The sequence below is a fragment of the Streptopelia decaocto genome (assembly GCF_964273445.1).
Source record: "Streptopelia decaocto genome assembly, chromosome: 3".
Lineage (NCBI taxonomy): Eukaryota > Metazoa > Chordata > Aves > Columbiformes > Columbidae > Streptopelia > Streptopelia decaocto.
Window position 1 is genome coordinate 3,347,347 of NC_138656.1, and position 60,948 is coordinate 3,408,294.

Below are 60,948 nucleotides of genomic sequence, written 5' to 3' on the forward strand. Positions count from 1 at the left end.
CCCATCTGGCCCTGCCAGCTTCATCATGGAGCAGGAGAGGACATGAGAGGCAACCTTTGAGCTCTTGTTCCCCAGTTAGGAATAAGGTCTCATCACATCAGGTGCTACCCAAAAAAAGACAACTTCCACTTGTGATCCAGTGTGTTCCTAAGGCAGCAAACAACATTTACTTGCTGTTATTAGCTGCAATTGGACTGCTGAAAATAGACAAGCACATCAGCACTCCTTAAATTAATGGGTAGTAAATAAATGTTAGTTCTTCCTTATTGACATGGCCATATGTGTTCTGAGCATGGTGTTACTACCTTCCATCCCAACAGAAATGTGGGTCCCATGCTGCATAAGGCACCATCATGCCCTGAACTGTAAGGGGACACACAGAGAGCCCCTGAACAATGACAGTTTTTGAATATGTTTAATCATCCAGCACTAGTGTTATTGCAAGAAGCAAGATAAGCTGGAACATTATGATACTCAAGTCTTGTCACAGATCTGCTATTGTTTTTCAGCATTCTTAGAGTGAGTCACTCAGCCAACTGCATTTATTTCCCCCCCCAAACTGACATGTACCACATATGAAGTCAAAGGACCCAATTCTTTGCAACCATTCCATTGGATAATGTTCCCTGCTGGATTATCCTCTATGTATATGTATTTGTGCTCCCACACAAGACACCCTGGCAAAAGGCACAACACATCAGTGACAGGAAGGGAGAAGAGGCTGCTGGGTGGTCCTGCCCCTAAATTATTTGCTGACTGCTCCCCTAGGGACCATGGCAACTGTGGCACAGACAAGAGAATCCCTGAGGACAGCACTGAACTGGGTCACAGCCAGCCACTTGAAGAAAAACAGAGAGGTTCTAATTTTGGCATGGGGGTGAGGTGCATTTCCCTGTTCTGTTGGGGCCAGAACCATCTCTGGCCCAACAATCTATAATCTAAATTAAGGGCTACTATCCATCTGAAGAAAAGAAGGGGGGAAAAGAAAAAAGGAAGCAAGTAGCAATACAAGGAGACCAGGCATTTATTCCTGGCTCACTTGCTCTTAATGGAGATAACAATACCTCACTCCTTGACAGCAAAGCAGGGAGGCTTAATGCATGGAAGTTTGCCAAGTAAATTGAGATCTTTGTACAAAAGGCACTTTCGACATGCACAATTTCTGGCTTATTAAAGCAAAACAAAAAACTGTTCACCTTGAGGCGCGTTCAGAAATTAGGAGCCGCGGTTCCCCGTGCCACAGTGCCCTGCATGATTATTTAAGCTCGCACACATCCAGACAGCAACGCTTGACTAGTTTAAATACCTAACAGGCAAGGTGGAAAGCAGTGAAGATGCAGGAGGGTTTGGTGTCTTCCACACAATTTGCCAGTCAGTATCCAGGGCTCTGCTCTGCTCCCTTTGAGCAATATCTAAGTCAGCAAACAAAGCATCACATTGTAACCTTATCACATACTTACATCTCGTATACACACACGTACAAGAGAGGAAGGGTTACAAGTAAGTGGCCTATTTAGGAAGGTCCCAGAATACTTTTTTTGCGCAATTTTCTTCTCGCTTCCCCATCCCTCCCCTTCTGAAATGGCAGGTAACCTGAGCAAGAGCAGTGTGAGAATTGATTTGGAGGCGATCAAGGCATCGGTGTTCAGCTCCGGCCAGCTGCCGTGGCATTGATTGCCTCGGGATCGATTCACAGACCATTCCTGCTCAGCACACCTGCCAAGTCAGATGGAGAAAGAACAATGAAGCGAAAAGAAAATGATGTATTTGTGGTAAACACTTTCACCTCTCTCCACATCCCCCCTCGGGAGAAGTTGAGGGACCTGGACTGATTTCAGTGCTACTTTTAGAAAGTACCAGGGGACAGGTCAGTGTAAAAAGGGGAACATCAGGGATCCCACCCACCCATCCAATCCTCCAGCAAGAACCTCCTACAAAACTTCAAGAAACTAAAGATGCTTTGAATGCAGCCCCAGCAAATTATCAATCTGCAGACTATTGGAAGTAAGAAACTATAATCCTGACACACTGCTTGCCACATTTTACCTTTTCTCCCTTAAGCAATTGCTATTGGTCACCCTTGGAGACAATATTGGGTTAGAAGGGAGTTTGGTTTGACATTGCAGAGACATTCCTATGCTCTTGTCATTTGGGAAATTTAATTTCCACACCATGTGTGAAAGAGGTGTTATTTTTCCTTCCTGAAGAGTTTGTAGAAACAGGTAATTAAAGGTTACACTTCCAGATACTATCAGTATTATAGTTATTACACAATGCAGTGATATGATGGCAATCACCACAGTGTTGTGCTCCTCCAGTTTCGGTTTGATCAACTGGAGACACTTGCTTTCTAATTTTCAGGTACACCGCATGCTTCTAGTGAAATTTGGGTTTGAGTAGCCAACTATTTAAAAAGTGCTAGGTAACCTTTGTTTTGTTATCCTATTTTCAGAAGAACTCCGCTTACATTTAAGTGATACCAAACAAAACAACCTGTTACCATAAGTTGACCAGCAATTTACAGGACATTTTGTGTGGGGACTTGCTGAACTATCACAGAGTTTTGTAAAGGTCTCGCCTTCAGAAACAAAATCCACTTGTGATAGTGGTTGGTAGGCCCCAAAACCACCACTCTGTGTGTTTTTTACACCACCCAGTGCTATGGACAGGGCATAAGTTCTCTCTGCCCATACATTGACACTTTGAGTTGCAGCCATGGTACAAAGGTGCCAGAGCAAACAATTACACAGGACTCACAGCACCTTCTTTCCACAGGCAGGATTGAGAGCTTCACCCCACCACACTCCAGATCTCCATATAGTCTATATAATACACACACACATTTATATATTTGTCCACATTTAATCAACTGACTCCCCATCCTTGTAGGTTCTTCTAAGCTAATCAGTTCCAGAGAATAAAATGTTCATCACCTATTTCCAAGGCAGTATGTCGCAATAACCCTTCTTGCTGCCCACCTTTTCCCTTCGGGCTCTACTTGATCCTCCCCACCCCATGCAGATTACGAAGGTGACATTCTTGCCTTTTGCCCCAGTCATTTTACTTTGAATTCCCCCTTCTAACATCCCACAATTTCATCACATCTTCAAATACCTTGTTCCAGCTCCCTCTCCCTAATTACCCTTATTTCCTACTACACAGCCCCAGTTCTGTTACTAAGCCACCATCAGCATCTCACACAAACAGCCACATGCCCAGAAGGTCTTTTCACACCTTCACCCCCTCCCCTAAACCCATCTGTACCTTGTTCTTCCTCTGCAACATAAGGCAGGACTTGTTGCTTTTGTGACATGCACAAGAAACTGATAACGAAGCCAATAATGAAGCTGTTATTGACTAGTTAGGTACAATCAGGCCATATTAACAGAGTTTATAAACAGCACAAAGTCATTTAGAAAGCCTCATTTTTCTTAGCTAACGAAACAGTGCTAAGTATCCATCTTCTGAAAAATTAAACTTTTACGGAAATATACTTCTGGCCACTACAGATCTGAGGTGATGAGATGCCCCCTACAATGTGATTATGAAAATCCATTGCAGCAACTGTTTTTTAAAGAGGAAAAAACACACTACATAAACAGAAAAAGATTGATACCTTCAGAGCACAACCATTGCTTCTATGTCATTTATATGCCTACTGCACGGAGTTCAAGACACACACAGTAAGAATGAATAAATCCTTAAAATTAGTTTATCAAAAATATTGTGAAATCATTATTTCAGCTTCCTTCAGGTCCAGTGGATTGTCGATTATCCCCTGGGTTTTTCCTGAAATCTGGAGAACTTTGTGAAAAATAACTAACCTGAAGACAAAGGAGACTTCAGAGGAGGCTGGAAGACAAGTAGTATTTTGAAGACAATAAGTATTTTGAAGGCAGATCCTGATAGAAAATACCTGAAGGCAGCCAGCCCAAAAAAGGCAGAGAATTGTGGTCACAACTTCTGTCCACAACAGGATGCTGCTGCATGTACCACTGGAACACAACTTCCTTCACCCTGCTGGCTGCTGTACACTGATACAGATATATTTCAAATTTGTCACTCCAGTATAATAATACAGTGTCTTATTTCACCTTTTGCTATAATTTCAGTGGCAGTACAGACCTAGAGAGGTTAAAACTCTGCTCTGAACCCAGGTTCAGATAAACAACCCCAGTCCTGCTGCACACAATAATATTAAGACTATGCAGTCACATCACACAACTGTGCAACTTTGTCCATTGATAAATCATGGAGTGAAGCGCACTGAGCATTGACACAAACGTCAAATTAATAAGTAGCTCTGCATAAACTTCCTCCATAGTTTGATGTGCTTTAGGTGCTCTACAGGAGAGCTATTTATAGAGTTGAGGTTCCAAGAAATATGTTCTGTATCATAAGCTTTTGTTTCCTGCTGGAAAAAAGAGGTAGCCTTTCCAAAATAAAAAAAAAAAAAAGTAGTAACTTTATGACATTCAGAGCTTCAGTTATCAAATAAAAATATATATTTTACAAAGAATCACCTCCATCAGATACAGTTGTTTTGAACTCAGTTCAGAACACAGTCTGGTGTGAAAATACATCCATTCTACGCAAGAGAAGCAAGAAACGTGGCTGGGTGAATCATGATCGTTTGTGAACCAAAGGGAGCTTGCTCTGTCCCCTTCATTCTGCTCACCTCTAGAGGGAAGCAGATCATGGTGAGCTGGTCATCTCCAAAACTAGAAGCTTCTTGCACACTCCTGCTGTCTGCAAAGGGGAATAGGTTTTGAGAAATCTCATCTCCTCCCTCACTGCAAACATACATAGCCTGGCAGCCACCTCTGTTCTCTATCTTGTGTCAAGCCAACTTGGAACATACCAGAACACAAGAAAACTCCCTCAGTCCCTCTCATTGTGTGACAGATTGTTTTTCAGTGTTGTTTGTAAAGCCGAGACATAATCAGAGAAAAAAAAAAAAAAAAGATTAATGTAGGGACTCTACAGAAGACCTACTGAAAACCAGCTTGAACCAGACAGTTGCAGGGGCTCAGTTGGTTAGCTTTATACAAAGTGAGCTCTTACTGGACAGTACATGTATCCAATGCAGAAATATCTTTCTCCCTACAGATGTGGCTGTGACTGATATAGGTCCATTTCCCCATGTTCACACACAACAGGTTGTTTTAGTGAGGCCTTCACAATCCACCTGAGGACAGTGCTGCTGGGAACTCCTCCTCCCCATCCACTCTTCCGCCAGCAGAAGAAGAGATCAGATGTTCACTTTCTAATGCATGTTAGACAAGAAGAACAGTTAAAAAATAACAGCCAGGTGAGTTTAAGCCAACTGTTGGAGCTGGTTAAGCAAAAGTAGCTGGTTTTGCTTGAAGTGGATGAGACTGCTGAGCAGCTGAAAACAATATTGCATTCAGCCACCATGGAGGGAACCAGGAAAGGGCACCTCACTGCCTGCCTTTGTGTTACAATAAGGGACATTAATCCCTTTCAGTTACTCCTATGAAGGAAAAAGGATGGACAATGTGTGAACAGGGCACTATTGCACCAACGGTTGTATTTGCACATAAAGATTTAGATCTGTTAAATTACTCAGATTTAAAAGACAAATCAAAGGTTACACTTTTATACCATCTCATATTTATATACACACACCAGCCTAAGATAACATCTTTGAGATGAGTTAGCTAATAGGAAACAAAACCTTACTTAAGCAACCTATTTTATACTCTAGGTAATTAATTAGGATTCAGTTTCTTTGAATCTTCTCCAGTTTCACTTAAACTTTTGTAGGATATGGGCCAGTCTTTAAAGGTTCACTCTAAGTATTGAGTATTTCATGAAGAGAAGAGACCACAGAGTATCTGTGAGCTATGCTGCTGCTTAAAATTCTAAAAAATTAATTACTAATTACTCATTTCATAAAATCTTTGTCCCAGGAGTTACATACTGTTTCTTCTGTTCCTTAAATTGACTACTGTAACGCTGATAAGGATCTAACTGAAATCAGTCCATTGCTTAAGGTTATCTAGATGTTTTGTGCACTATGCTGAATCACAGCTTACGTGAGCTCACTTGGTTGTATGATACATACCAATCCTCTTAATGAACTCATATCTTTGTACCCAGTACCTATGATCCAAACCCCATCTTTTTAATCTACAAAAGCAAGCAACAAAAGCCAGAGACATACGTACTCCTCAAGCAGGTTATTCTTCTCTTTTCTAAATATTCTTCTGAAGAAGCCAAGTTTTGAAGCTAGGCACCAGAAACAGATATTCAGATTTACCATAGCATGACTTCACAACCTTATTTCTTGGGTGGAAGTGAAGGTTTAAGCCAAGTACTTGGGAAACTGATTTAGAAGCCCACTATGGGAAAGGAGCTCTGTAACATCCAACAGAAGTATTCAGCTCCTCATGGATCCTCATTTCTTTTTCACCATTCAATTTCTACCATCTTCAAAGTGTCTGAAAGGGGAAGGGTTGAGGATTTTAGAAAAGACAGGCATGCACATCCCAGGAAATTCTGGGTAATCATTGACTGAAAAGGAATAACTGCTCAGATGACACAGAATCAGCCACAGATTTGTTTCTTGCTGAATGCAGTAGATTTTAAACTGATCTTAAAGAGACTGGCAGTCAGGAGACTCAAATATATGGAGCCAGGAAGAGAAATATGGAACAAAAGAGATGACAAGCCTAATCTCTAATCTAATCTAGAAATGACATTAGCAGAGGTCAACATCACATGTGACTAAATCTCAAGCTCTTCTATCAATAAAACTCAAAAGACCAGTAACATGACCACTACTGAAAAGTGCAGAAGAACAATAAGGCTGGTGCCTCATAAATCCAAGCCCACACACCACTGATGTGCTCAATTCAAAGCCAGGAGCTTCATTCTTCCTACTTGGTGTATATTTTTTTTGAGCCTGAACAGCACATCCCAATTCTGAACTTACTTTTTTTCTGGTGTTTGACTGTGAAAGAGAAGCTTCAGTTCATGCCCAGAGTTTTAACTAAAGCAAACGAAACCTACCTGAGTTAGAATGTCAAATAACAACCAAGAAATGAAAACTCCCTCACCTATCTTGGTATGTTAGTACCAAAGTATAACAATGGCACATAGAAGGTCAGCATCAGCTATTCTGCTGAGAGCATTATAACAGATAAAATGGGAAAGTGGTGAATAGCAAAGAGTAGGATTTAGAGCTGCTGCAGGGAAAGAAAAAACCAGAAGAAAGGAGGTAAATACATAGTGGTCCCAAAAGAGGGTATATTTTCCTACAGAACAGGGCTGGGATGAGGTCTAAGAGAATAAATAGGATTTTCACCAAAAGAATCAGTGCACTAAGACAATTAGTCTTTGCGAGCTCCTTCCACTGACAGTGCCATTGCAGTTTGAAGGAGGAACAGTTTTACACTCACACATTTCAGGAAAAACAAAACAAACATCTACATTTCAAAGTTTAAACTATGAGGCTTGTCTGGGGAAAACTTTAACATGTCTTTGCTGTTAATGACACCTCAACTGGAATGAGTTACCGTGCATCACACAAATTCCATCATGCTCCAGCACCGAGAGGTCTGTACATGCTCAGGCTGCGGGAGGAATGTTTTAATCTGCATTGCTTAGCAGAAAAGCTCGAGAAACTCTGGAACTATTTGAGCTAAGGAAATAGGCCGATACCAACTTTTGCAGGTTGCTTTCCTTTGAAAGTTTGAGTTTCTTGGCAAACACATCAAGAAAAAACTGCATTAAACCAAGTTCTATTTTCTGTTAAGAGTTCGAACCTGAAGAGCACCGGCAAAAATAAAGGGCTGATCTCAGCACTCTGAACATTCAGAGAGGTGGGAGAAAGGAGTGCAGGCAGAGGTGAAATGTAGGTCAGAGGATGGTGTCTGAAAAGCACATGGAGAAGCAGAAGTTTAAAGCTGTTTATAAGCTAACAGCTGAAAGTGAGCCCTGGAACAAGTCGCTCTAAAAGCAGACAGTCCCCGAAACCTTTTCTAGTGCACAAGTAGCAGATGAGACTGCAGATGATAATATAACAACTAAACCACAATTTAACAGCTGTAGGTGGTTACATCCACATCAAGCCTGTCTTTCAGTAGGGAATGTTTTACCATAGGTTGACAGTGACAGACACTCCGGTGCTCAGCACACTCTCCTTCACCCAAACTTCATTCAGCCCTGGGGAAGCAGCTGTGTAATCCCTGGTAAGAGAAGCCCCAGCTGCAGGTTGCTTTACTCTCTTCCCCTATGGAATCTATGGCCAGGGTGCAACTTGAATCCAGAGAAAACCAGAGTGAAATAACCTTGTTGAAAACTCTTCTCAGTGCTCAGGTACCCATCAGTAAGTCCAGTTGCCTTCAGCCACAAGAGCAGTACTTCACATTTTCTTCCTCATTTTTCTGTCTTATGGTATATTCTTGCCAAAGCAACTCAGCACATTGCAGTAACACGTCCACACGCCCCTGACCTTCTCTTGTTTGCTGTTTCTTTTTGCACATTGTGTCACCTTTTCTCTTCACCCTCAGCTTTCTACTGTCATTGAGGACAGTCTCCAGAGCACCACTCCAGTGCACAGCATGGCACTGGCAGAGATAAGCTGTATCAGCAAATATTGCTGGGGATGGATAGCGATTATAAGATAGTTTTATGGCTGGAGAGTTCTATAAACAGAATATGTCATAACTGTGTTATAGAGATGGACTTTCTATAGGGCAAAGGTGAATCCATTGACTGCTTGATTACATCACTAGTCAGTGCAATAACCATTATCTTGTGGACATAACAGTTCAGTGTATATATATTTTTTTTCCACAGGTACAATGGAATAATTCATTTGCAAGACAGGACTTTGATTTCTGAAAAGTAGTAACAGAGCTCAAATCCAAGCACAGTTTGTTTTCCAACTTCCTCTATTACCAGAGACTACTATTACTGCACTTTTCTAGAAAACTGTCTGCTTTTACCTCCCATTTCCAAACAGGTGTACCTGTCACTTAAAGAACATTAATTAAGACAGATCCATGGTGATTTCAGAGTACTTTTTGTCTCAGCTTGATAAATTTATCACAGACAGCCTTAACAATACATAACGAGTTATATCTGCACTTTCTGCAAGTCTATGCAATTAATTTTCTATTTGTGAAAGGAAATGGAAAATGAAATATTGTGCCCTTTCTAATGCAGAGGCAGATGTAATGAATGGCTTTGGCAAACAGTTGTCAAAGTATGCTAACTAGCATCTACAAATCTTTTCCTTCCCCAACAATAGTTCCAGGGCCCATGATAATTCACTTCCCTTTTTTGTCATACTGAATCTGCTGTATCTAGATAAAAGCAGCATAATTTAGTTAAGTTGGAAACCAGTTGTCTTCATTTTTTAACTGCTGGCTTGAGAGATCCCAACTGCAGATCAAAACCTATGAAGAGCTGCTCTTCTCAGTGTTCCCACTGGAGAATGATACTCTCACCAGAAATCTGGTAGGCAAACACTTGACCAGAAGCCTTCCCAGTTCTGGAAGGGGTTGCTAACACATACTGATCACTCTGCTAAAGATGAAGATCACCAGTAATTCCTTGAGTTTGGCCCTCGGGGCATTCTGAAACAGTCTTTAATTACATGGCCACATACTGTTGTATCCCCACCATCAGATTTCTCTTATCCACAAACCATGGAAGCAAAACATGGTTTCGAAGACTTGGGTTCTTTTGTCTTTTCACATGATTAAGGTCAATTATTGCTGCCCTAAAAGCAGGCTGATATCCTGAATTCACCACAAAATTACTCTGCTATATTAGGCAACCTGTAGTAACAGTACAGCAAAATTAAAGTATTGATATTTTTACAAAATTATCATTGTCTATATTTTACCTTGCTTTAGGAAGGAAACAGGTGGGTACAATGACAAGGAGGACCCAAACACGTAACTATTTAATTCAAACATGCATTATACTTGTTATTAACAAAAGGCCTGAATTAAAGTTCTCCAAGTAGTTTTGACTCTGCCTTTTTCTACTTTTGGAAGCCTTACAGCTTCCCTAGTACTCTTAACAATTGCTTTTAACTTTTGGGCACATGCGATATTAGTGTGATGCAAACCAGCAAGGTTAAGTGGTTCGTGGAGTCTGAAATAGCACAGCAGTCAAGGACAAAGCAACAGTGCACAAAAAGAAAGCAACACCAAATTGCTCACAGGTCAGATAAAGTACTAAGCTATAAGAAATTCTTCAGTATTATGCAAAAAATCCAAACGCAATACTGCAACCACAAAAGCAAAACGACACAGCAGTACAATGACCATACCATTCAATCTGCAAGTAGACTAAGGAGGAAGAACACCTGGTTAAAAACGCATCTTTGAAGACATCACCAGCCATACACACACTCAAAAAAGCCCCAAGCTCAGGAAGGACTGATATCCCTTTGATATTACCAAGATGTTTCTGAAATATCTGGGTGCCTTCCAGGCATGTTACACCTGAAAACAACAGGAAGAGTCTCACCAATACAACACCTGCTTCACAAAGTACACATAGCATTAGAGGGAAATAATGGTAGCAATAAAATGAATGGTTAAAGGCAGCATCATTGCTAAAGTCAGAGCCTGCAAACTGGATAAGCAGCATGGAGGTTATTAAAAATACAGAGAAATTGTGCTTTTGCATAGACACAAGTTCTGCAAAGCCATTGAGAAGTACTTAACAAGAAATACTACCTGACTTGGCAAACTTAGTTACTGTGCTCATTGCCAAAGACAGATACAGGCATGAGTTATTGTGGAAAAATAACAGTTACCTCACTGCATGGTTAACACAGGTGGCAAAGAATGCTGTGTGGGACCCAGCCTGACAAAAAGGAACATTAATGTCATCGGCAAAAGCAGCCAAAGGACTTCGGAGATTCAGAAGCAAAATTGATGATACCCTGCTGCAGGGGCACAGGCAACAACGTGGCAGAAGAGGCAGCAGGACACAGTTGTATCTTCAGGTGTCTGCTGAAGAGCACTAACATGGTAGAGTTAAACAAGTTGAAACGGGAGACAGCTGCAAAACTACCCACAGCCCATCCTTGCTTTTGTTGCAGGAGATACAAGCTGAACCTGAAAAGCAACTCAGAAGATACAACAGCTTAAAATACAGCTGAGGTCAGAGGTTATTAGGATCTGTTGATATCACTTCTTTTGAGCCCATCAAATACAAACTACTGGTGTGAAGAGCAGATAAAACTGCAATACAGACACTGTTAATTCAGTGCAGCACAGCCTTCCTAAGGAGACAGGGAACAAGGACACCAGTCTTGGGATGCTGCCACATGGAAAAGTGACATTCAGTGAAGCAAAATATAGACTTTCCATCCCAAGAGCTGGACAGGACTTAAGTCAGAAAACACATCCACCCAAACTGAATGGGCAACTGCTGCAGCACTGCTTGAATGGGAAAGTTTGGCTACTTGTAGTCCAGGAGTGGAAAAAGGAGTAAGAAGTCACAAAGCACTTTTAGAAACTTAAAACCTGGGCTCAGCCAGGGCTCACACACAGTTGTGGCAGGTCAGTTCAACTCAACCGCAGCTTGATCTTGTTCCATCCCTATCATGTACAATTAAACAGAAATAGGTACCCAAAATTCTTGTACTATGCCATATAAAAATTACTACGCTATAGTTTCAAAATACAGGCAATAAAATTAATAGGAGGATCATACTTAGCTTCTGGCAGCAGTGCGGCAGTATGAAGATGTAATACTTAAGCAACATTTTCAAACAAATATAGAAAATAGAAGTGAGACAGTAGTAGGCTCAGGATGCTCTGTGTGCTACTCTCAAGGCAGGGATAAAAGGAATATGAGAACAAACTCTAGAGGACCAAATGCAGGGGTTTTGGTTGGTTGGTGTGCAGTGTTTTGTGGTTTTTGCTTGTGTTTGGTTTTAAGTGTTCATATCCATCTTTCTCTCAGAATGGCTATTCAAAAAGACAGTCACTCAGAAGGTGCTTCCCAGAACTAGAGTAAATACAGTGTGAATTGAGCAGGTATGAAGTCATATATAAGACAGTCAAATCATGAGCCATAGGTCACTAGAAAGAAGGAATCCTCCTCTTTCTACTGTTCTGGAGCAGAAGCCCAAGTGTAGAAAGTAAAGTGGAAGTACAGATGCCATATGCTGGCCAAGCATGTCAAATGGTATCAATGCCATGGTGAGTAAAGACAAGACATGAGGAAGCGCAAGGAAAGCAACAAAAATACAACTATGAAAATGGACAAGGTTCCTAGGACACAGTGGTGACATGAAACAAGAATGGAACTACTGACCCTATTGTGTTTAGATATAATTATTGTAGATCACTGCTCTGATTTCTGAGAACTAGACAGGTAGCCTTTTGCTACCACCACACCATAAAAAAAGCTGTACATAGGGTGTCCCAAAAAACAGATTCAGAAAATAAATTTTCAGTTACCAAGAAAAGATAATTCAGCTCCACCACAGCATCACTCTACCCCACACACATCAAAAGGTCAAACCAAACTGGTCAGATATGAACAGCAATGACAGGTAAGTCATTCCCTTGCCAGGTGTTCCCTGGTCTGGATTGAGAGCAGCTCTCAAATTGCTGCTCTAGATGCACATCAGTCCCAGAGCAGCTCTCCCAGCAACTAGTGGGACAAAGAACAATGAATGAAAGAAAGGAACAAAAATGCGCAACAGTCAAAACATACCTAGTCTGAAAAGCTAACAACCAGAACTAAAAATCAGATACCACTTATTAAAACAAAAATATTTCCTTTGTCAAGTCATGCACTCTTTAGTGCTTTGAACAGGTAAATTCTCATTCACATAGCATGGCTATGGTTGATTCTTTCTCACCAAATATGTTCACACGCACCGTGCATATCAGAGGAACAAGTGATAACTACTTGCTCCAGCTGAATTAGTGGAACAACAACAACAAAAAAAATCTATAAGCAAATAAGCTCATGAATATTTGGATGTGCTTTCAAAATCCCCTGGAGAAAATAATCAGGACAATATCAAACTCACAGGGAAATATCTGATTTACCAACCAAATACACAGGTGCTTTAAAAGTTGAGCTCATTTTATATGTTTGTGCATTCAGATATGTGTGCACACACTTGATATTACAACTCTTCTGGACACACAATAAGGAAGTTCTAGAAGCATGTTTACTTTTTATTCTCCAGTAAATATCAAGGGAAGGAAGAGATTCATACTTGCCCAGAAGGCAGCATTCTACTGAAATTATATGTGTCTATGGTTATATCTAGGAGACTTCAGACAGGTACTACTTGTGAAAGAAATATTGAAGTAAGCTTTAAAGCATTGAATTCAGGCATAGGTAACAGAGGAGCTGCAGCAGCCTGGAGCTCAGCAGGGGCTAATTTATCCTGCTGGTAAGTAATCATCATGTAATTAGTGGAAACACCAGCCTTTATTTTGGGGGTGGATAGTAAATCTACCACAGAAGTTGTTAACTAAAGTATAAGTTTGTTAAATACTTATATTTTTTGCACTATCAGGAAATAATGTTTTATTCTATTTGCAGAAGCTTTTTTTTTTTTGGGGGGGGGCGGGGGGGTGGGGGAAGCCAACAGCAGATCATGCTTACGTGATAGATCACAAGCAGCAGGTTTCGTGTGCTGAAACAAGAGGGGAACTCCATGTCACCCTAAATTTCCAGTCTCAGGTCTTGACCCCACGGCAAAAGTCCTCGGAGACCCTTTTAACATCACTGCTTCCTCTTACTGGTCAAATAAAGCTTCTGCTTCTCTGCTGCTCTATCCTTTTGGGACACAGTAGTATAGACAACCACAGTCTTTGAAGTGCTTCCTCCTCTTCACAGAGAAAAATTAAGCCTTCTAATGAATTGTAACAGCAGCATCTCAAATGGAAAGAAGGGGCACCATCCCACCAGCATTGCTTTTGTAGTGGCATAGTTTTGCTAAGATCTGCTGATAAACATCCACAATAAATATGCTATATGTTGTAAATCAGTGATAAAAACTGATAGACTTACTACAGCAATGCAAAAACTAGCACTAGATTTCTTGGTCAGGTCAGAAGGGTGCCAGGGAAAACAGGGCAAAATACTTAATTAACTTCTATTCTCACAATTCTGGGGCTATTCATCTTGGGGAAATGTAATAAGTTATGCAACTGCATACACATGTCCACCTAAAATTACTATACTTGCTTTGGAACTTGTATACCTTAATATTGCAACCACATATACAAATATTATCACCAGTGTGTCAGTGGGTAATATGGCATCTTTACACCCAAATGGAGAAAGATAACAGTCAAAGTGTTTATGTGAATTGAATGGTGGGGAAAACCAACCAGCAATTTCATTTCATATACATCTAGGGCTTTCTCATTAGGCCATGAAACTCACAGGTATTAATCATGAAAATAAATGTTCCTTGCCCCTAGGTGCGACACAGCTCTTACACAAGAGAAATGACCAATACAACTCTTTCTCTGATCAAATTACTGAAGATGAAATGAATTTTAAAACATATCCCAGGTGGATTATACATTTAGCTACTTAAGAAGAGACTCTGTAAGGACCCCCCATTTATTACTTTGAAAAGCAAAGCCAGTTGTTGCCAATAATTAAGGCAGAGTTTTGTTCACATTTTCACCTTAAAGGCTTCAGAGCTGAAGAGCCTATGGATAATAGACAGCTGCCCTACTGTACTTCACACTTTGCTTTGAAAAGTTTTGAAACTGAAGTAAAACTAGGTAAATTAGATTGTGTCTTCCATCAACACTTTATTACACTGATTTATTATAGGAAAACACAACAAGTTTCATCTATTGTCTTTTAAAAATTTGCTAGAACCCATCGTACAATGTGTACCTACCTATACACTATATGTAAGCTCACTAAAATAATAATTTAAAGAAAACACTGAAAGACAGAAGTTTAATTAGCTCCAGACCCACAGTTTAATAGGATTTCATTTAGTTTAGGCTTCTCATGAGTATAAAGTGAAGCGTGTGATGTATGTTTGCAGGATTAAGGCTTGTGGGCTGACTGCCAGACCTACACTGAAGCTCCACCAGGGTTGTGTACAGCCAGAGCCACTCACACACTGCAGGAACAGCACCTACTACAGAGATACAAATCTGTGCTGTTCAGATATGGCTGTGGTTGCTTCCCCTACTCCACTTTAGTCAGCCCACCACATTTAGGAAAAAAATTCCAGAAAATGTCAGGGGATTGGTTTAAAAAGCAAAGAGGGAATCTCTTCTAATTGAACTGCACCTTTTGAACTCTTGTGAAGTCTTAGTGGAGCTACATTGTGTTTAGGGTACAGTATCAAGCTTTCCTTCACAACACCAGCAGGGCTAGAAAGTTTGGGACAAAAAGCTCTGATTCTCAGGAGCCTCAGTGTTCCAAGAACGGGTGTTTCAGCATGAGGAAGGAAAAAGAAAAACCACAAACAAACCAGCACATAACATGACACAAACCCCACACCACAAAACAAACAAACAAGCCCCAACAACACCACCACACACAGTTGGAAATAAGATGATGAGCACTACTGTACCTTAAGCCAGACTACAGCTCTGTGGCCTTTCCAGCCCTCCTTAGTGCTGCCCTGGCCTTTCTGCTCACCACATTGTTGTACATCCCCATTCTCCACCTTGCACCTAGAACCTGCATTTATCAAATCCCACAGTAGGACAGCTTGAGTTCAGCTGCCCACCTGAAAGCTTTGCTGCAGGTTTAGGTTCTTGAACCTACTTCTATTAGCAGAAAAACTCTTGTGCCACTGTAAGGGTGGCACAAGAGCTTTAACAGCACCAACTTAGAGAGGCTTCAGCTGCTCTGGAATCAGTTTTATTCAGCTACAGCCCAACAAAACCAAAGCCACCACTATTCAAGTGTCCAGCAGAGTAATTATTTGCCTTGAAGAATGTTTTCAGACTCTAAAATGTACATAAATAAACTCTTTTTTTCCAAACATGCCAGTATAAATCCACAGCAGAGCCAGTGACAGCAATCTGTTCACATTTACCTCTGTAACCGAGAACAGCTTTTGGTACATCTGACAAGCACAAGTGGGATGGTGGTTTGAAGCCACATCTGAAGCTCCTAGCGCAAAGATTGTTACATGAACAGCTCTGTAATTACAACTCCACCACGGTAATTGCAACAAAACTATTATGTTTTATATTCAGTCTCAGTCAAGTGGCAATTCTGTGGTAACATGATTAATACCCAACAATCAGTTAAATAATTCACTAATCTGTGCCTGTATAGCAAAGCCCCTAAATGAAGTGACATTGGGCAATCTCTGAGCTCTGACACAAGATTTTCAGGACACAGAGAACTTGACCCACATCTCCTAGAAGTCTCAAGCTTTTTTTGCCCCTCTAAACTGACCCCAGTGAACTCTGATCCTGGATAAGTGCTGCAGCAGCCACAACCAACTTCAGTAGGTGGCACTTTCCTGCAAAAGAAGTGACTCAACACAAAGAAATTCTCAGAACAGCAGAGGAATCACTGGGGATGTTCAGCTGAGATTCCAAGCACTATCAAAGATTCCTAAGCAATGACACCCCCAAAATGATGTAAATTTACAGGGCACTTATCAAGAATCAAGATAATTCAGGCAAATTCTGGATTGAGTAATTAGACTGTACTGCTTCCAAATTACTATTGTAGTCAGAAATGTGTTTCTTCCTGGTCTGAAGTACAGTGGAGTCTCAGCCTGCATCATTCATCAGCTGCATATTTAGGTGTTAGGTGGCATAATCGACCCCATTTTTAGAGTGTTAGAGAACTAAAAAGTGTTATATAAATGAAGAAATCAAAAAAGTAGTTGTGACAGTACAGAGGGGAATGTTTATGTGTGGTCTTCTCATTCATGTTTCCTGCCAATTTAAAACAATACTTAAAAGAAAATCAAAAGAGCACTAAGGTGTTCTAAAAAAATCAAAACATGGAAAATTGTACCAAAAGCAGTAGATTAAATTAGTGAACTTTCATGGACAAACCATCAGAGCAAACTGTGTGATGATCTATAAAATAATTAATTCTAAACTTAATTCACATGCCTATACAGTACTAAAATATAAAGTGGCTACTCCTGAGGGTTTTCCATTTTTGTTAACTTTTTAACTAAGGGCAAAAATTTTAAAGGCGCATTAAAATTATTATCTATCACTAAATTACATAGTATATAAATGTAAATGTGATCACACCACACTTAAATTCTTATAACAATAAACTATTCTGTTTTCTTCCCCCTGACATTTACAAAATTCATTTGGAGGAGTAGGATATACCTTACAGAGATTAGTGATAAATCATGTATTTTTAATGAATATCAATAGGAGAAACCCCAGGACATAGCCCACCATCTAATTTGATTAAACTGTGCTTAAGGCAACACCACCTCTCTGGCTGGGGAATAGCACTATAATGACTTTGTGAGCATTATTGCAGGCTGTTTTAATGATTTAATGAACTGCCTCTATATTTAGTTCAATAGCCTTAAAATGATTAGTGTTTAAGAAAAATTAGCTCACTTTGATCTGATTCTATTTGATAGTAAGTTTAAATAACCTAACCCTTCAAAACACAGTGGAGAAAAAATTCCTAGAATCACAGCCAGCTAACTGCTAGAAAACATTACAGCAATCATTAATAACAGTTCATTTATGTTTAGCTACAGCATATGGAATGACATATTCATCCCCCAAGATGGGACACAGTAGCATATATTAAGTTGTATCATATAAATTTTCCTAAGTGAAAAATGTAACAAGAAAAGCTTCCTGCACACCCACGTAATCCAAAAAGCAATTATTTCTCCATCAACAGCACCACTTAAGAACTTTAACTTGTGGGTCCAGAATACAGTTCGGCTTCGCAGTCAGATGCATGAAGAACCAATAATTACTAAGGCAGAAACAGGAGCTGTTGACTGAAGCTCTGACGTTCTCTGATGGAGAAGCAGAAGCAGAGTTACCAACCTGGAACTGCTCTGGTAAGGGGGAACATGGCTTGAAAGGTAGATGTATAAAAGGAAATACTGGAGTTTGCAATCTGCTACTGCTGACACAGCTACACGTGAGTAGTGGATACTGGTTATCAAAGAGCATGCTCCAAGAATGGATTTTGTTTGCATTTCCAGCACATTTCAGAGAGGAAAAGCCACCAGAACATGTTACCATTTGCACATAAGCAAAAATCCATCAAAGTGGTGAATAAGCAAACTAAGCTTCTTATACAAGTATATTTTATTTCTATGCTATTAATTCTGCAGCCATTGCTCTAGAGTGTGAGCCAGAGACTGGAAAACTATGTTGGAATTCTGGAGACACAAACTACGCTTGATGGCAACAGTTACTGTAGGCAAGTCACTTGAACATACTCAAGCTATAAATGCAACACAATCATGCTGCTGAGAAGGAGAAACAAAAATAAGCCATAATGCTAAAAATACCTCTTCTGACAGGTAGCTTACAACATATCAAACTAAGTTTGTAGTAGCAATGCACTTGATTTTCTAGAAGAATGTAGGTAGAGACATCCACTCCACAGGGTCTTCTTGCACTTAACAAGTGTGGACACAGCATGATCCAGTTCCAATCCAGCCTGGGTACATCACATTAGCACCCTCCCTCACACCAGACAGCTAGAAGCAAGACCACAAATGTCCAAAAGTGCTATGCAAACTCAAAAGCAGCCACCCACTCTGCAGTCCAACCAGGAATCAAACCTAGATGTGGAATTCTTCTCCAGAAACAGCACTAACAGGTGGAACCTTAGCTGTTTGTGACAAATACCTTGGGGAAATCAAGTATGAGCTAAAACACAAGACTAACGCAAGATACTCTCATACCTCGTGTTATGTTTTTACTCCTTCCTTTTCTGTGTCTAGTGCTACAATAATGAAGTAGTCATTTGGTTTTTAGTCTTAAGCAGTTCACCTACCACTCAAAGTGAACTCAAAATTGACAGGTAGCAAGGACACTTCTCTCCACAGTCAAGTGTAAAAATAAATACGTGTTGCCAACCAACCCATTGTAGTGGCTGGCAAGTTATAGAAGTAAATTGGGGAGCTGATCCCATCACCCCAAAGAACATTTCTCAGCGCCCATCGGCAAGGAACACAGATGAGTTGCAAGTACAGGAGTTAAATTCACCCAAGAGGAATTTCTTGGTGGAATTTATATAGATAAAAATGTCAGGGTATATCCAGGACCATTAGATTGCGTTTCCTGGTGATTATTTCCTCATGTCTCAGTGTCTGCTCCTGATTTCCAGCCACCCATCAGGAACAGCAGGCCAGGTTCTCCCTGAGGTTGAGTTTCCAAGCTATTTTATCTGGTTTCCCTAATGATCAGGATTTATTTTAATCTGCCAAGTGACCCTCAAGCTGAACAGAACTTCAAATTTCCAAGAAATCCCAGCATTCTTATTTTATTTTGTTCCAACCTAGGATAAAAAAACCCAACTTCCTATGGAAGTGACATTTGGGGGAAAATTGTGTGGCTACGCACATGTTCTATTTTCATATGAATTACCATCAACAAATTAATGTTTAGTACATAGAATTCTTATCATACACCTGAACTCATATCTGAGAACAATATGATTACTTTCATTCTGCTTTGAGTTTCAACATGAAACATGTCAAACAGTTCAATAAGGCATACATTGTCCAAACGACACGTTCTCATATTACTAAAACACAGAAAAATTGAGTTAATTTTCTCTCTTCCTGTCAAAAGCTACAATCAGATTGACATAGTCCCATGAAACATTCTGATTTCCACTAAACTGCATTTTCTAACAGAAAACCGTTCCATTAAAAAAAAAAAAAGCCAGCTCTAATGTGCCTGAAGTCTATGCAATTAAAAAAGTTTCTAAATATAGCTTTAATCATGGCCGACCCCAATCTTCTCAGAAGTCCTTGCCCTCTAGGCCATCCCAAAGGGATGGGAACATCCAGTAACAAGCCAAAAGTCTCATGACAGTGTATTGACCCCATTTGATATTTATCTCTAGCCATTTGCAAGAGCTTCCCATGAGCTTAATTAAGCTCATTCATTTCCACAGATTGTGGCATCCTAGAAAATATCAGACTTTCCTTTGATAGATGAGATTCAAATGTGCAAAGTCTTTGGGGAGGCTAGGTGTCTCTCAGGCTATTTGACAGAGTAGTTCATGAAACAACTCATCCAGTCCCTCCCCCTAATGTGGAAATGAAAAGCACGTAGGATTGTATCCTGGCCGATACAGACCACGGCAAAAAGCCACTTGCCACAAGCTTGGAAAAGCCATATGCACACATTGCAGAGGAAGCTGCGCCCTTTAACCATAGGAGCGGTGCTGCAAAGCCACACAATTATTCCTGTCCTTTAAGAGGATATTTAGAATGAAACACCCTTGCATCAAGAAGATTTGACAAGCAAACAGGGCGAGTGTTTCTACACCGGCATTTGGGTTTGGCTCCAAGTATCAGCTTCATCTTCCCTGAAGGACATTTTTCTATTTATGCCAACTATAGCAAAGCTGTTTAACAAAATAAAGCCCATTTGAGGGGACAAAGTCTTCCACTATGTACAAGGCTGCTGCAAAAATTCACCTATCATTTAACACGTAGAAGACAAATATTGGACTTTGATTCCTACATATCAGGTAAAGATAGTCAAACATGTAGAAATGAAACAAGGAATACTTAGTTTTTATCACAAAGGTTTTAAAGGGAAGCCAAACAAACTTCTGTCCTGAATAATGAGTAAAATTGATCCTGCCTCAGGACAAAGTAATATAGTAATATGCTAGTAAAGCCCTCAGAGTTGCTTCAGGTTGCGTTTTGTTGTGTGGTTGTGGGTTTTTTAATTTAAGAAAATCCATAATAACTGCAGTTTGGAAAAAAAGCATACCTTAGTATCCTGTACAAACTTTTTCCTAATATCAAAGCATAAGCAGGAAAATAGTCCTTTCCTAACACAATAAAACATTTTTGAAAAAATCTTAATTCACACCAAAACATTCAAGCACAAGGTATAAGCTTAAACTTTGTCCATCACATAGTTTTCTCCCACAAATGTTTTCCTTTACAAAGCTGCTTCAGTCTTGTATATGCCTTGCTGAAGATCAGTGCTAATGTAATAATATTTTCACTTCTTGCATATATTTAAGCACTTCATTTACTTTGAGATCTTGGTTCATAATTCCTCTGATATTATAATTGCTTCCTTTGCCCTTAACATATTTACACAGAGTCTGTACCAAGGAGTTCAGGCACTTCATGCAAAGGAGAAGCATTTGGTTCCCACACCACTTCCATCATTCCTAATTTTTCCAGCTCATTTAACACCTTTTCTATTGTTTTATGCATATTGAACAACAATCTCATCTCAGCTGTGCTACCACAGTTAATACATTTAACTGGAAAAAACATTTTCATCTTTGGGGCTCTCAGTTCATCCAACACATCAAATTAAAGCTTTTCCCAGCCCCGCTTTGCATTTGATAACAAAATATCTTACTGTCATAGCACAAATACAGCTGTTTTCTCCAGCACATGGACATGTAGGATCTTCAGTGCTTGTGTTGTTCTGGGGTTACAGTGAAGTCTATGTATCAAATTATTTGCCTGAAAGAGTGCCACCACCCTGGCATCAAAGCATTTGACTAAAAACAGTCAAACTGCTTCCTAATACTGACTTCTGTGCCCTATAACAGGGAATCAGGACTTGAAACAGTGGAAGGAAAGACACCAAAGTAGACTTCCTGAAGAACATACTTCTGAGACCCATGAGAATATCCCAAAGCACAGAGAAGTGGCAGTTCCATAAGCAAGAAAATGTCACCTCTCCCTCCTCACCTGCAATTCTCTGTCAAGCCCCAAAACGCAAGGTCAAGAGCATCATTCAAAAAGGAGCATTTTGTACACTATACTGTATCGTGCCACTGTTAAGTCTTTTTTCTTACAGGATTTAAATAAGTCATCTTCTGTAGCCAAAGCAGCCTTTTTTCTTTAAGGTTTCCTCTTTCTATACATATCTTGCCTGGAGAAGTACGATAGATATGAAGTTTCAAGCAGATGAAGGTATCTAAAAGTCAGCGAGTCAGTCAGCAGGTACTGAAGAGCTTCAGGGAAATTCAGCTGTAAGGACCTGTTTACACAGATGCTGCTGTCCCAAAGCCCCAAACAGTACTTAAATTTAAAAACCCACACAGATTTTGTTTGGTTGTTGTGTTGGTTTGGGTTTTTTTCCAGTTACTTATTATTTCAGGATACAATGTGGCTGCAGCAGATGAAACTGCTACTGAAGGGAAGGGGGTAAGAAACAGAGCAAGAAAGAAGACTTTGCTGCTCTATATCTTGGCCACAAACCTACAAAAATAAATGGCTTGTGGACAGCTAACCCAAGGTCAGCAAAGCTTCCACAACTAAGCAGTTCCAGCTGGTAGGGATTTCCTAATTCCCCACTTACAGGAGTCTATCACATTATTTGTTTATATTCACGCAGATCTGGGATTCAAGATACAGATTTTAGAACAGCAACCACAAAAAAAAATACTAACTCAGGCTATAAGTGAATTATAATAGCAATACCTCTGGGAAAATATGTGCTTCCTATAGAATGCTTTTAGGCACTAGGTACACACATAGAAGTAGTCAAAAACTGAAGAAAAATGAGAGCCAACCTTATTCTGTCAATGGTGAACTATTTTGTTCAGTCTAACAGCTCAAAAAGCCACAAATTCAGTGAAACATGGATTGTAAAACTATAACACTCCTCAATTACTTTTTGTTGGCCAGACAGGCAAACCTGTCATTTGACAACACATCATGATCCAAGATAGTAAACTTTATCACACAGGGGTCATGAGAAAATGGCCACAGGTACAGCTTGCTAACCTTCACTAGATAATTCTTCACAGTTATCATCCAAAAAGCGTAAAAGATATGTTATCTTTGAGCTCAGTTTATTGTAACACAGGTGAGATTCCCTATAAAACCACTTACTAAGTAAGTGTTGTGTGTTCTTCAACACAAAGTCAAATCAGTAAAATGTCTTGACAGTCTAAGTGTCAGGAACAAGACAACACCTCTCCTTTCAGAGACTAACACATAATTTATCATTCTGCTCTGGCTTACCTTTTCTTGCCACCCACTCTAACACCAAAAGCACTTCCCTGCTTCATTCTTTTTCTTAATATGTGCACTAATACTTGAAGTCACATCCAAGAGTTCTAGAACTGAGTCTGCGTTTTTCTGAACACCAAGAATCATTTGGAGTTTTTGCTCTTACCTGTGAGATAAGCAGGTGCTTGACCAGGAGATTCTGGCTTGTGTTCATCTTCTGTGAGATATCAGATGAGTAGTTTCTGTGGGAGAATTTGAAGATCAGCTTAATTTCTCTTGATTCTTCTAATAAAAGTTTTGTCCTAAGAAATTTTCTCTCTATATTCATTGCAGGTACAAGCTCAAAGACTGCTTTTTGAACTCCCTGGCTTTTCCTATCAATTTATTTTGGGTTTTTTCCTCCTCTTTAAATGAAATCAAGGTCTACAGGAGTATGTTTTCAAAAGAAACCTGTCCAACAGCCCACGTGGAAATTCACAGTCAAATTGACATGCAAAACTTGATAGTTTTGATACTAAATTTGAACTCTAGACAGAATCATGTTCAAATTTAGTATCGAAACCTCTCATGCTGATTCTTAATTAAACAAGAACATGTGACACTGCTGAGAAATAATAACCCTTGTATTGTCCAAAAAGGCATTGATTAGGATAACTATGAATGAGGTAACTAAAGCTGCTTTGGGGACCTGGCTGTTTGTGTGGCCAATTTACTTTCCTAGCATTGGTCTGATCAATACCTCTCTACAGTCACAGCAAGTTCCTTCCCTCCTCCTCTGAATTTTGGAACCAGGTCTGACTATAGGGCAGCAGCAAGCACCAGAACAATCTACAAAAACACTGTGTGCAAGCTTCCTATTATATCCATACCTGAAGCTGAAATAACCAAGCTGCTCTGTTCTCTGGACCACAACATGTCTACGCATAAGCTACATATCCTCAGGAACTTTAAAGCCAAGCGCAAATTCAGGCAGTCAAACCCATGTCAGAGATGATGAGGTACAGCTCAAAACAATTACAGAAGCAGCTGCACTGTTTCAAACTCACTGTCATTTTCAGAGCAGAATCTTCAGCAGTACGGCAACTGTTCAAAGAGCAGCCAAAAGCTTCACTGGTTTCTAGTGACACAGAAAACACTATTAAAGCCAGAGCACAAGGAGATGGGACAGACCTTTGGAAAAAGTGTACTAAGAGCCTGACTTGCCCAAGGTTGACCACATTACACACTTGATATCAAGTACACTAGCCATTCCACTGGAACCACAGCCTCAAGTGCACAACAGGATCAAGGCAAGAGCACCCTGCAGAATCAAACCCTAAACTAGTCAAGCCTCAATAACAGGTGCAATGGGCAAGTTACCATCTTGGGGAAAAGGACCAGGAACAAACAGCTGCTGTGAAGTGGCAAGTCTCTTGTTAGAGGAGACTTCCATTTGCTCTCATACAAGCACAGGTTTGTGGTAGTCTATAAGTAATCCATTACCTGATTTATATTTCATATTGTGTGAAGATCATCTATAGTTTGCCTTTTTTTATGGCTAAATATCTCACATTCCCTCATACCACTAAGTATGTTCTAAATGCAATCACATTTCTACTACAGCATTTTCTAAGACACCACTAATAATATATTCCTAATAAGCCATAGTAATAAATTATCACTTATCTTAGTAGACCTATTGATTTGTAGCAAAGTAAAACCATGGGCAAAGCACACACCTGGGTATCATCTGACTCAAAACAAAATTAGTCTTCGCATTTAAATCCTGCTGCAGTAAACCCTAAGGAGTATCACCCAGTGCAAAAGAGAACAAAATAGCCATGAAGTTAAAGACTCCCCGCAACAGTCAGCAATCCTAAACACAGTCACACTAGGGAAGAATGTGATTGCAAGGAATCCAAACAACTGCACACTCAGTCACTTCACTAAAGGAGCAGACTGACCACCTTCCTGTTTTCTGCCCACCTTTTAACCTTTTCACCATTGTTTCACTTAGTGGATACTTTCATCTGCTCACATTTAATTTTTGTGTTGATGATAATACAGATTACACTTAGATTTCTTCCTTATACTTAGAGCTGCTTTTCTATAATCCTTTGTTCTGTTCCTTCATTTCACTTCATCTTTTTCAAATACCCAGGCCCAAGCCTCTATGAAGAGTGTGCCTACACTAGCAATTTTAAGCGTAATGAGCCTGAGTATTTGACACAAATATTTAACTCCAAATTAACCTCCCACCCTGGCTAAGTAGAGATATGAGGAGCTCAGAAGCAAGTGCTTCAGGCTGAAGCTTTCCTTCCATTACTATGAGAAAATTGTCAGTATAAACACTGCCTATTTCTCTGCAGCTTAGTGATTACTTATAAAGTTGTTGAGTAAATACTATCTGGTAGTGCCTTGCACCTCCTTTCCTCAAGTATAAATGACCACAGGAGGCACCTGGTAGTACAAAAAAAAAAATCATTGAAGTTTTTTGTTTTAAAACTATTTTATAGCCATTTCTACAGCTGCTCTAAAGCTACATACTTCAGGAGATCTGATCCCTTAACCTGTTTGTTGTGCTGGCATCTTCCTATTATACCTTCTAGCATGAGAAACATATTTGTCCCAACCCTAAAACTGCATTACGCTTAGTTTAAATGTTGAGGTGTAAAACCAGAACCTTGGTTGAAAAAACCAGCATCTTTTTAAAGTGCAGTAACTAAAATATTTGACAAGCTTAGGGCAGATAGAAGTCTTCAATTTTTTTTTTTTTTAATTCACATTCACTAGATAAACAATTCCAAAGAAAAATAAGTTATTCTTTAGGCAAGAGAAGCACTATATATAACTTCAGATATTTTTTCCAATGCAGTTCATACATTTGCTTTCCCCTAGTCAATCCAGAATATTAATGGTAAAGCATATTAGTTATCATGTGTATAGGAAGACTTTGCCTAATTGCAAAGACCATAACAAGTATTTTCTTCACTAGAGCAAATAAAAATATCACAAATACCTGTGAGAAGCAGAATAAAATTTGCTTATAAACAGGAACTATCAGCACCAGTTTGAACCTGTTTGTTAACAGCTTTAAACCTGTTAATAGGTTTGCTCAAGCAAGCTCAGATGTGAACATCTTTGTTGACATCTCTCAACACCAACATCCTTCTCTATTTGCTCAGTCAGTCCTGGATTTGCTCTTGTTTCAGTGAGAAAGAACTACCCAGGGCATCAGTCATTTCTCAGTTTCCAGGGGTACATCTCGATTGATTACACAGAAGGATTTGCACTTTCAAGAGATTTTTATCAGAATGCATTATTTGCCCAACTATTACTTGTCAACTCTACAAACGCTAGATCAAAGCACAAAATCAGTTGTAGTAAATCCTTGTATCAGACTGGCAGGACTTTGTCACACATGTATTTCCATGGATATATTGAGAATTGTTCTGTATGAGATTTAACTGACAACTGGGGGGTATATATTTTTACACACGTGGAAAGTGTGCATTTCATCAATTAATAAAAGATTTGGGTAAATCTTAGTTGAGATGGGTAAAACCTCAGTTCACAAAACAAGAGATTAAGTTACTTGCAAAACGCTTCTGATATTTAATGTTCCATCTGTTAAATTTGCTTTGGCTAAAGACTTTGTCAACTTGAGCAATTTCTGCTCTAAATGACAGGTCTAACTATAACACTCATTTTATGACTTATTTTTCATTTTTGTGAAAAAGCAAGAATGCCCCCTTTTGACAATTCCATATATTTCCCCTGTGAAGCCAGGAGAGGGAGTAGTAGGTTGTATCTTTCCCCAGAAAAATCAACACTCTGTATGGCAAAGTACTATATTCAGTTCCCCAGCAGACAAAGATTGTATGCTCTGTTCATTATTCTTTTTAAAAGATCAGAGAGGTTTGTTTCGTTTTTCTCTCTCCAGGAAGCTTCAAACAAGAGCTTCACAATCTGTAAAAAATAAATAGACCTTACTCAGGTGTCTACTCAGGATAATCTGTGCAAGCTCTGTGCCCACGTGCCCTTCTGAAGGTACAGCATAAATCCAGATCATCTGCAATCATGTAACTCTGCAGATGCTGGCCAAAACATGATATTAAGGTCAAATAAAAATAGACCCTGCTACTCTTCTGTCTCTAGTTATACAAATTCTACTTTTAAAAAAGCCAAAACATGTGTTTTGTTAGATTTCCACCTAAATTTTGAGGCTTTTGTACTGCTGCTGATGGAAAAAAAAAGACTGCACACACTTTTTCTTCAGGTTCGCCTGCAGTGGAACCTGAAAACATGCCTTGAAGTTATTCAGGAATTCTGACAAATTCACCATCTGACCTTAAGCAATTCTAATTCCTGTGTTAGGAAGCTGGTCTTCGTGAGCTCTCTATGCAGATACTGCTGGATGACATGATCTTCCAGAAGGTGACTCAGAGGAGAAATTAAAAAAAACCCAAAAGACTGAAAACTTACTTGTGTATTTTCCAGCTCTTCCAAAGGGTGATGATCTCAACCTGAAAAAACAAAAGGGAAAAAGACCACAAATTAAATCATAGGGTGTATCAAGTAAGGTATTTCCAAGAGAGATAAATAACATGGTACAAGGCACTAGTCAGATACCAGTTGATGGTTATTGAGGAACTAGGAGCAGAACAGCCGCACAGGCTGGCACCAGGGGATCTGTCTCTGACCTCAGGGGCTCCTGAGGACTGGCAAGATTAAAAGAGATCACCATGAGGTGAGGCACCTGCAATCTCTCCATCACCAGCCTCAATCTCTTATACTCCAGCTGAGAATTAGCACCATTTTAAAGGCGCTGGGTTTTGAATCCTAGTCCATTCTCCTGGATTCTGCTTCTCTAGCTCAAGTCCTTGGACCCACGCGGATCCTGGCAAACAGAGATGAATATACTCATCTTTATACTCATGAAGAAGCCACTCTACATAGTAACTGAGTGTTATCTGGAATTGTAGCCTCCTTCAAGAGAGGCAAAGGTACTTATGGTATTTAATTAACGACTTACAATCGTATTATGGCAACTGCAAAATATCTTATTCAGCTGAAAAAGCACGAATGTTAAGCAAGCAGCATGGAATGACAGTTGAAATTACAGTTTGAGGAGAAATCTCAGGTCAACCATGAGAGAAAATTTACCTGACCAAATAAGTTGGAAAAAAACCCAACAACACAACACACACACTAAAACCAAAGTAACTTACAACTCTCAAAGAAAGAACATCAAAAAGATCCTGCTGTATACTCCTGGAAAAGAGGAGCCTTTTCCCTCATGAAAAACAGATTCTTTCTGCATAAAAGAGTGAAAAATAACTGGACTAATTTCCAATTTCAGGGCTTGAACCAAACAAGTTTCCTCTAACAGCACCAAGTTACTGGGTTTAAAGTGTTTATTAGGGTCATTCTGGCTTGTTGTAATCCAGCTACCATATTTTCCCCTATTAAAGCCAAAATATCTTAAGAGTCACTGTGTGTCTAATCACCTATACAGCAGCCTTTCATCTTCCTCACATTATCCAGATCTTTAGTTGCCTACATAGCAGTCTGTTTTGTTTCTACTCCTGTTTAGCGTTGCCAAAAGTTTTGTTTTCTTCTTTTGTAAATGCAAAATTAGTACACTTGGTTTCCTAAAACAGGGCTGTTATCAGAAAGATAACAATCACTTTATAAAAGGTGCAGAAAACTAATTTATATTGCTTCAGCCTTTTGTTCCCACCTCCAAGGACATTCACTACTACACTCCTTGACCACCCTTTTCATTATTAAGCAGCTTAGTGAGGATATTACTCTGATTTAGAGAATGTTTTACTGGAAGCAAGTTCCAAAGAGCCTCTTTCCTACTACACTCAATGTGTTCAACATTCACTATCAGCTCTGGGATTTACCAAGAACTCAGAAAAGTCTGTTCTCATTCAAAGATGAGAAAATTCAGGTGTTTCTATAGTTACAATGAGCTGGTTTCTAGAAATCCCTTTATCAAGAATGAACTCTGCTCCACTGAAATTAGATTCTCCTTATCATTATTTTTAAAATTCTCAAGATCATTTAGCCAGCATTGAAGGGATTCCACTAGTGACTACGCAACCTGCTTTTACTATGCTCTTTCCTCTCTCAGGAAACTGAAGCCTTATCTGTTGCCAGCCAAGAAACACTCAAAATCTGTATGTTTTTTGGAAAGCTGCTGGGCTGAAGGTAAAGGCTGAACAACACTGAGGTTTCTTTTCTAATCTTTAAGTTCCATACTTCCCATCACTGGGCACTCCTGAATGCTGTTAATTACCGTACAATATGAAACTAGCACTATGAAAACCTACTTATTTGTAGTCTGAGTAGTTGAAGGTAATTAATATTTTTATCTTCCTACATGCTTCATTGATGGGGTACACAAAAGGAGAAATGGAATGAATATGTATGCAGTTTCAAAAGAAATAATCAATCTATGCAGTTACTGTCCAAGTAAAGAGGTATGTCAATCTATGTGTTAGTCTCTTGCTTAGTGAAAAATATAGACTATTTCTGTAAGAGTAAAAACAAACACCTGGTTACAGGTAATAGTTCCATGCCTATGTTATCACTTTAGACCCAGCCTTTAAGAGAGACCTTCAGTCAGAAGTTACATTCTGCCTCATACTATTACATGATAACAAGATTTGCACAGCATAATTATGAATCAAGTAGGTTCTTTCCACAGCCATGACTAACTAGGGGTGGAGAACACATACCACATAAACATCTAAATGCCTAATCACATTATGCCTCAAAAAAATCATTTTACTTCCTGTTTTCTTGCCTCAGGAAATTGTGAGCATTGAAAGAAATCCTGGAGCTAAACCAGACAATTCAGAGACAGTGTTGCGCTCACACGGATTCATGAACAAGCTCAGCTTAACAGCACCCATCGCTTTCTAGGATCATCGCACCAACTCTTTACTGTAGAATATATTAAGTGTTATTGTTCATATGAAGAACCTGCTGGTCATCCATGAAGGGAAGGAACAAGTAGTTAAATAAAAAGAATGGTCATGCTGATGTGGCCAGAACAATCTATCAAGATGTGTATGATTTTTTGCTGTGTAACTTTAATCTCTGTGTTTGTTGTTTGCACAGGTGATACAGCAAATCATGTAAAGCTAAGCATTAAAGTATGACTTTTGGAGCTTAAATTAGTCCCTGGTTTCACCCAAGGCTAAATATTCCTGAAATCTGGCAGATGAGAGCATAATTAAAAACAACCTTGCACAATTCCGTGTTATTTCCTAAATAACTGAAATAATTGAATATTCCTATACAAAATAGCAAAGAACACCTAGAGACTTCGAAGAGTGAACTGAGCCATTGCAAAAAGGGGTTACAAGATCTAGTTATCAATTAAATGAGAGCACCTCAGGGCAAGCAGAGTGCTTTGAAGATGGAAACACTTATCTGTCAACAAATTCCTACTGCATCAGTTTTCAATAATCTCAGAAAACAATAACAGTACATCCAAAATCTTCACAAGAACCTTCTCTGTGAATGCCTCCCTTTTATTACATTGCTGCAAAAAGCAAGGAAGAGAAGGAAAATCTTTCAGACTAAAATGAAATTTGTTAATAGAAAAAGACCAAATATACATTATTTAAGTGGAACCAGGTGGATGAGAGTATAATACAGACATAAATGTGACTGCTAGATATAAAGTAAAAAATTGTGAGACTCTAGACTGGGGGCTTACTTGCACAATTGCCATTTTCTTCTTAAAACAGGAGTAAGTTAAATTAACACCACCTGGAAACCCTCTGTATTTTAACAGACTTGATGCACCTGAGAATGAACCCTGTATTCAGGGGTTAAAAACACTTCATTGTTTTCCCCACACACACTTGAACACCCATCCCAGGCACTATATTCCTAAAGGCAGTCCTTGAACTGCCTTATTTCCAAGCAATTGTCATTAACATTACACTCATTTTCCACTGTCCATTTTTGTTCCTCTTGTTCTCACTTTCTATTCTCACTCAATTTTTGCCTGTAGTTGAGAGAATACATAATAGATGTGTTAGAAAAATTCTAGCATAACTAGAAGTACTTTTGTATTTGTATGTGATGTTGATTCTGTCCCATATGTTTGTTTGCGAGTGATTGGATACACATATCCACATGCACAGATATTGCAAGAAGTCCTAAAGGACACTCACACATGAGCTACATCATTGTAATTACTTTGTTGTGTAATGCTCCTCTTTTCTAAGTTTTTCAGCCCATTATTTGTCACTCTTCCTTGCTTCATCCTCTCCTCTTTCAGCTTGTTTTATTTTTAAAAAGACTTGTTTATATGAAAATCACCATTACTTCCATGCTCACCTTCCACAAACTAATTCCCTGATTAAACAAATGTTTAAACTAAAAAACAGTTATTTATGGTTTACTTTATCAACTACAATGTAGAAATCCTGTGAAAAAAGCACCAGGCTCGGTACAGGTACCAAAAAACACTAAACCCTCTAAAAGAAGATGAACTTTAGCTATGTCCATACTCCTTTTTTCCAGCTCCTCTCCAAAATATATTTTTACTTCAGAAGAATATGACAGTAGGCTTTAAAGTATTTTTCCTCTAAATTTGGAGGTGTAAATACCGAGGAAAAGCCAGACCAATGTTTATGTCACACTACATTTTTAAAAGCACTGACTCCATTCTGTAGTATGGTTCATGTAACCTTTGTGAGTTGCCCCTTCATACTTACCCAAGAAAAACACCACAACTGTTCAAATGGAAAGCCTAGAATGGAAGCAAACATACAGACATCACAAAGATTGTATTTACCTCTTATTTTCTCCCTCCCTATTTCAGTATAAGGAATACAGGAACACACAGACAGTATGTGAAAATAAACACCGTGAACAAACAAGATTTTCCTTGGTGAACTCCATGAGGCAACAGAACTCCACCCAGACAAAGATTATACATATTTGAATGCACTGCCCATCCATATTGCTGTCTAGGGGGCAATTATTAAAAGGATTGATATAACTTACTTGTGTTTAAACTGCAGCGGATTTATCATTTGCTTTACATTGTTTTGTTTCCCTTCAAAAAATGGGTCATAACAGGAACTAGTTAAAAACAAGCAGCCCTACACAACCAGCTAAAGAAATGAGCCTCTGCCTCCTCCAACATGGGAAACCAGGTAGATGAAGCTGCCAACTGAGAGTTCCCTGCTATGGGCCTCAAGTTTACAACCAATTTGACTATCTTTTGACAGATGCTAACTTGCTGCATGAAGCTGAACATAATGCTATCACATTAAAATGTGAGGGAAAAAACACCACACTTCAGCCAGGTCTTACTACAAAGTTAATAGATATGAACATTTCTCCCAATTCTCACACAGAATTAAGGTGTTTCAGTAATTATCGGTATCCATCCCTTCTCTTTAAAGTTTCCCTGCAAGCAGCAATCAGAATTATATACGATCTCTGCATGAAACTAATGAATTCATGACAAAGAAGACTCCTCAACGTGACAGGAGTTAGTGCATCAGGGTATTAGCATCAGGCTTTAATGCCCCAAACCAGGCTCACAGCCACATTCCAACTATAATGGACTAAAACAAATACCAGTGCTACACAACATCAGCTGTCCAAGAACTTGGGTTCCCACCCCCACCCAAAATAAAAATAAATAACAATGCAACAATTAAACAAGTTCGTTTTCTTCCTGCATCAAGAGAAATAAATGTTTCTGCTCACCATATAAAGCTATTCATACACAAAGATACAGCACATTCGCCTGTAGAAAATTCCATTCAGGTCAGAGAATGCGCTTTTTAAATATTAACAAGTTAATCCAATGCAACACTTCAATAAAATAAATATTGTCTGTAAAATGAAGGCAGAACAGCAAAGAAAAAAAAAAAAGAATGCAAGAAATACAGGTATATCCCATTAAGTTTGGGCAATACCATCTTAGCAACCCAAGAGACTTCCTGAACCAACCCCTGCCACATAAGATTCTTTCCTTGTAATTTAAGATGGTTTCTCTAGAGAAAGTGCACTTCTTCCCTCTCAACTTTCCACCACAAAAGGAACCACCTTAAAGGTAAATGTAATGGCAAAAAAATTTACCTTTAGAGGTTTAAATCGAGTCTTAAATAATGCTGGCCAAATAAAATCTCAACAGAACCAAAACATTTAGGTTGTCTATATGAGAAGAACACTCAAACTCACTACCTTAGCCTTCCCCTCAGAGAAATTATTTTGTGGGCAAAAATGAGTGAGGAGGAAAGGAAAACAGCAGATTTGGGTTTGGTTGCAACAAATAAACAGTATGGGAAACAGCTAGCAAAGAAAAAATCCTCAACACCCTCTACTATCATCTTGCTAGTCACTATATATTCAGGTTGTACCCCACTGTCACATGGCAGAAGAGCTGAGTCCTTTAAATGTTTGGCTCAGGCAATCGAAAGTAGAAACCAGCTAGAAATAACACTGCCAAGTAATTAGAAGAGAACCAGTTGTAAATTTAAACACCATTCTGATTCATTAATCTCCAACAGCTAAAGACAAACCTAGAGCAAAATTAACATGATTGTAAACTAAGCACTCGTGTCCTGTGGCTATTTTTCGGCCTGCTGAGAGAGAATGAGCTGATCAAAGACAGACACTTCATTGAGAGCAGCAAGATTAGTGCTGCTTCAGCGAGCTCACAGTTAGTTCCCATTAACTAACCTGTTTTAGAAGCTGGTAACACCATAATTAATCTTCGCTTCAATTTGAAGTGAAAGGAGGGAGTGACCCATCCATCTCCCAGTGACATTGCACCTGCCCTACAAGCCTGTGTAAGTTTACTCATAGTCTTTTGTTGTTGTTGACCAGGTGAAGAGCTGTGACTAATTCCACATTAAGGGGCACAAGCTTTCAAGGCTTCCCTGGGAAAGCAGAGGTGTTTTGCTGGCTGGATGCACAGTGGCAAGTTAAAATCCTACCAAGTGATGGCAATTAAACCAGGAATCCGCTATATCTGTCAGTATCAGAAGCTACAAGCCAGCCTAGAAAGAAACACAGTGTCATAACACAGCCCCAAAATCCTGCCCTTCAAGGCAAGCTTAGTGTTTCAGCAGCAGCAGTTAGGACTGACTTAAAATATTTTATGCATTTACATTTCTGAGAAGCTTGTTAGGTTATCAATCCAAACATTTCATAGAATTATGCCCCTTAAATAAATTGATGAAATGCAAAGATAAAGGGGAAAAAACCCCAAAGCCACAACTAAAAAGCCTTCATCCACTTATTTAAATTAATCTATCTGAAATGTCTTCAGCAACCTCACCTTCTACTGTTCACTGTTATCTCTCACCATATATCTTCCCACATAAAGTGATAGATTAGTAAGCCTTGAGAACATTTATTACAAAATGCAGCTTTCCAGAATTGAATTTCATGTTATTTTTAGCTGATATCCATCAGTGCCTAAATGTATATATAGAAACTATGGCTGACAAAATCTTTCTCTAGTGAAATATGGTACATTACACAGATAAGATCCTCGACATTTGTAATAAAAATCCAAAGTTTGAATAAAACCTTTCCTGACAAATTTTTCTCTGTTATATGGATAATATTTTATTATCATGCCAATATTTCCTTTATAGCAGTTTCACCTTTTAGCCAAATTTTTGTTGAAGCAGAAAGGTTCAAGTGTAGTAGCTGGTACGTAACTTCTCGCAGTTAGACCAGTTTCAAATACCATGGAACTACTCTATGAAAGTACAGGTTAATTAAGCAAGAAGTATCTTGTCTATATGGTGTATAGGATTTTAACTTAGGGATATTGAAAGAAACCACTTCATCATCTTCTCAATATGTTATTTCTCCTTCCCTCATGTAAATGTTTCTGACCACATAGCTACACAATCAGACACTCAAACCTAGCCAAAAAACTAGCACAGCATAAGACTTAAATTTAAAATATAAGCCTAAACAGCTTACCAGAACTGTACACTAAGCAAAAATCTAGGTAGAACATATACAGCTTCTTTTAGCTGATAATAAGTATTTAGGCTTTTAAATTTTATAAATCTAACAAACACATAGTGTCATACAAGTGCTTTCTAAAACACATCACACCACCATTAATTTTACAGACAAAATTAAAATACAAGACATACAGGCTATAACATGGAAACATACAGATGATATCTTTCTATTTATAAAGCACATCTTCATAAAATTGCTGACAGACTAAAAGTACTCAGATATCACCCCGTTTATGCTACAAAGCATGTATATGCCTTTAGAACGTACCAACTATTTAAAAAACAAACTCAAAATGCCCCCCGTATCACTCTAAGAAAACAGATTTCACTTTTTCATTGTGTTATCTGGATAACATGTAAACACCCACACAAAAGTCCAAACTAAAAACATTTAACTGGTTGCCAAACATATCCATAATAAATTATAGAAAAGTATTTTAAAGTTACTATAACACGCATAGTAGAGGAAAATACTACCTTAAATTCTCCTCAAGTTCTACACATTTTAAGCCATAACATGTTTTACCCACTGTTACACATGATACTGTGAAAACTATAGAGGTAAAATGCAACAGTGGCACATTAGAAGGAAACTATTATCAATAGAATGCAACAGTTACATGTTACAAATAATTTCACACAAATAGCTCCCAAACAACAGAAATTCGATTTCTACAAAAAGAACTATTACTCACAGAGTAGCCAACCCAGTCTCATCAGTTTTGTCCTTCGAGAAAAACTCTCAACGAGCTTCAGAAGATAATACTAGAAACTGAAATTCATAAACTCGAGCAAAAGAACAGGAACGCTATTGAGCTGTTGCTCTCGGAGCACTTAATAACTACCCTATTTCCATTAAAAGTAAATTATTTCTTAATTCGAGCTCTAGCCGCTATAAAAACTTACAACCTGACCACCTCACTTCACCCATCGTTACTGCCCTTTATTTCCCAGGCACCTGCTGCCTTTTCTCTTTAATACTTTACGTGATTGAGGCAATCAAGTTAAGCTTGATTAGTCTTAATTTCCATTTAACATCAGAATTGCACCTGAGGAAAAACTGTTTTGCTTGAAGATCTGTTAATTTTTTCCTAAGTGTTGCAGGTGATTTAAAGAAAGGTGTCACCTCTCCGCTAAAAACATTCCAACTCTTAGACCTGTGGGCAAATCCAGCTACTGTCGCGACACTGAAGGATGCAGCAGTAACAAATAAAAAGAACAGAGACTAATCACCCATCTAAACTCGGAAAATATAAAAGCAGGTGCTTTTTCTCACCTAAAATAGATGGTAGCAAACTGGGAGGAAGCAACAGGAGGCAGCACAGAAGCAATAGTTTTCCTGATTCTAGGACCACAGTAGTGTTGTGATGAGCATAAAATGTTAAAGAAAACCATGACAAAATTCTGATAAAATAACGGGCATAACTAGGGTTTAAAAAAAAAAAAAAAATCTCTAAAGAAATTTGCTTGAAAACCTTTGTTTAAATTGCCCTTACCAGTACAACTTCTTCCAGAAATGTAAGTGCAAGTACTGCCGTGCAAATATTCACTAAATAAAGTCATTTTTAACTCTCCACAGCATTAAGTTATTTGAGAAGGGTAGGTAAGGCTATCCTGCTACAAGTACCATCGCATCTGAACACCAGACGTTTGTGTTGCTAGTTTGTTGAAACTTCAGGATGAAAGTTTGTGTTTATTCAAAATATCTTGCATGGTAAAATGTATTTCAGTTCAACAAAGGCACTACAGACACCCCAGAAAAGCACAGAAATGATGCATGTGTTATTCTAACAGAAAGAAATATAAGAAATATATATAAGTAGTATAGCAAGACGTCAAGGCAGTTGGGAAGCAAAGTTTTTTCCAAAGATTTATTCAACTTTACAAAAGCATTCTGTTTTTTATGTTTAACTTTTTGCATGCTCGAATGCCATCTAAAGGAGAATATTCCCAGGGGCTTCTGGTTGCTTTAATACGCAGGTTGAAATAGACAATGCAACAGACCATGTTGGCCCCAAGTGATAAATGGCAATAAGTTGTGGTGAGTACTCAAAACTACCTGCTGTCATTGACCATGTGTGTCAAATCTGCATCCCTGGGGACATCCCAGGCCAGGCTCTGAGCAACCTGCTCTGGTGAAGATGTCCCTGCTCATGGCAGGGGTGGCACTGGGTGGGGTTTGAATGTCCTTTCAACCCAAACCACCCTGCGATTCTCTATGATCCTCCCCATACCAGCTTAAGCCGAGCGACACTGAGCTCGCTCTCCCACACTCGCTGGATGAGAATAAATCGATATCACACAAGCGATCGCTCCTCTCTCTGAACGGGGTGTCGGGAAGGTGCGTGTCCCCGAGGTGAGGAGGGACACGCGTGTCCCCGGGCCCCCCCCCCCGCGGAGCGCCGCCCACTCACCGCCGGGTCCCCCCCGCAGCCCGGCCGGCCCCTCGGCGGGGGCTCTCAGGAGAGTTTCCCTCAACGCTTGAAAACGTCGAGGCGCCTCCTCGCCATGTTCTGGTTGAAAACGTCGAGGCGCGTCCTCGCCATGTTCCGGCGCAGCCTCCCCTCAGCGGGGGTGTCCCCTCCACGTCCCCAGGTTGGGCCACGGGGGCATGTCCGCCCCGGTGCGTTTCAGCCCGTTTCGTCCCCATCGGTGCCCATGAGGAGAGCGCGGCGCAACGAGAACATGAGGAGGGTGTCGCCTCAGCCTCGCGCCGCCAGAGGGCGCCAGGCCAGCCGAGCCGGCGTGGGCGTGCCCTCCCCGCCAAGCCCCGCCCCCGCCGGGCGCTCTCGCTCTTCTGATTGGCCGAGCCCCTCCCGCGGCGGTCGGGATAGGCGGTGGGCGCAGTGCGGAGAGTAGCGCGCGCCGTTGGGCGGCAGTTGGGCTGCGCGGGGAGCGCTGCGGGCGCCATGAAGGAGAAGTGCGGGTGAGGCGGCTCCTCCGGCCCCAGCCTCGCCCTCAGGGGCTTTCCTTGCCGCAGCGCCGTGAGGCAGCCTGGCCTGGCGCGGCGGGAGGCTGTGGGGAGGGGGGTTAGAGCGGGAACCTGAGAGAAAAGTCGTCTTTCAAATAAATGATAAAGCTTTAATGTGTGAGAGCGAGGGGTGTGGGGGCTCTGCGGGGTGAGCCCCGCGTGTGGGAGCGCCTGGTCGCGGTGTGGTTCTACGGGAGGTTCTTTGCTTTGTGTTGTCGCCGTCGCCTGGTAACGGCTTGGCCGGTTGTGCTCAGTTGGAGCTGAGCGCTGGACTTGAACGGAGCTCTGGTCCCGGGCTGAGTGCTGGTCTTAGGCCGAGCACCGCTCCTAGGCTGCCTGTCCAGCTTAAACTTGAGGAAAAAAAAGACCCGTGGTTTTGTCAGAATGCCGGCATCACAAAAAAGGTGCTTTTGCTTGGTAGCAGGTGTTACTTAAGCAAAGGTCACAGGGTTGGGGGTTGTTTGGTGTGTGTGGTATTTTGTGGACTTTTTTTTTTTTTTTTTGGTGGTGGTGTTTGTGTGGTGGTGTTTTTGTGCTTTTTTTTTTTTCGTACGTGTGGTGTTTGGGGTTTTTTTTCCCCTTGTTTTGTGTTTGTGGGGTTTTTTTAATTATTATTTTAAATTTTTCATCTGTGTGCTCAGTTTTGGTGATTCGGGAGCTGGTTTCCAGTCATTTCTCCTCCCAAGCAGTGAGGGTGGAAGGACCTGAGTGACATTTCTACTCATTTTGTAGCGGTTTAAAAAAAAGCATTTACAATGACTTCTCATACATAAGCGTAAGCATTGATGGCTGAAGGCAACTCCCTGAACTGCAATAGTGTAAATTTATGCATTTTCTCTCAGAATACGTGGAAGAAATGCTGCTGGCTTTGTAAAACTGTAACTAAGTGGCAAAACCTGGGGAAAAAAATCAATTTAAGTGAACTTCTTTGCATAGAATTGGGATCTATCAGAACATAAACATGTTGGAGTTGTTCACTGTGGTGGGCAAGAGTTGGCAAAATATTAAACTGCAACATATTTCTCATTTAAAGGATTGATGAGTAAGTAGTATGCCATGTATACTACTTTATGCCTTAACATTCCCTTTTTGTATATGCGTAGCAGTCTGCTACACTTGACAGAAGTTTTGTGGGGTTTAAATATATATATATATATAATTGCAAAAGGGGAGCATATTCTATTGGGCATAAGTTACTTTTTCAATAAAACTTTCCAAGTGCCATTTTCCGCAGCTTTTAAGTTGTGAAATCGAACTTTCAGTAATACATGCAAGCAACTGAAAAATATCAACTATTGACTAAAAGAACTTTATTATAATAATATCTGATATATCTAATCGATATTTTTCTCGAAGTAAACTTGTAATTATAGTCTCTGTAGGCAGAATGGGGCAATGAAAGGCAGACAGTTGCCTTCTGTACTCTAGAAAGACTCTGAATGCCAGCAAAGTCTAAACCCCATTCTTGTTTTGTGCAAACTTTCTGAAGTGCAAGTTGTACAATACAAATAAAACATGTAGGAAGTTGCTGCTGCAGGTGTTTTAATTTAGGTGTAATGCAGAGCAATTAAACATTCTTCTGTATTTATTATGAAAATGATATAATTGATGATATATATAAAAATAAAGGTCATTAATTTTTTTATTTATGAAGTGGAAGCTTACAATGCCTATGAACAAGGCAATTGGGTCAAGGCCTAGTTACACTTTTAAGTAAACCGCTGTTGTGACTGGGGAGACTGACTGATAGGACTACAGTTGTAATACCCCCCCAGCTTTTTGGAAAACATGTAGGAGAAAGATTGAAAAATGAGTTAATAGGAAGAAAACTAACCAAAACACCACCAAAAACCTAGATTACTAAAAATCTATGTCTGTAGTTGGATAAGCTCTGAGAGAAATCCATCTTCCTTCAATGGAGGAGTAAAGGTAGCAATTAGAAATAAGGAGCCATAATAAGCTGGGGTTTTTTTCTTAAAAAAACCTCAAGTGTTGAAGCTGTCTTGTGAGCACTTCATAATCCCATTCCAGCTGAAATGGGTCAGATACCTTCCATAGTTATATCTCTTGGCTAACCCAGCTAGTATTTGAAGTTGTCAATAAGCGAAGTAGAAAAATGTCCAGTTTGAATAATGGCATAATTAATCACTTTAGCCTTGGGGTCTGGACATGGACTCTTTGATAAGCACGATGAGTCATATGGACCTTTTAATGTTTCTCCCACTTTTGCTACTAGTGTTTCTGTAGAGCCTCTTGATACTTTAAGTACAGTTCTTACCTCCCTTAACTTGTGCTGCTTTATTTGCTAACATACATCACTTGGATTTGGGTAAAACAGGTGGAAGTCTGATGAGGAGCGGCTGAGGGAACTGGGGTTGTTCAGCCTGCAGAAAAGGAGGCTGAAGGGAGACCTTCTTTCTCTCTACAACTACCCAAAATGAGGTCATAGTGTGTAGGGTGTTGGTCTCTTCTCCCAAATAACAAGTGATAGGATGAGGGGAAATGGCCTCAAGTTCCACCAGGGGAGGGTGAGTTTGGATATTAGGAAATATCCAACCTATCCAACCCTTCCTGGGAAGGATATCAGGCATTGGAGCAGGATGCCCAGGTCAGTGGTGGAGTCACCATCCCTGGAGGGGTTGAATAGACACAGAGATGAGGTTCCTGGGGACATGGTTTAGTGCCAGACTTGGGTTAACAGTTGGACTCGATAATCTTGAGGGTCTATTCCAACCAAAATGATTCTCCAATTCTATGTACAGCTAAGCCTTTGAACTGTAAAAATAGAACTGTGTTAAGAGCATGAGGCAACATTAGCTGCAAATAGTTTGTTTTCATTAATATTTTCCATAAACAAAAGCAAGGTAATAATTTACTATACCAACTCTGTTTAACAGATTGCTTTGTTATAAGTCATCCCTCTACAATTAACTATAATGCCCTTCCAGAATCAGTAGAAGCACATTTAACTAAAAGAAGCCAGCATTAAATTGTCTTGTTTAATGTTAGTGGGAAGCTGATGGGAATATCCTTAAATCAAAATGGATAGGAAACTGCAAGGTGTACCAAAATTCTGCTGTATGTGGCATCAGCCTTAGTGGAATTCCAACCTTTTAATTTTATGGTAATCAGTTCTAACTGTCTGGATATAAGTTGTATTAAGATGGTAGCAACTTGGATATTTTCTTATATCCACAAATGTTTTTTTTAAAAAAGTAGTTGTGAATTCTAAGTTGGTGAAGTTGTCTAAAACTCATAAGCAGGATTTTTTTTTTTCCTTATTTATGTTAGTTCTGGGTAAAAGAGCAGAAGTTTATTTGAAAACCTGTAAGCTGAAGGGTGTTTTCCAGTCAGTTGTGGTTTGTTTTTGTTTTCATGATTATATTTTTTAAGTCTTCAATGTTTTATTTCTCCCACAGTACTTCCAGGCGTCAGAACCAGCAAAGAAACTACGGAGTTACGTCTCCAGTTAGCTTGGCGCCACCTGAAGACATTGATCGCGTTCAAACGCAGAAGTTAATTGAAGCAATGAAACCGTTTGGGGTGTTTGAAGACGAAAAAGAACTGAATCACAGGTATAACAAGACTGTAAAATTTGTTGATCTCTTGTGGGTTTTTTTAGGACAAACTTAAAGTGAATTTTCTTTACAGGCAGGTTGTTCTGGGAAAGCTTAATAACTTGGTGAAGGAGTGGATCTTGGAACTTGGAGAGAGCAAGGTAAGGACTTTTTATATGTTCTTATCAAAATAGCTGAAGCCTTTTTGTTCCTTTTAAAGGCCATCCTACTAGGATTCATGATAAAGTTCAACAGAGCTGTAGTAACTGCCATTGAAATAATGTATAAAACATACTGCAGAATAAGAACTTGAAGTCTGAGGCACTGAATAAATTTGTGAAGTGTCTCTATCAGTTGACTTGTAGCAGTTAACAAAGCTGAAACAATGTACTGTGGGGTGAGATAGATGGTAAATGGGCACTAATCTTGCCCCAAACAGCCTACAGCACTCAATCTACTTTGAAATTATTACCCTAGACTTGCCTTTTGTATAGCTCTTAGATTGTGTTAATTTATGTGTGCCTGCTGCAGGGAAGACTAATAATAGGTCCTAATTTGTGGATATTAATGAAAGGACTGCTACATTACTAATTCTTTTTTTGTGAGTTGCAAGCACTCGCTTCAGAAAAAGAATATAAGTCTATTAGACTTATAACTCAGTAAAGGAGAAAATATTGTCTATGGAGGCTGTTGTAGTCTTTCTACAGAACTTGTATGCTAGTTAAACTTGCATGTATGTCAATGTGTATCTTATATTCTAAAGTAAACTCCTTCTCTTCTACCCACAGAATCTTCCCACTTCAACAGCAGCAACTCTTGGTGGCAAAGTACTTACATTTGGTTCCTATAGGCTTGGTGTACACACAAAAGGTAGAATTTCCATTTTCTGGTCATAGTTCTAATGTTTGAAAGTGACTTCCAACAATAACACAAGAAATGGAATCTCTTTGCAGGTGCTGACATCGATGCGGTTTGTGTTGCGCCTAGCCATGTAGAAAGATCAGATTTTTTTCAATCATTCCTTGCAAAACTTAAACATCAGGAAGAAATAAAAAATCTAAGAGTGAGTAAGCTCTCTCCTTGATAGATTATACAACTTCTACAATAAGAATATACATGTTGAAGACTCATAATGGTAGTGAATGTCTTACAAACCAAAATTTTAAAAAATGGTTTCTGAGCACCTTCTAAAATACTATTTTATGCAGCATGAAAATGTTGAAGTCAGGCTTTGAGTTCCTTTCCCCAATGACTGCACATCACATAAGAATCTCTGTGGTACACTTGTCCCCTGCCCATGGTTTGGGAACAAGTCTGGTGTATCAAAAAACAAGGCTGTCCTTAGGAGCCTTACTTAAATCTTAGATGTAGTATGGGACTTGGAAATAAGGTAATTACATGCAGGAGGAGTCAGCCTGAAAACTAAGGGAGCTGAATGTGATGTGGGAAGGCTTCTGTCAGTACTTTTGCCATGGTGTTCCTCTGGATCTACTTTAGGATCTCTAGTTTATTCTCTGGGCAGGTTCTTCTCTGGCTGTTCAGCCTGAGACTTTGCGGAAGGGATGCACACTGTCAGTTTTACATAATGCCAATAGCAGCTGTGCTGTGAAAGTACAAAACTGCTTTGTAAAATCACCCTCAGGTGTGTATGTTGTGTACCTTGCATGTAAAACAACTCCTGAGAAGTTGCTCTTAGTGTAGTCTTCCTTGTGCAGGTATTTTTTAAAGACATCATATGCACAGCTAATGAGCCTTTATTTAGATGACTGTCACCTGAAAACAGGCTCACAGTGGGCTGCGGTGCGGTTCTAACAAGCGGTCTACAAAACCAAAAACTGTCCCATAAGGTAGCTGATAGCATCTCAGGCACAGGAGAAAAAAATACAAAAGACTAGTGCCCATTGTCAAATGTTGACAGAGTTTTTTAGATTTCTCTGGAGGTTAACCAGTAGTAAGAGAGCTATCTATCTAACCAGTAGTAAGGAATCTCCTCTTCTCTTCGCTACCAAGGTAAGTATCTTACAACCACTTATACTGATGGCTAATTGATTGTTGTTTGTTTATTATGATACATGATGAGCCTCTGCATCTCTTGGCTAAATAACTTTTTAAAGCTAGTATTAGTGCAGTATTAGCGCTGTACTGCTTGCAGCTTCTTAACAGTTTTTTTTGGTTTGGAAGCAACCCAGTCTTTATACTCAGTAGTTTAGCAGCGTAAATTCTGTATTTTAGGAAAAACATTAAAATAGCAAAAAGTGTTTTCTTACACAGCTATCCTCTCCTTTACAGGCTGTTGAAGATGCATATGTGCCAGTTGTCAAGTTTGCATTTGAGGGCATTGAGGTAAGCACTTAAGTTTTTTTTTCTTTGAGTAAATTTGTTTCTTGCTTAGGAATAGGACAACTTTTCCAGGGACCCGTGACTGTGCTATTTTTGACTGTAACCTATCCCAGAAGAAGATATTGCAGTAGAATTGGAGCTCACAGGAAAATAAGCCCCTAGGAAATCTGGCAAGAATGGGAACACCAGGGACATATTTTTCTAAACCTGTGCTGTACATCAGGCTAGCCTGCTTTTGAACAGTGTTTATCTCACAAGGACTGTGCAGAGTTAGAGGCAGTGTCCTTGCTTACTCTTCCTGGCTCTGACAAGGTGGCTTTCTACAGAGGGATGTGTGTACTGTAGTTCACCATATGAATCATGTGAGCAGGCTAAACGTTTTGTTGCAAATCAAAAATGAAGCAGTCATGAGACAAACAATCTGGAAAATGAGGAGTACTCAATTGACCCTTGCCAAGGTTTGTCAGCTGCAGGAATTCTTGGATCCTGAATACATCTTACACAATGAATAAAGGCCTGTGTGCTGTAGTTACTGCTTGGTATCACTATGATGAAGACACTTATTCAATTACCTCTTTGTGGCCTTTATCTGGTAGAGACATTCACAGAATAATTTTCTTGCCTCAGACTGTACTAAAAACCAGATACTTCAAAAGTACTTATTGCATAAAGAAAATGGTCTCTCCTTTGGTGAAGTATAGTTGAGGTGATTGAACTTACGTCTTAATTCTATGAATAATTTTAAGTTCCCTTTTAACAGAAATTCTGAGTTTAAAGTATCTTTTCTACTTAAAATAACCTCTCTTCCTTTCCCTAGCTTAAAGACAGGGGGATACAATGAAGGTTTTATAAGTAAAATACAGAACTTCTAGCAATTTTCTTGAGTTCTCTGGCAAATAAATATCTTGGGAGATGTATTTAGATTTATGTGACTATAGATAACAACGTTAACCACTCTTTTAGATTAGACTGTCCCCAGTTAGTGTGCCGTTTGCAAACAGTGCAGCATCTGAACTCACAGTTGGCACTTTTTTCCCTCTTAAGATTGATCTTGTGTTTGCAAGACTGTCTGTGCAAACTGTTTCTGATAATCTTGACCTCGGAGATGATTCAGGTCTGAGAAGCCTGGACATAAGATGTATACGGAGCTTAAATGGTAAGCATAATTACACTTAATTTTAAGTGTTACTAAAATTGGCATAGGATATGCATTGCACAACCCAAGTTTCTGTACAAGATGCAGAAACTGATCTCTTGTATACTTGGTATCTGAGGAGGTGGCAAGTGGGCCTTTTTTCCAAGGAGTTGTGTGTTTAGATAGATCTGTATTTCATGTTTCTTTGATCAATGTGTGTGCATTGTTCCAGTTTGCCACAGAAATTGCCTCAGATGAATAGGTAGAGCACCTGATAGAGAAGAATGAGTTGTAGTTCATTAAAACACCAAAAAACAAAAAACCCCAAAACCACACACAACAAACCTGAAGGCTAACTTGCTCACCGGTTACCTTAAGTGGTACTGAATATTATGTGTCATCTATAATTTTTGAGGTAATACAGAGCAAGTAATCCAAATTTGGTTTTGCAGACCTGAAGGTTAAACTGTAATTTGTTGATCCAATATCGCATAAACCTGACTTGTACCTGTTACTAGGAATGTCTGTACTTGAAATTTTTTTCTTGCAGGCTGCAGAGTTACTGATGAAATACTAGATCTAGTGCCAAACAAAGAGAACTTCCGGCTCACGCTCCGTGCAATTAAACTGTGGGCGAAACGTGAGTAATGTGATTGTTTGTGATCTTCAAACTTTTCAGATAAATAAGACCATTAGAAGTACTTCAGCTTCAGATAGCTGTTTAAATGACAGTTTTTAAACTAAACTGCAGGTTTAGTTTAGATTCATGGTCTGTCCGTGTGGTAGATTGTGTTTTTTAAAGGGGGGAGAGGAGGGAGTGCCTACAAGACAAGATGCTGTGTTTCTTGTCAGGAACCTGACTACAAATGATAAAAATATCTAGTTAAGTATAAAAGCTTAATACACATGGAATAAGAAAATACTGTTTGTGTGTGTGGCTAGAGTAAGTGGTAGAAGAATGGCAGAGCTTTTTTCTTAAGGGAAATTGAAGTGCAGCAGTAGCTTTAGCAGTATAGGCAAATTTCAAAGTAGCAGGATTCTGGGAAATGGTGTGGTGATGATTCTTCTCATCACTGTAAGGACCAACAGTTTTGGCCTCATTGCGCTGCAAAAATAGCAGACTTTGAGGGTGAAGTGTACTAAGTGTTCTATAGATTGTGAAGTTGGTGCTGTAAATTTGAAGGAATATACTTAGATATTGAAGGACGACAGGCTAACTACTGCGTATCCATTCCAGGACGTGGCATTTACTCCAACATGATGGGATTTCTTGGTGGGGTTTCCTGGGCAATGCTAGTAGCAAGAACATGTCAACTCTATCCGAATGCGTTGGCTTCTACTCTTGTTAACAAGTTCTTCTTGGTTTTTTCAAAATGGTAAGAGCTATTGTTTATTTTAATTTATATAAATAAGTAATGCTTCTAGAGACAGTCCTTTCTATAAGATCTACATTGACAACATTCAATCCTGCCCCTGAATTACATGGCAGAGTTTTAAACAGACAGTTAGTTACTGGCTTTTCTTACACAGGGAATGGCCAAATCCTGTATTGCTGAAACAACCTGAGGAGAGCAATCTTAATTTACCAGTATGGGACCCTAGGGTATGTAGACCTCGAATTCAGAACCCTTTAAACTTTATTTTAACCAAAACTGGTACTAAGTGAATTTATTTTAATATCATAGGTGAACCCATCAGACCGACATCACTTAATGCCCATCATCACCCCAGCCTATCCACAGCAGAACTCGACATACAACGTCTCTACATCAACACGAGCGGTAATGGTAGAGGAATTCAAACACGGTAAAGTTCTTTCCATGCTTATTATCTGATTGAAAAGGATCATTCTTGTGGTATGAAACCACATTGTCTGAATTGGTTGTGTTCTGTGAGGTGTTCTGCCCTTCTAGGTGGAACAGGTCTCTGGGAAGTGCACCTGTTGCAGGCAATAAGGGACCAGTTTTAGAATGACCATTTGTAGCAGACCTGCATCATGTCAAGAGAATTCCTGCTTTTTTATCTGACAATTACTGTTCAAAACCTTAATCTTGTCAAGTTTAGGTCTTGCTCTTCTCTTCTTAAAAACAAAGTGGTAATAAGGTTTTCCATTTTAATTGCAGGTCTTGAAGTGACAAATGAGATCCTCCAAGGCAAATCAGACTGGTCAAAGCTCTTTGAACCACTGAACTTCTTTCAGAAGTACAAGTAAGTATGAAATATGTTGTCTGAACTTGAAATAATTTACTTACTGGTTAGCACAGTGAGTTTTAACTATCAGTCTAAATAGAAGAAGCCATTAATATTTATGGAGAAGGAGGTAGTCATATGAATTTTGCTAAGGATAAGCATAGGGAAGATAGAAAAACTGTATGTTATGTCACTGACACAGTTTTTCTTAGAAAAAAATTCAAGTATAATATTTAGAATATAGCAGAATGCAATTATGAAGGATATAATCAATTTTTCTTCAGTTAATACTATGCAGCCTACAATCTGTCTTGTCTGGGAGTCATATTCTATACATTTAAGGCTGTTTTTGTTTCACTTAAGAAATATTAAGTCCTGAGCTAATATATTTATTTTCCCTCTAGACATTACATTGTTCTGACTGCTAGTGCCTCTACTGAAGAGCATCACTTAGAGTGGTAAGGTTTATTTTAAATGTGGGTTCAATACATAATTGAAACTCAATTAAATGTTACACTATTTTTGATAGCTGTATTGACAAGTGAAGTATTAAACTGTGCCAACTAGGCATGGAATACAGCACAAGGCGATACCATAAAAAGGCAACATCTCAAACGACTGTGTGTGTGAAGTAAAAATCTAGTATCTGCTCAGCTGAATGAAACTTATTACTTGATTGGTTAGCATTTTTGTATTAGCAGATTGTATTATAAAAAGGCATATAACTACTGTGCTGGATACAGTTAAAATTTAGTAAATATCTCTTCTTATTATTAGGGTTGGCCTTGTCGAATCTAAAATTCGTGTGCTGGTTGGAAACTTGGAGAGGAATGAATTTATAAATATTGCACATGTGAAACCACAGTCTTTCCCTGGCAACAAAGAACTCTGTAAACAGTGAGTTTCATTTTTTTTTTTTGACATACAATTTGGCCAATGTATTGTAACTTGTTTGTATTCATGCATCTCAGCTCGCCTGAGAGACTTCAGTTCTGTAGGTGTGAGCTCTGACAGGTGAGGTTCTGAGCACGTAAGGTCTTTTTAAAGAAGGGAGAACTTCAGAAAGAAGTACTCTGAGAACTTAAGTATGGGTTGACTCTATCTCTAACTGCTCCATCCAATTAAACTGTTTTGCTTGATCCCTTCTGAAGAATAGATGCTTACATCCAAATAACTGCATAAATGATGGCTTTGTGATCTGTCTTTTTAGGAATGGATATGTGTCAATGTGGTTTCTTGGACTTGTATTTAAGAAAATGGAAAATGCCGAAAGTGTTAACATTGATTTAACGTATGTTATACAGTCATTCACAGATACAGGTAAGCCTATATTTGGCTCTAGTCTTGTAGAGTTTAATTTTTTTAACCTAATGGAGGTTGCTTCACCAAGTGAATTGTGTTTCCTTTTGGCTTCAGCTATTAGATATTTCTATAGAGAGCAACATACAGAAGACTAGCCTTAAAAAAAACAGTTGTCAGTTGCTGGACTTTGCAAGTGGGAATTAACTGTATCGGGCTCTAAGATACATCGTGATAGTGTTTTTCCAAAGTATGTATGATATGATTCTAGAAATTTGAAAGCCAGTGAGTTGTCACTTAGTAATTACATGTAGTTTTGCATGTAGACCTTCATGTTCATCTTCTGTTACTTTATTTCTACATCTATCAAAAGTAGTAGTAGTAGTATTGTTAGATAATGATAGAATAAAGGGGTTTTCTCAACCAGAAAACTAGTGGTTAAGGACTATTATCTCCTTCAGGTTAAAACCAACTCAGATGTGAGCTGCATGACTAGCAAACAGCTGTAACACAGCACACAAACACACATTTGTACTTAAATAGCTGTTATGTATCTGGTCTGTACTGGATGTGAAATGGGCATCTTGGGTCACATTCAGCTTCCTGACACTCAGTGGAGTCCTTGGGTAGCATTTTGTGTCCAGTTAGGCTGGAAACTTCTTGCTCTTTGTTTAGGCTGGACAGACTGAAATGCTTCCTTTTTCTAAAGAAACCATATGTAACTTTGATAAATACCTAATGCAAACATCCCCACTGAGCTACAACACTTAATTTCATGTTAGTTTACAGACAGGCTAGCAACCTCAACATGCTAAAGGAAGGGATGAAGATTGAGGCAGCTCATGTGAAGAGAAAACATCTCCACTATTTTTTGCCTGCAGAAACCTTACAGAAAAGAAAGAAGGTATAACAATAATTTGGCTCTTGTTGGCAATATATTTTTGCTTTAGTAGTTACTTGAAGACTTCATTTTCTTTTTTAACTGTTGTTTCAGCAAAGCATGCCAGATATTAGTCAAAATGCTAGTGGGCTTCAGTGCAAAAGGACTTCTTCAGATGAAAACTGTTTGGACATTACCAGAGACATGGACTCCAGAACACTGTATAATTCCTCTTCATTAAATAAGATATCTAAATTGGAAACCTCTCCGGCAGAGACAGAAAGGTTAGCACCATAACCTTAGAACTGTGAAGAAGCTGCTTTTAACTGGCTCATAATGTGAATGTCTAGGAATTCTTGTTTGAATTGATGTAGATCAAAAGTATGTGGAGGGTTCTAATGGCTTCAGGAACAAAGTTGACATTTCTTTTAGGCACATGGTGGGAAACATGTTAAAGAAATCACTGAAAAAAATAATTTAATGTACAAGAACACATAGGAATGAAGAACAACTTGATACTAGAGAAATTATTTGGTCTTGAATATAAATCTACTTAGGTTAGTGTTTAACTTGAAGCCAGAGTATTTTACGTGTATGTAACTGTTCTTTCTAACAGAAAGTATGGTTAATGCCAAGTAGTATGAAGTTCTAATGAAGTGCTGAACTTGTTCACAGAAACTCTAGAGCTACTGGTGACTTAGTGGAGCAGTTTGGGAACTCTGGCACTGAAAGTGTCTGTCATTTCCTGGGAAGTCTGTCCATAAGCTACTTCAGCACAGGAGGAATATGTAATCTTGAGAGTTATAGCCCAATACTAACAAATACATAATGCTGCTGTGTTCAGGCTATTTGCTACTGTAGGAGTAGCATAAAAAATAAAATAGGGTGCGCATACAGGTAGAATAGATACATTCATTAAAAGCAGCACAGAGTGCTGGATATACCAAGCTGGAAAACAGTACCAGTACATAGAGACCCCCTAAACAAAATGTGTATGTTTAAATTTGTGGTCTGAAGTTCAGCAAAATGAAGGTATTGTGCTAGATTGCCTATGAGTTTGTGGTGTTTTAGTAGAGCTGTGACAATGAGGTAAGAAGTAGATGTTTGTCTTGCATATTCCTTCTGGAAAGGAAATGCATAGTATTTTTACAGACTAGCATTTTATAACTCCACTGTCTGCCTTTTACAGAAGTGTTGTATATCAGAGATCTAATAGTGCTAAAAATAGAGAGAAGATACTTCGTGTGGCTGTGCCATCAGTGTCTAAGGGATGCTCCATTCCTGTTATTGATTCAGGTATCTGTCGGAAGTGGTGGGTGGAATATGGTCTTTAATTTCATGGCTGAACTCTAAAAACCGGGTATTTCCTACAGAAATGGAGGCTACAGTTTCACTAAGAACACTGGGACCTCCAATTGGTTGTACCATTCCAGGATATAACACGATTGCTCAAATCAGAGCACATTTTGTCCAAGGACAGCAAGAATTGAACGGGACTCCAACTACAGATCCTAAGAATGCTGCACCTAAACGACCTTATTCACTGACGACTAAAGGACCTCATTCACCTACATCGGGAGAATGCCCCAAAAAAACAATGGGTAGAGAAAAGGTAAGGAAGGGGATTGAAGTAGTATTAATTATTTATGTCGAATGAATTAAATAACTGAGAAGAAATGCATATATACATTCCTACATGATTTAGAAATATAAGTTTAAGCGTAATGATAGTTTTATCAGGATGCAGATATGAGAAATTGTTTTTAATATAATGTATAACTATTAAACAATTTTTTTTTCAAAGATCCGGCACTAGTGACTGCTTCTGGTCTTGTGGGCAGGGTCTCTAAATAACACTGTACTTATATACTACCGCACTGACCAATTGCTGAATGAACTGGCTTATTTGGAAGCAGTTCTTAAAACAATTCAGAAAAAATCTGTCAAAATGAAGAGGATATGAATCTTATAAATGTAAAAGTATGAGCTAAATTTGTTCTGCCAGAGATGATTTTTGAATACCTATTGAGAGTTTTGCTGCTTTAGAAATCAGCAGCCTGCTCAAGAGGTCATCCACTGCTGAAATGACAGTGTGGAGTTGCTCATTAAATCTGGGTTTTGTGGAAGCTTTAGATTAATGCTCTATTTGTTTTATTGCTGTATATAAATCTCTTAAAGTAGCTGCTCCTGTGGCTTGACCTCTGATTTGAGGCAGGTATGAAGAACAACTAGGAATAAACTTAATTTTGACACTTGTAAAGAATCAACTTGCAGAACTGTTATCTAGAATTGAATATTTCAAGGTTTGGGTAGTAAGACTTTGAGAGGCTTAAGATTCCTGTGTGGTAATGGTGGTCTTGAATAAATGTTGTTTTAAGAGTGGCCACTAATAGCTCTGATGTGTTGACTGGAAGCTGTGCCAAAATACGAAAGTAATTTTAGTATAGCAATTACTTTGAGTCTGTGTATTCTGTTCTTCTAGTTAACTGGCCAGGATTCAGCATTTAAAGATGGTGGCAATCCAGAAGATATCAGGAGAAGATCTACAGAAAATGTAATTTTACAGTGATTTTATTCAGTGGTCTAATTGAAAAGCTGAACAGACTGTTCTCTTGCATAGACTACCTCACGTAAATACTTTGCATGTATATTAATGTAAACAAAAATATGCTTTTTAGTTTAACTTATTTCAGTCCTAACTTCCCAAATATTACACCTGTATGACCCGAATTTTAAATATTACTACTAGGTGATCTGTTAGTATCTGGCTTCTCTTTTTTTTTTTTTTTAAACCACTTCATTCACTGATGTAAACTAAAACTACCATAAAGAATAAGGCAACTGCCCTCTCACAGGGAGGATAAAGAGCTTTATATTTAGGGTAGCTTGCTACTGAAGCATAAACTCTTGAGGGCACACCCTCAGATCAAGATGTGGTCTTGTTGATAGAGTGGAGGTTGAAATATTAATACCTGAAATGCTGTATGTCTGCCTATATGGCCTAAAAAAATGGTGGAGATTGTCAATGCATATATTTAGTTTTTAAGTATCCCAACTGTCAGACCTTGCTCTTTCTTAAGTTGTCAATTTGACAATACTGCTTAATAAATCCCTTCTGGTTTCTTTAGGGTGTCTTTGCAGGAAAGGCCATGCTGATTCCAATTATCAGTACATCAAGATCACAGGTATTATTTATTGTGCCTTTGTGTTCATAAGTAAAGCAAAACTAGAATTTTCATTTTAGATGTGGTGGTTCTAAGTAGCTGGTAAACTTTTGCCTATTGTGCTTCCACCAAATTCAATAGCTGAACAACGACCTTCCAGGTTTACTCACAGCAGTGAAGCCAAAGCTTCCAAGTCTATTGAACTTCAAAAAACATGTTTCCATGAACTCAAACACTGACAGAGTTTCCTGATTTTCTTTTTTCTTAAGCAAAAAGATGTGAGCTCTTATTATCTTATATACTTGTATGTGGATTTCTGTGACAAGACTTGAAAACTTTGAAGTGTGTAAGTGGCTCTAACTCTTCTGTGTCATGTAAAATGTTATGAAGTTGAGGGTAATAAGACTGGAAGTAATCTGGAGCGTAGAGACAGTTTTCCTGGTCCATGGATCTGAGAAGAATGGGAGCTTCCTGTATTATGCTGTTGAGCAGCTTGTAACTTATTCCCCTCCTCAGAAATATAATTATCTTAGTTGATGCCAGGAAACAAATATGCAGAGGAGAAAATGCTCTTTCTGTGTAAAGTAGTGGTAACTAAACAAGTGGTGTGGTGAAAAAATCATTTTCTGTAAATAATTTGGGTTTGGGCAATACTGTTTCGGTGCATAATGTTATATTCAGCTAGGAATAGGTTTATCTGCTGCTACTTCTTAATTAATGAATTTAAAACTTCTTTTTTTTTTTCCCGTGGCATCTTTTTGTGTGTTGTAGAGGCTTTCCAGTATAGAACTACCAGATTCTTCATCTCCTGTTCCGACAAACAGTATTCGCATTATTAAAAGATCCATCAAACTTACCCTTAACGAGTAACCGGTATCTCATCAGGTAAAGATAAGTCATATTATCAATGTGTGTTGCAGTTACTAACAAAGTATGGAAGGTTCCTGTTGCCATACTGCGATTGGCCAGTTAAAAATCATGGTCTAATTTTATAGTATTGTTAGATGCTTGCTTCCTTTTGAACTACTCTTTGCATGTTCTTGTAAGTTATCTGTATTCGTCTTTTTAAAAGTCTTAGCTGTCACTAGCTGAAACAGCTCTTGAAAAAAGCCACAAAAAAAAGCCCCTGTCCTGTGACTTGGATTCAGAATGTACGTAAACAGGGTTAACTAGTCACTGCAACCACATTCTGGTTTCAAGTGTGTATGAACGTGCTTGTATGCATTTGTGCTTTCCTAGTTCATGTATGTATATTGTTCTTATCTTAAATTATTTTCCCGTTTGGCACTTACACTCCTGTGCATGTCACAACAGTGCTCAGCTTCCTCAAATAGTAGCTTTCCACTGTCTAGCACAGCCATGCACTGCACAAGCATTACCTCCCATGGAGGCCCATAAATAATGTCAATACTGAAGAAAATGCAACAGAGGATGCTACTAAGGTATGGAGATGATAGACATGTCCCATGCCATGTTATCTCATTTTTACCTTAAGACTGCTTCAGCGTGAGACTTGAAGTTTGTTGCTGTTGTCACTGGGTAGTAAAGCTGAACTCAGAACAGCAACTGGTATGCAGAAAGTGTTTTCAGATAAACCCTGAAAGTTGTTCCAAATGGTTACATGAAAACTTGTAGTAGTCTTAAGTCTGGTTCTGTAAACTGATAACACTGCTTACCCGGTTAAGTGCAATAGGGTTTTTTGAGGGGTGGGGAGAAATTCTGATTATATGAAACAAGTGTAATGTTATCTCTATTGTAATTTCTTTATAACTTGGTGTTTTTGTAAACGGCATTGTACATTTTTCCAGAGTATTTTTGTATGTACTGAAAAATACTAACTTCCAAAGAGAAATTTCAAATCTTCAGCCTCTTTTTTTTTTTTTAATGCAGATGGGATCTGCTTAAAAAAACCCCAAACTACTAAACCAAATATAAGGTGGGGGGGGGCAGTGCCCCAAAAAGCATATTTTACACAATGATAATGTTATGCTTTCCTGCTCCTAGTATTTCCAGGTTTTCAATTAACATCCTCTGTATAGTGCAGTTTGCAAACTGCATCGACAGCTGATGTCCCAGTTTACTATGTGGATGACAGATACCCCTGAATTCTTTCTAAACGAGTTGTTTGGCTTGATCAGAGCTCAGAATTGCTGTTTATCTTAAGTGTCCACCTAAAACCCTGGTGACAAGGCCAAAGGACCGTAAAGGAATAAGAAGAGGCACGGATCTTGCAAGGTCTTAATTCTCTAGCATTCCCCCAATGCTCGCATTCCAAACTTGTGGAGAAAGCATGACTGTATTTATCCCATTATACATAGTTTTTTCTTTAATACCTCTGGATTCCAACTTGCTTCAAGTGCAATTTATCTCATACAAAATTAGCCTTAGTGGGTTTGAGAGGCCTTATTCTTCCATCACCCCTCAAGAAAAACTAAAACTTAGACTTCAAGGCTTAGGTTTAGTCACAAGTTACGATTAAGCAGCAGAATCCATATTATTTAAGTGGCTTTTAGCAGAACTACACCTTGAGTTTATAAAATGGTTACCTCAGTTTTGTGACTTGCATTAAAACCACAGTATTTAAATATTGTCACGTCAGTGTACTAGTTACAGTATGTATACAACTTCAGCACCTGTGTAAATAAAAATCCATCATGAATTTGAAGGAACTAAAGCTGTAGTAGGTGATAAGATAAGCAGCAAAGCAAATATGAAAATTAAGTGTTTTGTAATAGTCTAAAACCCTGTAATATTACCATGCTTTTAAACAAATTATTCCATTTGAGTATTCTGAGACTGTTAGGGGCTGGTTTACCTTTAACCTCTATGTGAGCACATGCATTTATGCAACTAGTCTCAAACTAACTTAGCTAATGGTTATTGAAGTATATGTAAAGGTTATGCAGATCTTTTTTTTCTCTTGCTTTGCGGTTATCTTCTAATTGCCTTTTTTTCCCCCTCACTCTTAGGGTTTTAAGAAGAATGTTTAGGAAGATTTTTAGGTTACTAGCTTTTCGGACTTGATCCAGCATAGGTGAGATTGAACACTTTATTTTATTATATCCTGACTCAACGCTTGGCCCAGTGCAGAGTGCCATCACTGTTCTGGAGTTTCCCTGGATGTCGCAGAAGTTGGATACTGCCCCAGGACTATGCAGATTAGATTTCAGCTGTTTTAAATAAAGTTCAGACTGTAGTAATTCAACTTAAATGTTTCCCTTTGTTTACAGAGCAAGTCCTCTGTTAAAGTGATTGAAAGGAAAGTTACTCATGCGTGAAGACTCAGTGAGGGAGGCTCTTTGATATCAGACTTCCTGCAAAATTTCCTGTTTTCTGATTTCTTAGCTGGTTGCTGCATGTGTGGCTTGGAGGTCCAGGTGGAAGGGGTGAGGGATGCGCGATCAAGCTCCTCAAACAGGAGCAGCTCTCTATTGAAATTGTGTATGGTTAGCAGTTTTGAGCAAGAAATTCCATTGCAGGAATTAACGTTTCCTGTCGGTTTACTTCTTAGGTATAAGCAAAGAAAGAGTTACTGTGAAGTTACCTCTGCTTCTGCTGTTGCAATGGGTGTCCCTGTAGAAACTGAAAGTAATAGAATGCTTACTTTTTGCCTCAATGAATATGTTCTGGCTTCGGCTTGGGTACAGCAAAGGGAAAAAAGGTATCTTGAAATTGTTCATCTTGACTTTAGAAAGGAAGCAGCTTATTAATACATTAACCTTTATGTAATACCTGGTGACATAAGCTGTTTAGCCTGAAACACAAGCAAAAACTCCTAGCTGTGTTTTTGCGATTACCTCATCACACTTCTTATAAAGAGTCTGGTCCTCTGCACCGTTCCAGTAACCGAAAAGCTGTGGTTGCACCCGGGGCTACCGGCCGCCCTGGGCTGCAGTCGCTTCGTGTCCTGTCCCCAGAGCAAATCAGATTGCTGCAGGGGACACAGTGACCTGCTCCTGTGAACACAGGCACCTTCCTCTCCGGCAGCACCCCCGCAGCGCGTGGCAGCCTTGTCACTCCACTTGCTGTGGCTGTGGGGGCTGTTGTGGGTGCTGTGTGCCCTTTCCCCAGTGGGGAGAGGGAGAGGGGACCTGTGGCCCCAGCAGCCCACGCTGGGCTGGGTTTACTGCCGTAAGGCTGGGGGCGGGTTGGGGACCAAGACCTGCGTGTGCTGCGACGGTGCTGCTGGTGTGTGACGGAGCTGCAGGGCTGGGAGACATCCCTGGCCACCTGCTGGCAGGGCCTGGGGGGACATGGCACAGCCCCAACTTTCTGATCAGCTCAGTCTTTCCTCAAATCATGCAGGTCTAAGCAGAGTGCAGTGGGGTGTTTTCCAGCCTGGAGCTGAGAACTGTAGAATCACAGAATAGTTTGGGTGGGAATGGACCTTCAAAGCCCATCCAGTCCAAACCCCTGCCATGAGCAGGGACATCTTCACCAGCTCAGGTTGCTCAGAGCCCCGTCCAGCCTGGCCTGGGATGTCTCCAGGGATGGGGCATCCACCACCTCTCTGGGCAACCTGGGCCAGGGTCTCGCTACCTTCAGTGTAAAAATTTCTTCCTTGTGTCTAGCCTGAATCTCCCCTCCTTCAGTTTAAAACCATCGTTCCTTGTCCTATTGCAACAGGCCTTGCTATAACAAGTCAGTACCTATCTTTCTTAAAGGGTCACTCTTAAGTACTGAAAGGCTGCAGTAAGGTTTCCCCAGAGCCTTCTCCAGGCTGGACAACCCCAACTCTCTCAGCTTGTCCTCAAAGCAGAGCTGTTCCAGCCTCTGATGGTTTTTCTGAAGGAAGGGACCGGTGGGCTGTTGAGCCTTGGTGTGCTGGTCAGCGTGGGCTCCCGTTCCCCATGGTTGAGGGTGTTTTCAGCCCTCACCTACCCCTGGGGTGCCAAGCTCTGAGCATTGCCCAAGGGCTGAGGGCTCCAGGCTGCTGGACCTTGTGTATTGTTTTGGGTGGGATCTTAGCAAAACAGTAGTCTAAAGGGTTAATTTTTCTCTTGTTCCGGAAGATATAGCCTGTTGAGCTCTCAGCTATCTGACCTTCAAGAAATTGATAGAAATCAAGAAAATCAAACTGGGACTGCTTATCCTTGGGCAGTTCCTCTTTGCTGGGAAGACCCTGTCTGAATCATCCTGCTCTCTTTACCCAACCTTGTTTCTTATTCACACCTCATCTCTTTTTTTCGTTTCATCTGATCTCAGACTTTTGCCTGCCTTCCTTTCTCTCTGATAACTCACATCTTCATTTTTCACCCAAATCCATCTTTTCTTCTTCTGCATTTGAACTGGGTGGCACTTTATTCTGTGCTGATGGACTGAAAAAGTCCCAGGAGTCCTGTAACTAGAAGCGAAATAACCTACCTTGTTTCAGCCTGACAATCAGCTACATACTGCAGGGCTGTCCAGCTCATTCTCTGCAGTATCTGCAACAAAGATGAAAATTTTGGCTACTGAGCAAGTCTGGCACGCATGTATAAGTTCAGCCTTCCCATAGGTTCAACACATGCCCAGATGTGTGGTTTTTCAAAGGAAGAGTAAAAAGTCCAATAGTGACACCAGCACAGCCTCTGTGCTAAATTTCATGTCCCTCTTTCTGAAATGTGGAGAAGAGTTTCTTAATAAAAGTTTTAAGAATTCTTTGAATATAGTTAAGGCAGCATCTGTTCCCCATGACTCATTCTTAGAAATTACCGAGTCATTTTTGTTCTGTTTTTCCTGAAAATCAGCTGGAGGCGCAGTATATGTAATCATATTCCAAATAAAAGTTTCTGGCAAACTTGGAGTAACTGAGAATGCGGCCTTAAAACAGGAAGCATTGACTAGCTGTAAACAACAAAGTCCATTGGTGGTAATGTGACAAAAATAAAACACAGTACCTACTTGCTACAGCGTTAACTAAAGTTAGAAAATGTTGGAATTTCTTTTGTCCATGCGGTTTTAATTCTGCTCTGTTTTTCCTGTGTTCTTGTGGCAAGAACAGAGATGTAAACACTATACTGAAGTGCATGTACACAAAGAAGGGCTGAGGGGTTTTTTAATCACTCAGTGATTTCAACATCGCTTTAGTGTGTTTGTTGTGGTTTTTTTGTCTGATTGTTTTTACTTTAATTTATTTGGTACCAAATCTGCGTGTTATTACATACACCCTTTTGTACTGCTTGAGCAGAAAGGTATAAACCTGTCATTGTGAGCAAGCCAACAGATTTCTAATAACTAAGCTGAAGAAGTAATAGCTATTTTAAGTTACACATTTTCTATTGTCCCAAATGAAGCAAGCGTTAACTGTTGGGAAACTGAAAGCTGGTCCTGCTTCTGAATTATATATATATGAAACCAGAAGTCTTGAAGTATTTCTTGCAAGACTCAAAGCTGGTCATTACATTCACTTCTGGTTTTGTCTAGATAGCATATGTGAATTTTCCCCACGCATTTTGAGTGGTTTTACAGGTCTTTACCAATCCTGTACCTTTTCTGCTATGTAGGGGAACAGCTGGTGGTAGAATCTGTAAAGCAACCCAGTGTAGGTTTTGTACAAATATAACAAAAAAACAAGCAAAACCTCCCTACCCCAACAAAAAAAACACCAGAGTCTGTCAACTCGTGAATAGGAAGATCACGGATGCAGCTTCTGTATAGTGATTGTTTGCAATACTTTAGTTAAGAAAATCAAATAGGACAAAAATATCCCTCTGGGAGTCACATTTTGAGGAAAATAGTTATGTTGCAAACAGCTAAGTACTAGCGATGAGAAAGCAAGGGAATCCCCTGTTTCTGTTCCCCTGATCGCCCACTAAACAAATCACTGGGTTACACCAAATGGTAAGTTGCAGAAGTACAGAGATGTTTACTTTTCTGTAATTCAGGGCTAATTTTTAGCATATGCCTGTAAAATTATAAATCTGCTTACTAAATTATATTTCTCCTACAGAAAAGAGTGATCAACAGTGTGTTAATTTTCTTTCCCGTTCTTACATGTTGTGATTTCAAGTGGGGAAACCTCAGTAAAGGTAATATCTCAATATTCTTCAGACTGTGCTTATTTCAAGTTGTTTTCAGTTCACCTTTCAGTAACAAGTAAGCTGAGATGGATTGTCCAGAAACCCAAGCGTGGAGCTCAAAGAGAGGTTCGTATGTTCAGACTCAGATCTTCAAGTGTGTGTGTGTGTGTGTGTGTTCAGCCTTAAAGGTCATCCCTGATCTCAGGGGCTGTGATGTCACTGGGGAAACCCTGCTGCACTTTTGTTTGTCCTTGTGTGAAGGTCTAAAAAAGTCAAATAAAAGCAAAGTAACTACTTTTCTAAGTTTAAGGCTTCGGTACAGACACTAACCACAGGCTCATAGTGATTCCTAAGCAGGACTCCATTATTTCATTAGCTCCTGCTTGTATGTGAACTTGGGTCTCTGTCATTGTTCCTTTTACTTATGTTGTTTTTGTTTTCAACTACTTACTTAGGAAAGTTTTTGTTGAAAAACATGGGATGATCTTGTATTTGTTAAGTAGTGGATGCCACTGACACTAATGTTTAAAATAACTTATTATCTGAAATAATTGCACAGAGGATTAACCAGGGTGTCTACCAAAAGTTCCTTATTTGTATTAAGTTTTGGCACTATTGTGTACTTTTTTTTCCAAGGCTTTCCCTGACACAATGTCAAATTCTTTTCCAACACTTAATAATTCTTTACAACATTTCTGAGTTTTTTAAAATCTCTGCTTCAACAGATGAGGAACCTAAGGCATAGAGATGAACAATTTATGATGGACCAGACAGAAATTTTGTGGCGATACCACAAACTGAAGCCAAATTCCCTGAATGTGTGAGATTTGTGTTGTCTGACCCTTTTTCTCTAGAGTTGTGTTGTCCACGCTTGCAATGGGGATTCCCAGTACATAAGTTACTGTATCTGGCTAAAGGCTGTTGTAACTATCTCTGGACTATAACTGAAACCAACTGTGGATTTTTAAGCCACTACATATGTGATAGCCCACTGTTCCTTCTTATTTGCTTTTCTATAAGCTTGCAAATTAAACAGCTTTCCTTTCAGACCTTGATTACCTTCTCAAGAAGAAGACAAAAATAATCACAGATTTGTTTCTTGCTTATTTTTGGCTCTCTACAAAAAGTCTAACTAAGAATTTTAGCACAATGTGCAGTGCCATAGGACTGTTGGATCCAAGTTAACACCTTAGCAAGTGCTGATGGAAAAGTTCTTATATCTTGCTGTTATGGGGATGGGTGAAG

At 39.3% G+C, this 60,948-nt stretch overlaps 1 protein-coding gene across 3 annotated transcripts; it reads left to right on the forward strand.

Moving 5' to 3' along the window:
* Positions 1–38,005: 38,005 nt before the first annotated feature.
* Positions 38,006–55,843, forward strand: PAPOLG (poly(A) polymerase gamma; the record flags this gene model as incomplete). Of its 3 annotated transcripts, none has more annotated exons than XM_082048872.1 (23): positions 38,006–38,092; positions 41,557–41,712; positions 41,789–41,855; positions 42,483–42,564; positions 42,648–42,757; positions 43,984–44,037; positions 45,079–45,190; positions 45,720–45,809; positions 46,407–46,545; positions 46,700–46,772; positions 46,855–46,975; positions 47,293–47,377; positions 47,764–47,817; positions 48,137–48,256; positions 48,570–48,679; positions 49,441–49,562; positions 49,653–49,822; positions 50,728–50,834; positions 50,912–51,150; positions 52,021–52,092; positions 52,667–52,723; positions 53,474–53,587; positions 55,672–55,843. In XM_082048872.1, exons 1-22 carry the CDS (start codon positions 38,076–38,078, stop codon positions 53,570–53,572), a joined length of 2,256 nt encoding a protein of 751 aa, XP_081904998.1. In that variant the 5' UTR covers positions 38,006–38,075. The 3 variants fall into 3 exon arrangements, with proteins under 3 accessions (XP_081904998.1, XP_081904997.1, XP_081904999.1); XM_082048871.1 differs by lacking the exon at positions 38,006–38,092 and adding an exon at positions 38,467–38,541; XM_082048873.1 differs by lacking the exons at positions 38,006–38,092; positions 46,700–46,772; positions 46,855–46,975; ... (10 more) ...; positions 53,474–53,587; positions 55,672–55,843 and adding an exon at positions 38,467–38,541 and having other exon boundaries at positions 46,407–46,549.
* Between the last annotated feature and the right edge of the window lie 5,105 nt (positions 55,844–60,948).